The sequence below is a fragment of the Rhinolophus hipposideros genome (assembly GCF_964194185.1).
Source record: "Rhinolophus hipposideros genome assembly, chromosome: 10".
Classification (NCBI taxonomy): Eukaryota; Metazoa; Chordata; class Mammalia; order Chiroptera; family Rhinolophidae; genus Rhinolophus; species Rhinolophus hipposideros.
Genome location: NC_138056.1, coordinates 43,515 through 106,303, shown reverse-complemented (window position 1 = coordinate 106,303; position 62,789 = coordinate 43,515). Strand labels below are relative to the sequence as shown.

The 62,789-nt window shown below is 56.6% G+C and overlaps 7 protein-coding genes across 33 annotated transcripts; 3 read left to right on the top strand and 4 right to left on the bottom strand.

Annotated features, from left to right (window-relative positions):
* Positions 1-5,919: 5,919 nt before the first annotated feature.
* Positions 5,920-7,080, top strand: LOC308504159 (cytochrome c oxidase subunit 8B, mitochondrial-like; the record flags this gene model as incomplete). The annotated part of the gene is made up of 2 exons (XM_081064285.1): positions 5,920-6,027; positions 6,982-7,080. The coding sequence occupies 2 exons, from the start codon at positions 5,920-5,922 to the stop codon at positions 7,078-7,080; spliced, it is 207 nt and encodes a 68-aa protein (XP_080920411.1).
* Positions 7,081-7,429: 349 nt separating this feature from the next.
* Positions 7,430-18,489, bottom strand: PSMD13 (proteasome 26S subunit, non-ATPase 13). Its single transcript, XM_081063925.1, has 13 exons — positions 18,252-18,489; positions 16,998-17,076; positions 13,580-13,614; positions 13,434-13,489; positions 13,151-13,194; positions 12,888-12,974; positions 11,260-11,431; positions 10,724-10,803; positions 10,524-10,649; positions 9,231-9,293; positions 8,622-8,702; positions 8,349-8,465; positions 7,430-7,852 (listed from the first exon to the last, which is right to left on the bottom strand). Exons 1-13 carry the CDS (start codon positions 18,344-18,346, stop codon positions 7,757-7,759), a joined length of 1,131 nt encoding a protein of 376 aa, XP_080920051.1. The 5' UTR covers positions 18,347-18,489; the 3' UTR covers positions 7,430-7,756.
* On the top strand, positions 18,481-29,743 carry SIRT3 (sirtuin 3). 21 transcript variants are annotated; one of them, XM_081063930.1, is made up of 9 exons: positions 18,492-18,759; positions 20,116-20,193; positions 22,986-23,030; positions 23,153-23,336; positions 23,419-23,651; positions 25,293-25,393; positions 26,472-26,633; positions 28,389-28,598; positions 29,361-29,743. In XM_081063930.1, exons 4-9 carry the CDS (start codon positions 23,290-23,292, stop codon positions 29,379-29,381), a joined length of 774 nt encoding a protein of 257 aa, XP_080920056.1. In that variant the 5' UTR covers positions 18,492-18,759; positions 20,116-20,193; positions 22,986-23,030; positions 23,153-23,289; the 3' UTR covers positions 29,382-29,743. The 21 variants fall into 21 exon arrangements, 13 of the variants coding, with proteins under 13 accessions (XP_080920055.1, XP_080920058.1, XP_080920056.1 ...); XM_081063933.1 differs by lacking the exon at positions 18,492-18,759 and adding an exon at positions 18,796-18,993 and having other exon boundaries at positions 20,122-20,193; XM_081063926.1 differs by lacking the exon at positions 18,492-18,759 and adding an exon at positions 18,796-18,993.
* On the bottom strand, positions 28,452-35,712 carry RIC8A (RIC8 guanine nucleotide exchange factor A; the record flags this gene model as incomplete). Of its 3 annotated transcripts, XR_013994249.1 has the most annotated exons (11): positions 28,452-28,590; positions 29,600-29,713; positions 31,163-31,282; positions 31,672-31,816; positions 31,898-32,042; positions 32,122-32,217; positions 33,152-33,302; positions 33,846-33,937; positions 34,353-34,952; positions 35,034-35,081; positions 35,341-35,712. XR_013994249.1 is itself a non-coding variant. In XM_081063923.1 (10 exons), the coding sequence occupies 10 exons, from the start codon at positions 35,710-35,712 to the stop codon at positions 29,498-29,500; spliced, it is 2,064 nt and encodes a 687-aa protein (XP_080920049.1). The 3 variants fall into 3 exon arrangements, 2 of the variants coding, with proteins under 2 accessions (XP_080920049.1, XP_080920050.1); XM_081063923.1 differs by lacking the exon at positions 28,452-28,590 and having other exon boundaries at positions 29,498-29,792; XM_081063924.1 differs by lacking the exons at positions 28,452-28,590; positions 29,600-29,713 and adding an exon at positions 30,180-30,878 and having other exon boundaries at positions 35,341-35,553.
* A 129-nt stretch (positions 35,713-35,841) lies between these two features.
* Positions 35,842-42,343, top strand: BET1L (Bet1 golgi vesicular membrane trafficking protein like). Of its 2 annotated transcripts, XR_013994258.1 has the most exons (5): positions 36,958-37,293; positions 38,443-38,534; positions 38,792-38,848; positions 39,661-40,639; positions 41,547-42,335. XR_013994258.1 is itself a non-coding variant. In XM_081063939.1 (4 exons), the coding sequence occupies exons 1-4, from the start codon at positions 37,275-37,277 to the stop codon at positions 39,826-39,828; spliced, it is 336 nt and encodes a 111-aa protein (XP_080920065.1). In that variant the 5' UTR covers positions 35,842-37,274; the 3' UTR covers positions 39,829-42,343. The 2 variants fall into 2 exon arrangements, 1 of the variants encoding a protein (XP_080920065.1); XM_081063939.1 differs by having other exon boundaries at positions 35,842-37,293; positions 39,661-42,343.
* A 708-nt stretch (positions 42,344-43,051) lies between these two features.
* CIMAP1A (ciliary microtubule associated protein 1A) lies at positions 43,052-45,427 on the bottom strand (the record flags this gene model as incomplete). Of its 2 annotated transcripts, XM_081061849.1 has the most annotated exons (6): positions 43,052-43,141; positions 43,440-43,580; positions 44,218-44,339; positions 44,457-44,558; positions 44,926-45,126; positions 45,319-45,427. In XM_081061849.1, 6 exons carry the CDS (start codon positions 45,425-45,427, stop codon positions 43,052-43,054), a joined length of 765 nt encoding a protein of 254 aa, XP_080917975.1. The 2 variants fall into 2 exon arrangements, with proteins under 2 accessions (XP_080917975.1, XP_080917976.1); XM_081061850.1 differs by lacking the exon at positions 43,440-43,580.
* A 1,341-nt stretch (positions 45,428-46,768) lies between these two features.
* SCGB1C1 (secretoglobin family 1C member 1) lies at positions 46,769-52,728 on the bottom strand. Of its 3 annotated transcripts, none has more exons than XM_081063358.1 (8): positions 52,664-52,722; positions 51,321-51,486; positions 50,985-51,088; positions 50,132-50,370; positions 48,923-49,017; positions 47,997-48,108; positions 47,256-47,455; positions 46,769-46,935 (listed from the first exon to the last, which is right to left on the bottom strand). In XM_081063358.1, the coding sequence occupies exons 2-8, from the start codon at positions 51,474-51,476 to the stop codon at positions 46,903-46,905; spliced, it is 939 nt and encodes a 312-aa protein (XP_080919484.1). In that variant the 5' UTR covers positions 51,477-51,486; positions 52,664-52,722; the 3' UTR covers positions 46,769-46,902. The 3 variants fall into 3 exon arrangements, with proteins under 3 accessions (XP_080919484.1, XP_080919486.1, XP_080919485.1); XM_081063360.1 differs by having other exon boundaries at positions 46,771-46,935; positions 48,923-49,301; positions 50,985-51,197; positions 52,664-52,728; XM_081063359.1 differs by having other exon boundaries at positions 46,859-47,455; positions 50,985-51,197; positions 52,664-52,728.
* Positions 52,729-62,789: the final 10,061 nt, after the last annotated feature.

Here is a 62,789-nt window from a genome sequence, read left to right as displayed (position 1 = left end):
ACGTGGGCAGACTCTCTGGACTGCTGCAGACACCCCACTTCTCCACAGCCCTTGAGAACCAGTGAGTGTCCGTTCTCTGTCTCCCACATCTCGTTCCCCAGTCTCTCTTGCTTCCACTCTGGATGAGCTCCTGTCCCCCTACCGTGGTCACCCATGAGTGCAGTAAGCCCATCCCCTCCCTAGGTTGTCCCTCCTGGATGCACTCTGGCTCCCAGCCTCATGCCTGCTTTACTCCCCAAGCTCAAGCCTACCCCAGAAGTCACCGCCTGGTCCATCCTGCTTGGACTCCTAACTTGTGACACCCCAGATGTACATTTCCACCCAAATTTCCAACCTGTGTCCTAAACTCCCGTCTTGGCTCCACCAGCAAGTCCTACAGAAATTGCAAACTCATGTCCAAAAGCAAATTCCAGGCTTTCTCCCCAAAGAGCTTCACCTGTGGCCTTCCCCAGCTTGGCCGCTGGTGACTCGCTGCCTTTAGCTGCTTTACCTGGAACTTATCACTCCCTCCAGACCCAGACTGTCACCCTCAACATGCCAGGACCCACTTACCGGCACTGCGACTGGGGGGGGGGGGCAGCCCCTCACCTTCCCCCAGGTGCCCTGCGCCCCACTTAGCTACCACAGGGCCTTGTGAAACCTGCAGCAGGTCTCACACCTTCTCTTGTCAGTACAAGGGACCAGGGCTCCTTGGCTGCTTTTAGAAGTAATGGTCCCCTGGGGCGGAAATCATACACGGTGAGTCTGGAGCATTTTCTGGTGCCAGTAAGTAAGGAAGTGCTCAAAACAAACTAAAGAGGGGCAGCCAGATGGCTCAGTTGGTTAGAGCGCGAGCTCTCAACAACAAGTTGCTGGTTCAATTCCAGCATGGGATAATGGGCTGCGTCCCCTGCAACTAAAGATAGAAAATGACAACTGCACTTGGAGCTGAGCTGCGCCCTCCACAACTAGCTTGAAGGACAATGACTTGGAGCTGATGGGCCCTGGAGAAACACACTGTTCCCCAATATTCCCCAATACAATTTATTTAAAAAAACCAAAAAACAAACTAAAAAGTCCATAACAGAAGGCACGCCAAAGGGACACGCAGCCATCAGAAGGGACCCTGATGCCGCACCCAGAGGCTTGAGTAACATAGTAAAGTAGTACTGACTGTAGCCCTGAGTCCACACCGATTGAAATCACTGAATAGTGATGAAGGAATAAGTAAATATGGACAAAATAATGATAATAACAGCAATAATAACTGGGAGAATCTCCCACGCAGAGAATCCCGAGCCATCCATGCAGATCTGCACCCTCAAGGGGGTGGGCACACGTGCTCCGTAAACAAGGGCTAGGCAGGGACTTCCTCCCAACGGTACAGCATAACAGGGAGAAAAAGGAGTAACTCTGCAAGGGACAAGAGGGACAAACCTCACCGCAGCTAGACGCTCAAGGTCAACATCACAGTGACAAGCCATGTTGACAGCATGTGCCCTTGACACTGGGGTGAGGAGAAGGGCCTTTGACCTCTGTGGTTACCTCAGCACCCGCTCCCTTCCCCCAGAAAAACAGCACATAAACTCCAGTAGATGGCGTCCTACAAGGTACCCGAGCAGAGCTCTTCAAAACTGTCCTTGTCATCAAAAACAGAGGAGAGGAGCCTAAGGAGACATGATGAGTACATGTGGGGTCCGGGGACAGAAAAGGACAGTAGGGGAAACTGAGGATGTCTGCATAAAGTGTGGACTTCATCTAGTTAACACTGATATGTCAGTACTGGTTCATTAATTGTGACAAATGTATCCTAGAAGCTGTGTCAGTCAGTGTTCTCCAGGGGAAAGAGAACTCACAGGACAGCCAGCGGTGTTGGTAGATAGGATAGAGACATAGATTTATTATAAGGGCCTGGCGGACATGCCAATGCATTCGGCAACCTGGAGACTCGGGAGAGCTGATGGTGTGAGTTCCAACCCAGAAGCCGGCGGCCTTGAAACCCAAGGAAAATTGACGTTTCAGGCCTTGGAGGCAGGAGATCCAGGCGCCATGAAGCAGGCAAGCAGGAGGAGTTCCCTCTTAACAGTCTTTTTGTTTTATTCATGTCGTCAACTCATGTGCGACCCACCTGCACTGGGGAGGATGGTGTGCTTGTCAGTCCCCTGATACAACCTTCCCAACCCAGAAGCAGCCTCACAGACACACCTGCCCAGAGTGATCTGGCCAAGCATTTGGGGGCTCCATGGCTCAGCCAAGGTGGCAAATAAAATGAACCATACCACCGACGTAAGATGCAACAATAGGGGAAACTGGGTGTGGGTTACACGGGAGCTGTCTGTAGGATCTTCAAATTTTTGCTGTAAATCTGTTCGTAAAAAATTCAATTTTAAAAATGCATTTTTCTGAGTCCTCCACACTATCAGGCTGCAGAGGCGTGTGGCCTCTCTTCCTCTCTGCCTTCCCCGGAAGCTCCTGCGCTTCCCAGAGCAGACACAGGGTGGCACCATGTGCCCATGTTAAGCATCCAGACCTTCAGGTGGCTTTTCAGCTTTGGAGGGTAGGTGTGCACGGCAGCGGTCCCCCCACACACACACACACCAGGGGCAGGAGGGACAGTCCATGGGTATGTGCCAAGTTTGGTTGGAGGATGGGACGCCGCCCACCAGGGCTCTTGCCAACATGTCCTGATGCTCCCCCTGCCCAGGCCAGGCCAGGCCAGGACGGCTTGACTGGCCCTGAGCCGTGGGCCCCACTCCCTCCCCAAGTCTCAGGTGTGTTATCGGGGGCCCTCCCCACAACCCTGTACCCTCAGACCCTTTCACTGCCTTGTCCAATGTGACCACTGTGGCTGCCACCACTTCTCTGTGTGGGGACAGAGCCAGGAGTGCAGTTTCCAGGCTCTTGCCCTCACGTGGAAAGGTGCTGGCTCGGGTAGTAAATGGCCATCAACTGTGACTGGATGGCCATCAGCTGTGGCTAGTTGGTCATCAGCTGTAACCAGTGAGCCATTGGCCACTAATATAACTGCCATGGGTACACTAGCAGAAAATGGGGCCTAGCAGGCAGATAGATGGTGGCTTGCAGGTATGTTGCAGATGTGGATTGCAGCTAGCACGGCAGATTGCAGCTAGCAAGTGAGGTTGGTAGGCAGAGAAGCAGACGGCAGGTTGTGGATCATGTGGCTCCTGCTTCCTGAATCTCCAGCCCAGCCGCCAGTGAGAAGGTAGTGGTATGACTCCCCTATCCATGGCTCCGTAGGTGTTCCTTCTTGGCCTCACCATGTCCTGTGTTCTTATATGGGGAGCAGGACCAGAGGCCCTGCATGACATGCTGCATGACACCATGAATCACGTGTTTTCCTTGCAGGTAAAGGCAAACTGCAGTGGGGGAAGAAGTCCCTCACAGGCTTCTCTGTGGGGGCCTCTTGTGGCCTTGGGGGTGCTGACAGCACAGGCTGTGCCGGCTCCCACCTCTGGCAGCCTCCATGTGGGGTGTGGGTGGCAGGGACCTGTGCAAGGTTTGGTTTGAACGCATGGTTCTGGGGACTTAATGCCAGCCTGGGGTGAGGCCTGCAGCTCCCTGCTGCGTGAACAGGGACCCTGGAGGGCCCGCTGTGCTTGGGAAGGCGGGCAGGTCAGAAGGCCTGTAAGGACGGGCAGGAAGGGCTAAAGGCTGGAGCTGTTGTGGCCTTCTAGGCCGGAGGCAGAGGCTAGGGCCCTGGAGGACAGGCGCCCCGGGGGGCCTCACCTACCCAGTGCAAGGCTGGGACTCAGCTGCTGCCCCTGACCCCCCAAGCCGGGAAGGGTGGGGAAGGAGCCCCCCTCAGACAGGCCTGAGTGATTGATCCTCTAATCCACAGCCTTATCCCCAACTGGCCCCCAAAGCTATAATTAAAGCTGCAAGCGGAAGGGATTATTCTGGAGGAGGGACAGAGCCCCCATGGCCTGTGGCCCCAGCTCTGCTGGAGATAAGACTCAGGACCTCCCTCCCCTGACCTCCTAGGGCTCGGCTCCTCCTTGGGAAACCAAGTCACTGACCAGGCTGGCCTGGGCCCTGGGCGGTGGGGACGGAGCCCAGGAGCGGGTCCCACCGTTAGACCAAGTGTGGTGTCCAGGGAAGAACAAAGGCAAACCATGTCCCTCGTGCAATGTGGTCCTATCAAGTCACCACTTCTAACAGACTGATGGGCGTGATTGTCCCTAGTGACAATGGGACCATGCTGAGTCTGGGGGTTAGGGACCAATGTGGTCAGACGTCAGCTGCTTCTCGGCACCCATGCGGATCTGGTCTGGGGAAACCTCGTGAGCGCTCTCTGGGCTGTGGCCTTTGTCACTCCCATGACCATCAGGTCAGTGCTGCTGGTGCGACCTTGCAGTTGTCCGTCGTGTCTGACTCAGCTTTGCCTCCCTCAAGTCTGAGCCCGTGCCCGGCACATGGGAAACTCTACCTGCTCCCATCTACTCGTCAGCACTGATGGAGAACCTGGCAAGCCCGACGCTGCCCCAAACACTGAGGGGTGAGCACGACCAGACACCCAGCCGCCACAGCTGACAATCAACCAAAGGCCTGAAGAGGTGCCAAGGGAACAGGCCCGAAGTGTGACAGCAGAGGGACAGGCTGTGCGAGGCAAGTGCTAGAAGGGGGTGTCTGGCTGGAGACCGGTGCAGGGGTGCAGGGCAGGCAGGAGTGGGACCCTCAGGCCGTGGCGCCAGGCATGCGAGCTGAGGAGCCCCGATTGCTTTCGGCGGCTGCAGAGGACAGCAGTGGGTTGCGGGGCTGGCCGTGGCCTGGATACGCAGTGAGCACCAGAGGAAGACAAGGATGGTGCTCAGACATGTGGCCCAAGAGCGGGGCGGACACGCTGAGGGCCACGGGGACTCGACCACATGGGGGGGAGGGGGTGCCGGTCAGCGTCAATGCACCAATGTCATAATTGATAAGGAGCAGCTGGGATGAGCAGGCCAGTGAGGTCTGTGCAGGGTGGGTGGACAGACTGCCAAGGTGCTGGGGCCGGTGGGGGGCACAGGGTCCAGATGGGGGCAAGGAAAACCAGTGGCTCAGCATCCAGCAACCAGGAGGGACACTGGAGAAGACACTGGGGACTTGACCTTGGCATCTGACAGAGGGTTCTGGGGTTTCTACCAGCAGACAGGGCCTATGAACACAGCGGGTCTCAGCTGGTCACTTCCATTCTCATAGAAATCAGTTTGCACAGACAGGTGTGAACCTGTCCCAGGGGCAGGAAAACACGTTTACTGATAGATGTCTGTGTGGGAAGGACAGACACTCAGCAACAGAAGTGAGAGGAGAGACGGGCCTGCACCGGGGCCTGCAGGCAGGGACATGCGCCCGGCCATAGCTGGCTCTTGGGACGGTCCTGTCCCTCCACAGTGCCCTGTGAGAGTCACCCACCACTCAGCACAGGCCGTTAGTGATGGGCTGCGGAGCAGGGCTCGGTCCACCTGGCTGCCCCACCAGTGGAGAGAGGGAAGGCTGGCTGCTGAGCCGGGAGGCCTGGTCAGGAAATTGCAGCCGCCCTCTGTGGTGCTGCCCGCTGACAGCCCAGGTCCTACAGGTTCGCTCAATTATGTCACTTGCCCCTCTTGCATTCTCAAACCCGACTTTCCTGGTCCTGGTCCTTGGTTGAGTCCCCTTCTCACCATGAAGTGACAACCCTTTCTGGAGAGGGCCAAGCCTACTGGCAATGCAAGGGGCTCGAAGTCCCCCCTGGCATGCCACAGCAGGGGACAGAGCCTGCAGGCTGTGGTCTGAGGCTGGTTCCAGTTCCAAGCAGGCATCCTTTCTGCCAAGCCCTGTGACAGGAGGGGACAGCTGCAGCTTCCCCTCGAGCTATAAAAAGCTCCAATGCCCAAGCAGAGGACACACGAGGAGACACAGGGAGTGTACCTCGCTGGACTTAGGCAGCTTGGCCCAACGACCATGAGGCTGGCCCCCGCCATCAGGCTGCTGCAAGCCCCCCTGCGGGGCTGGGTGGTCCCCAGGGCACACATCTCCGCCAAACCAGCCAAAACACCCACCTCTGCCTCAGTGAGTACCTCCGAGGCAGCGAGGGTGGGGTGGGGCGGCCCTGAGGTGTTCTTGGGAGGTGGTTTCAGGGTGGGACACGGGGGAGATGGAGCGTGTCCAGGCCTGGAGCTTCTAGAGGGGATCCTGGGGTTGGGTGTCTGTCCTACGGCTGGGACAGAGTAGGAAAAGGGTCCTCCAGGAAAAGGGTCCCTGCAGCCGAGCGTCCCGAAGCAGCCAGCAGTCAGTCAGGGGGATGGGGCTCCGCTGCCCAGGCCCCCCTCGCCTCCGGGGAAATGACAGGTGCTAAGGGCTGAGGAGGGAGGGTGCTCACTGTGCAGTGCAGCTTCGTGACCTGTTCAAGGGCTGAGGGGGCAGCTTTGGGGGTCAGCGAGAGCACCAGTAAGAACAGGCCTGTCACCCTTGGGCTCCAGCAGAGCTGACAACTCTTTCAGCATAGCCACAGTCTAGGTCATCTACCCAAGGTCATGGGGCTCAACAACACTCAGATCTGAGCCCAGCCACAGGACCCTGTTCTCAGGCAACGTTGCTCTTCAATGTCTAGGCGTTGAAGTCAGAAGCAAGGATTCATTTCCGACCTGGCACCTAATTCAACTTTAGGAAACGGGGGAGGGGCGGCCAGGCCCAGGCTCAGTACCACACACCGTCCACCCAGGCTTCTGACCCTGACTATGTAGAAAAAGGCCCGCTGTCTGCCACCCTGCACGACAGACAGACGTACACATCGTGCCCTGGGAAGGCAGTCAAGGTCAGGGCAGCCAGGCTGTCAGAGGCCCAGCCCACAGGCCGGAGCCAGCCCTCCTCCAGCTGACTAGCTGGCTGGAAGAGCTGGGTGGGCCAGCAGGCCACTGGAGGGGTGGGGCAGCCTGTGTAAAACTCTGGCTGAGCCCGGCAGACCTGCAGGATGGGCTGAGCCTCTAATGGGCCCAGGGACTCATGTGTGCTTCCCTCCTCCAGGAGCAGGCTGCGGCGCTGTGTGTGACCTTCTTCAGTTTCCTGATCCCTGCAGGCTGGGTGCTGTCCCACCTGGAGAACTACAAGAAGTCTGCTGCGTGAAGGCTGCACTGCCACTGCCGCAGGCGGGCACGGAGGGGTGGCATTAAAGCCCTGCCCCCACCTGAGGCTCCTTGCTGATTCCTCTCACTCGTGTACCCCTCACCCAACTCTCAGCAGCACAGGGCCAGCTTGTGTCAGTGCTGGGGCACTCGGGTCACAGAAGCTGCTGGCTAGGTGGCAAGGGAGTGACAAGTGTCCGCGGCCCTCTGTGCCCAGCTCTGCCAGGCCCGGCACAGGGCATCGATGCCCTTTTCTCATTCCCATCAAACCCTCCCCAGGTTCCACCTCTTGCTTTCATCTCTCCAGGTGCAGGTGTGACCTGCCTGGAATCTAAGCCAGAGGAACCGCTACAGGCAGGACGAAGCACAGGTGTTTATTGTAGGAAGTCTCAATGTTCACACATGTGGGTGAAAGGACACACCTTGGGGCCACTCCTTCCCATTCCTGGGGTGCCCACCCTTCCGCCTGCCTCATCACCAGAGACCCAGTGTCCCCATCCCCCTGCAGGCCACAGGAGACACCCACTGAGGGGGCTTCTGTCTACGGCCGGGCTCCATAACCACAGTCCTGTGTTCACAGCAAGAACTGTCTCCTCTCCAAGCAGTCGCCCTCCCCCCAAGTAAACAGCCCTGCCACCGCTGCGTCGGCCCGGAGGCCCCCGGGCAGGCAGAGGGCACTAGGTGAGGACGTCCTGGGCCTGGTGCTGCACCAGCATCTCCATGCTCTTCACGTCCCCGCACCAGGACTCCAAGCGGTCTCGCATCCCCTTGATCTGCGGGCAAAGCAGGGAGGGCCACATAGGTGTCAGGACCCCTGGGGACCATGACCCAAATGGGTGACACCAATGGGGAGACTGGAGCTGGGGGGGGGGTGTACGAGATGGGATTACCCTGTCAGCTCTTCCGACAGGGACACTTTCCAGGACCTGTGTGAAAGGACGTAGGCGACAAACGGAAACGCACAGGTGGGTCTGAGCTTAGTCACATAAGCAGGAGCGTTATCTGATCCAAGCGCCCATTTTCAGATTAAAAGGCATTATCAGACAGGCAGCACTGGTGTCAGGATAAGCCTTTAAACACGGGGTCACTTCCCCGGCCTGCCTCACACCTGGGCCTCTGACAGCCGGCAGTGCCCACAGCACTAATTCCCGCTCCAAAAGCACTCTTCCAGCCACGCCTTCTCCCTCAGTGGCTTCCATCCAAAGGAAACTCAGAGCGCAGTACCCAGACGCCCCCACAGTGCCCCCACGCACTTCACAGTCATGTCACCTGCTGCAAATCCAACACGCGGGGCTGCACCCACGTCATGAGGACCCGCTTGTCCACCTCATCAATGCTGCCTTTCACCAGCCCCGCCGAGAGCGCCTTCATCACCAACAGCTCCACCTGTGGGGAGAGGGGCCAGCGTGAGCCGTCGTGGGCCTCCGCAGGCTGAGGGCAAACATGGGGATGGGGGGGCTTTCTGCTGCACCTTGAGCCCTGGCCCCTCGGGGCAGCAGCGGCACCGCTGTAGCACCCAAGCCCAGAGCCCAGCGACCATACCTCGTTCACACTGATTTTAGCACTTTTGGCAATTTCTTCAAAAGTGAGTTGTCTGTGATTGGCAGGTCGTGTGAAAGTCATCTAAAAAAAAAAATTTTGTTTATTAACCGCTTTGCCCAATAAAAACTGCCAGAGAACTGACCGGGATATTTTGGTCACTGCCAGCTGAGAAAACAGACATTAGCACTCATACTGACATCTCCTGAACAGCCGTCGGCTCTCCTAAGCACAAGCTTTCAAGACTCAGGTGAGGGAATGAGCTTTGGAACAGCCCTGGGACTTGCGGATAATGCGGCGAAACAAACACAAGGTCCCCTTTCTCAGAAAGCTCGGATCCCAGTGGGGAAGACAGACAGGCACGAAGACGGGACGCCAGTGTGACCAAGTGGCAGCTACTGCAAGCTTGGACAGTCAGGCACCTCTTAGGGGTCATCAAAGCTGAGATCCAAACCCAAACTTAAAACACAAGTGGTGGTCGAGGAAAAGATGGAGGAGAGGGGTGGGCCGGGAGGGATGTCACCCGTTCAAACTGCACCCCGAGGCTTGGAGGGCTCGCGGGACCCTGGGGGCTGCCTGCAGGATCGAGTCCCACGGTCGGTGGTCACTCACCTCCATGAGGCACAGCAGCTGGATTTTCCTCAGCAGCTGGGCTTCATTGGCAGCTAAGTCAGGCTGCAGGGGGAAGACATGGCTGGTTACCTAACCTGGGCGCTGACACTTTCACGACAGCAGGTGAACAAAAGACACCAGGCCCACGTGTTTTACACTGTGGACTCATGACTGGCTCCAAGTCATTGGGACTTTATTTTTCTTGGGAAATCATTAGAAAATGCCTAGCTGAACTGCCAAGGACCAAACAGGTAAGAGCTGTACTCATGTCACAAACACCGGGGGCCAGGACACGAGGCAGGTGTGCAGGTCCCTCTGGCACAGGGAGCCGGGATGGACACAGCCTGTGAGCAGGCCGAGTTCCCCCGGGGACGAGCTCTCAAGTGGAGAGCGAGCTACGAGTCTGTAAGGAAAGCAGCATGGCCACAAGCCCACAAGCGCCGGGATATGGCCTTGCTTCCGCACGCCAGGCGGTCCCTGCTGGTGGGCCAGGAGGCTCTCTCTCCGCTGAGCACAGAGCAAAGCAAGGCGGCCCTGCAGGGATGTTTCTGCACAAAGGGCCCGCTGCCTACAGATGGGCTGTGTGGACAGAGCGCTGGCTCTGGAGGCTTCCTCTCTGGTGTCTGGGACCAGCCTCCTTCCCGAGCCTCGCTCGACACTGACACACGGACCAGTCAAGTTCGGCCAGATCTGCTTCCTGCCTCTTCAGTGCACTTACGTCTCCTGTTTCACATGTCAATTCTACAAGTTCATTTTGAACTTTGAGAGAACTGAAAGTTTCAGGAAAGTACAAAAACAGTAACATTTCATTTAAAAAAGAACAGTTACTGTGGAAGCTCAAGTTCTAAATAGGTACCTCCCTAATTCCCACGCATCCCAAAGGCCCCTTCTTGGCCCAGTGCCCTTTCCTAGCCTCCCGCCCCCTGACCCCCCCTCCGCCCCCTGCACTGACTCCTCCCCCATCCTGTCACTCAAGCACTGACGCCTCACAAGCCCACTCTGCAAAATGCTCAGAGCCTCCTCTGCTGCACTTGGCTCCTCACTCGTAAGGTCACACACACAGACGCTCTTCCTTTGGGAGCGTCTGTGACACCCCCAACCCAGTGCAGACGAGCTCCTGCGTGCACTGTCTGCAGCACTGAACACCACAGTGACCCTCCAGCCTTGGAACCAGCTGCGCTGTGAGAGCAAGGCCGGCCCATTTCAGCGTCTAGTCCCCCAGGGGCTGGTGCACAGGCCGATGTGCTGAATGAAGGAACGAGCACTGCCCCGCCCCCCCATCCCGTGACTGACCTGCTGGCCCCAGGCGGCTCTCAGAGACTGGAATCTCTCCACGTTGCCGCTGTTGAAGGCGTACAAGGTGTCAATAAGCCACTGCCGGTCAGTGTCCCTCAGCGACTCCAGCACAGGGTGCATGAGCTGTGGGGACACAGCCAGTCAGCACGTAAAACACACAGTGGCCCCTGTGAAGGCGGTGCCCGGCGCCCACTTACGAGTTCTCCAAAGTTAAACACTCCCTCGCCGAGAAGTCCCGCCAGCCCCAGCGTGAACGCTCTCTCCTGCTGTTCTGGAGCTAGGACAAGAAGAAGCTCGTCATACCATACCAACACATGAACTGCCCAGCACGGCTTTCAAAGTCTCACTTGAAGAAGCAGAGAAACCTTGCATGTTCGGGGTGTTTACATCGCAGAGCCCTACCACTAGCCACCTCTTTTAAAGCACTGGATTGACGCCGATTACAGCTGCAACCACATATGCAAGTTCCGTGGGAGACAGAGTCACTTGTTTATTTCCTCCTCAGTGTACATGAGTCTGTCTGTATTCCCCACTACCTCCTCCCGGGAGTGCTGTTCTCCTGGCCCCGGTGGTTAAGAGAAATAGGGCCTCACTTAGCCTGCCCACCCTCTAACCATGCACTTTCCTCAAGAAGGTGGAACATACTGGTGCTGCTGAGACCTGCTGCCTCAAGCACCTCACAGCAGTGTTCCGAGAGTGAGCTCCTCGTGTGCCGTGGCCTCAGGCCGGGTACCTGGCAGGTCCCTGATGTCGACGCAGCCCAGGAACCGCAGCGCGTCCTTGTAGTAGGAGGCATGGTTCCCAATGGTCTGATAGTATTTGCTGGACAGATCGTAGAAACGACTGTGAACGGACGTCACACCAGGGAGGTTGTGGAGCATTTCTTCCACGTCTTCAATGGTTTCCTGTGCACAGGATGCAAGACCGCCTTTCTTTTTAACTTGAAACAGTTTAAAGTAACATGTGACAAGATGAAAAGCGCAATTACTTTGACTATATTAAAATGGAAAATTTCAGTTCATTCGAAACGGGAAAAGATAGTTATGGCACATGTAACCCATAGGGAACGTGACCACCAAGGAACACTCAACCAACAGGAGACAAGCAACACAGAGAAATGGGCACCAGGAAACATATAAACAGGCAACTGACTGAAGTGGAGACAGGGAGAGGCCAACAAACCATCAGTCATCAAAACGCAAACTGCACCCCCAGCGAGACTCCATTTCATCTCCATTAGGTCAGCAAGAATGAAAGAGTCTGAAATAGTACTGAAAACACACACTTTGGGAGTCCTGGCATGGGGTGCGTCGGGAGCGTGAGCCACCTTGGAGAAACATCTGGCAATACCTGGTAAAGGTGGGCAGTACAGGCCGTATGCCTGTAGTCTCACCCACGTCAGATGCTGCCCACGTGCAAGGGGAGCCAGGCATAGAAATGCTGCTAAGAGCACCGTTTGTAATAGAAAAAAACCAACCTGCATCACTTCACTGGGATACCGATAGACAGGCTGTGAAGTATGTACACAGTGAGATACCAGCTAACAGCAAAAACAAGCCGGCACCCAGCCAGCACCTCAAACCAATACTGTGTCACAGAGTTCTGCATCCCTGCCTGGTCTGAGTAGCACCTGCCTGAGCATTGCCAGGTGCTGCCTCACCCCTAAGCTGCTTGGGGCACCTGGACGCCAAGTAGCATTCCTTACACTATCTTATAACTCAGTACGTCTTAAATATTTCTAAACAAAATGTAGTGAATGAGTAAACGTGTGGCTGAGACGCCGTAATTTTTTTAGGGCAGTGAGCACAGGAACACTTACCCCCAGTATTTCCTTTAGTATTAAGGTCACAAAAAAATCCAAACCAAACCACACACACACATACAGTCTGGTCAAACAAGGTGAGCTAACCCCCACCTAGACCCACACCGGTGACCAAAGTTACACTACAGTGGGAGTGACATAGGCAGAGGCAGACAGAAGCTCCAACAGTGACCAGGGTGCCGATGGCAGGTGCAGCGTGAGGCTCGTCAGTGATGTGTGCTGGCCTGGTCGGTAGGAGCCCATGAGCTGAGCATTGGCCAGGGCTGTGTGGCCTCCTGCTGGGTGGACATGCTCTGCTCACGTGGGGCAACGCACTGCTGTTTGAGGGTAGGGGCACGACACCAGCAACTTACTCTTCAGTGGTTTGGGGGGAAAAACACAATCGACTACACACACTGATGGGCCAACTATTAACAATGAGAATCTGAGGTAAGGGTAAAAGAGAGTTCTTCGTGCTATTTTTGCAACTGTTTGTGATTTTAAATTATTTAAATAGTTCAAGAAGAAAACTGGGACTTTTTCCTATTATGGAGCCTCACCTTTGTAACCTGTAGATCCCCGATGTTTAATTTTAGAGCTCCAATTGCAGTTTTACACAGGATCACTGCCTCATCGCTGCTTTTCACCTAAAGATGCCAGAAACAAGGGACCTCAGAAGTGCAGGCAGCAGACTGAGGGCACGAGCCCTATGCCCTGGCGGAGCTCACACGAGCAGACGCCAGTCCCCAGAGCTGTGACAAGGAGCACAGACTCACGATGTCAGCCACTATTTTCAGGGGTCTGGCTCAAACTTTAAATTTACCTTCTCACGAGTCTTTTCCAGAAAAGTCAGAGCCACATTAGGATCTGGAAAAGAAGAACCAAGTCAGAAGAAACACCAACAAAGTATCTTTACAGACTGGTTTCTACCAACCAGGACACTTGTAGGTAGGATAATCTTCAAGTTTAGAACACAAAACATAATAAAAATATGCTAGAACCTGATATTTTCTATCAAAATGCACAAGTTCAATTAACTTACATTTCAAGATGTAAGTTTAATTACCACTTGGACCCGCTCCTTTAAGAAACAAAGCGGGACTCACCGGTCATCTGTCTGACGACATGAAGAATGATTTCTACCAGGGACAAAGGGTTCACCCTGAAATAAAGTACCGGTCTTTGAGTGTCAGCAAGTACCTATGTTTTCATTTTCAAAGTCAAAAACTGACAAGAGTTTTTTTTTTTTTACCTGTGTTCAAATTCACTAATGAAGTTTTCATAAAGCTGTGGAACCAAAACATGGAGAGTAATTACAAGACGTCTTTCATTCTGCAAAACCCAGACTCCAGACACTATCAGGGTGCTGTGTCACGGCAGCAATGCATGGATGTTTGCTGAATTACAGGAGACCCAGATTTGGGCTTATTAGGTTCACATAAATGATCACCAACAGACTATTGGAAAAAGCAAGGGTTCCCCCCCACCCCCAGCTTTGGGAATTAGAACCTGCCATGTAATAATCGTCTCAGGACCAATACCTATACTCTTCTTCCAAAGTACTACGTCAAACAATCAGTTTGAAGGTCGGTAACCTATCCTGTTTCCCTGAAAATAAGACATAGCCGGACAATCAGCTCTAACATGGCTTTTGGAGCAAAAATTAATATAAGACCTGGTCTCATGTTATATATAAGACCAGGTTTTATGTTATAGTAAAATAAGACCCGGTCTCTTATTATTGCCCGGCTAGGTCTTATCTTTGGGGAAACACGGTAACAGATTTTAGAAGAGTGCCAGGTAATTACATCTCCTTGTCAAATTTCTCAGCCATTCAGCAAACACCTGGGCACTTACTCGACTCTGCTAGGTACCAGACACAGGATGGCTAAGACAAAAGCTTGGCCTTTGAGGAGCTCCTTGTAAACAAATGACAATACGGAGAGCTTAAGAGCAAGGAAAATAAAGGCACATAGGTGGGTCAGCCAAAGGGAGAGGTTTCAAAGGGTGTTCCAGAAATGGTGACAACTTAGTTTCAGGGAATGCAGAGCAGTTAAGAGGTGGACAAATTTGGTGTGGGAGAGGGGGGCAGTTGGGAGACCATTCCAGACAGGAACAAACGTGCAAAAGCACTGAGTTAAAAACTACGTTTCAGAACGGTCTGTGAGGGACACAGTGAATGGGAAGCACTGGGGCTTGGTCTGTGTCCTAAGGTCAAGGTTGAGCCGGCGGAGACACATGCTCCCATTTGTACCTTAGAAACACGACTGGGCACAGATAGGAGCACGGGAACAGACAGGGAGAGAGACCAGCTGAGGCTACTAGGAGGCAAGACAGGAGAGTGAGGCTAGACCAACAGTCGGAGAGAGGTGCTGCTCAGCTAACTTGATCAGACGTGAGCAGGCCCCAGAGAAGGGGAGCCGGCAATGTCCTCTGAGCTTATGGCTGGGTAACGGGGCAAAGGAGGTGTCCAGGGCAAAGTGTGTGTGTCGGGTGGGGGGGACCTCTAGACAAGGTCAACTCAGGATAAGGAGAGTCTGAAGGTCCTCTGGGATACGAGACAGAAAGATGAAAACGTTCCTGTGAAAGAAAATGTGGTACGCATGTACACATCTGTGCGCACATGGACTCACAGATGCACACACACACATGCACACACTCGCACAGACACGCACACACACGAATATCAGCCAGCCGTAAGAAAATCCTGACAAGGATGGACCTTGAACGCATTATGCTGAGTGAAACACCTCAGAGAAAGACAAACAGCACATGACGTCATCTACATGTGGAATCTTAAAGCAAAATCAAACTTATAGACACAGAGAAGAATCGTGGTTCCCAAAGGCAGGGGTAGTGGGTGGGTGAAATGGGTGAAGGTGGTCAAAAGGTACAAATCTCTACTTGTAAGTACTGAGATGTAATGTTACAGTACAGTGACTACAGTAACAGTGTCACAGATTTGAACGTTGCTGAGAGTACGTCTTAAAAGTTCTCTTCCCAAGGAAAAAAATCGTGACTACGTGAGGTGGTAAGTCAAGTCACTGTGGTGACCCTTTCTCACATATACACATCAAATCGTTATGCTGTACACCTTACAACGTTACACGTCAATTATTTCTCAATAAAACCGGGGGAGAAAAGAAAGCAAGAAATGTCCCTGTAGCAGCCAGTTAGATATTTAAGTTTGCCACCCAGCAAAAAGCCATGTAAATAAAATGGCTTTTTCATTAAAAAGGACTATTTCAAAGATGTTCTCCTCATTAAAAGGGAAAGTTTCAACGTATTTGACACCTATTATAATTTATGGGAGAACCTAAAATAAAAGCTCTCTAAAAAAAGTCCACTAAATCTAGAAACTCAAAATTATTTCTGGTGACTGCAAAGTCATGAATGCTATCTATCTGAAAGTTATGTGGGCTGAATCCCAACAATTTTTAAAGGCTTATTTTGTCCACGTAAATAGTAAAGTTAAATCTGCTGACCTGAGTAAGTGTCACGTTACCCTGAGGTTGAGGAAATCTTTTGCTATGTGTAGAAAGTGATTTTAACACAAGAGCATAGGATAGAAATAAACAATTATGAATTTGGCTTTACTAAGATATAGAACCTCAGGGAACAAATATCATTTGTTCTAATTTATCATTGATCAGCTCTAATTTATCATTTCTCCACGTAATCCAGAAGACAGAATGCCCAGCAAAATCTCCAGGCTTACAGATGATTATAAGTTCCTTTGAGTAGTCAAATGTCAGATTGATGGGTATAAACCACAGGTAAACCCTAGGAGCTCAGGTGGTAGGGTAACAAGGTGGCAAGGTCCACTGTGAGCACATATAAAGTAACGTGTCCGGGCCAATAACTCACACTATCGCTATGAACTAGCTTTCAGCTCCAATGCAGGGAGGGATCCCTGACTCATGCAGAATCCAACAGAAATGCAGCAAAGATGAAGAAGTCAGGACAGACTTCACAGAGGAAGCTACAGTAAACACATTTGGGGAGGTCTGTCAGGGGATCTGGGAAAGGCTGGGGCAGAGAGTGGTCGTTTTAATGTTGACAAAATTCTCAAAGTGCTCTAATACAGAGGCAGCACCCCCTGCTCCGCTCCCCATCCGAAGCACAAAAGGCAAAGCACAAAAGGTGCTGTATCTTCCACAGCGTCCAGGACAAAGGTTTAGGCAGGCAAGCAGAGTCGGGGAGGGTGAGGGAAGAGTGACGGCAGTTATTTAAATGGTCCCTACGGGAATTCTGCTCTTACCCCACCCCCCAGCTGGCCCTGAACTTTCAATTTTTGAATAACAGTTTCTAAAAGTACAGGACGGAAAACAAAGGCTACAAACATCAAAATACAGGAGATGCTGTAAGACAGTGTTTCACACCGGGATTTTAGAAGAAGTCAGAATCCTCTTCTGCCACTTATTAGCTGTGACTTACGGCAAGTTACTTAATCTCTTGGTGTCCACTTTCTACGTTAAAAAACTCGAGTAACACTAGTACTTATCTCCCAATGTTGTCATGAAGAATAAATGAGGAAACATAGAAAGCCCTACGTGCCCGACGCACAGTGATTGCTGAGTTTAAGTGTAGTGTATTATTTTAAACCCCACTGTCTTAAAAAGTGCTTCAGCTCATTTATATAATCTGACCTGGCAGGACATATCATTTACCTTAATGAGACCATCTCCTTGGGCAAAGCACGGGTCTTGCACAAAGTCAAGCACCTGCAGAGTCAGCTGATGCCACAACCTGAAAAACAGAAGGCCCTTCGGACCTGTCCACTCTCCCCCAGTGACGACGGCCTCAGCCCGGCTGGGCCTGGCGGCCACACACACTCGGGAGCGAATCCCTGTGTACCAGGCAGGGTGCGCACGCAGCCGCTGCTGACCACCCAGCTCTTCCGTGGCTCTGCTGCCCAGTGGTCACCTCTCCCTGAGGGCAGAGAACCTGACGCTCAGCGGTCTCGCTGACAAGGAGCACGTCCTTCCGCGCCACCTCGGAGGCTGCTGTGAGGCTGGACTGGAAACAAGAGCTTTGGCATCACACACGTGCAGGTTGCAATCCTGCTCCTCCGCTTAGGAGCCGAGGACCCCAGGGAAGGAGAGTGAACCGGGCTTCAGCCTCCTCCCCTGCGGACGGGGTGACGGAGGAACTCAAGGAGCGAGCGCACAAGCCCAGCACGAGGGCACGTTGGAAAGCCACGCGCGTTTTCATCCACGAAGACACAGTCTTTCAGGACACAAGGTGCCGCCCGACAGACGCCACTGTCGCCCAACACTGAGAACGTCCCGTCCGTCGGAAACTGCTCTCAGCGGGAGGCTGAACGTGGCGTGTCGGGCTGTCGGCAGGGACTTGTCACCAGTGCCCCCCACGGGCCGCCCCAGCCCTGCTCCTAAGGAATTCCAGGTCATTTAGAGAGAGGCTGGCGCTCAGCCACAACTCAATCGCTCTGACACTCCGCCGACTTCTTTCTTTTTAACAATTCACCCTATTTCTAAACAAACGCGAACTGCGATGTCCCAAGGGGCCCGGGGCCGCAGCGAGACACACAGGACGGCAGGGCCCGGGAGAAGCGACGCGGGACGGACGGCTCGTGGGCTGCAGACCGCGGAGCAGGGCGGCCGCACACGCCGCCACGCCGCGCGCGACGGGCTCAGGGCACCACGGCGGTGGGACCCCGGCGGGGCGTCGGCCAGGCGGGCGCCCCGGGCAGGGAGGCCGTGCGGCCCGCGCAGGCTGTGCTGCTCCCCGCGCGCGGGCCGCCCCCCTCGCGCCCTCGGCTCTGCCCCGGGTTCCTCCGCCCACCCGTCCCGCCGGGCGGCTCCCCACGCCCCGCGCCGGGGCCCCTCACGGTCCCGCCTGTCGCCCCGCCTCCCCTTCGGTCTGGCTCTCCCGCCCCCGGCTCCCCGCAGCGTGGCTCTCACTTCTTCGTGTAGAGCTCCTCCAGACGGTGCCACACGGCCGCCTGGCCGGGCCCGGAGCTCTGGCTCTGCTGGAGGAAGCCGGGGACGTCCTTCATGGCGGCGGAAAGACCCAACACAGCGGCACCACCGAGAAGTCGGCGCCGCCGAGATGGCCGCCGGAAGTGCTCGCTCACTCCGGAAGTGCTCGCTCCCTTCCGGCGCACACTTCCGGCATCGCGCCGCGCGGGGCAGGCCGGGAGCGCCGTGGGCGGGCCTGGGCGCCCGCTGGTTGTCAGGGTGATGGCGCCTCTGTGGTCCGGCCGAAATTGTCCCCGGGTTTGTGCGGGCTTCCCGCGCTGCTGGCCGCGTCATTGAGGCGTAAAAGGGTCCGGGCACTGGGGTCGAGCAGACCACCGGCTGGCTGTGTGGCCGTGGCCTGTGACCCGCAGTTTCTCAAGCGCGACGATGACAGTACCTTCCTAGCGTGTCCCGCGAGGACCGAGGGAGAGTACACGTGGCGCCCACCCCAGTGAGCGCTCGGTGCTCGGCACCAGCACCCCGGCCGGGCACGGGGGCGGCGGGGCGGCACGGGCAGGCTCCAGGCCCGGGGGAGGGAGCGAGGCAGGCCCGGGAACCGCCTCCGCCGGGACCGGCCGCCCCCGGGACGCGCGGGGCGGGGCTGGCGCGTGACCCTCGGCGGCGGCGGACATGGCGCTGTGGGCTCGGCCTGCCGTTCGCGCCCTCAGGCTCTGGCGCCCGGGAGGTGAGCGGGCCTGGGCCCGCCGGCCTCGCTGTCTGCGGGCAGCAGCCCGGGCCGGGGCGGGCGCGGCGGGGACGGGAGCGGAGCGCGGCCGGCGTGGCGTCGCTTCGTCGCGTCTCCTCGTGGGCGCCTGCGGCCTGTGCCGCGCACGCCCGCGTCGCTCGGACCCCTCCCGCCCGTGGGTTCGGCCCCGTCCCCGCGGTCACTGGACGGCGCCCCGCGAGGGCCTCCCCGGGTCTCCGCCGACGCTGGCGGCCCGGTACCCCCGTCGTGTCCGAGCCTCGGCCCGGCCGGAGCGCAGAGCTGATGGCCGAGCCGGGTCCCTGGGTCCGGCCGGGAGCTCGCTCGCTGGCGAACGCCCGGCTCCGGGGCCCCTGGGTCTCAGCAGGCGCGCCTGCCTTGTCCCCGTGGGGCGGGGCCTGCGCGGCCGCGGCCGGTCGCCTGCGGCTTCCGCACGGTGACGGTGGCGGAGCGCTTGGGAGCCGGCCTGGGGACCGCGCCCACACGGGAAGCTCCTCGGCCGCTCTCGTCAGGAAGCCGACGTGTTCACGTGAGAGCACGGTGCCGTCGCCCGACGCCATCGTCCACGGCTCCTGAGGGTCTGGGTGACAAGTTCGCTGAGGTGACACGGAGGAGGCCTTTGCTCCTCCCGGGAACCTCCCCGCCGCTGCACACGGTTGTAGCGTGGAGGGCAGCGGGGCCTGCACGGCCAGCCGCCTCGGCGGGGCTGCTTCAGCATCGGCGCCGGCGGGGACGGGTGACGGGGCGACGGTGACCCGGGCGCTCAGGAGACCGACTGCCTGACCCCGCCCCCAAACAGGCGGCTCGGGCGCGAGGGGCAGGGTTAGGCTTAGACGGGCTGCTGGCGCGGGCTCTGGGCAGCGGCACTTTCTGCCCTTTGAGCTCGGGTACCGGGATTGTTGCCTGAAGTCACCCTTTTGCCGTCCCCGGGCAGCACCGCGCCGGCTCCCCCGGGTCCCTGATGCCCGGTCACTTGTAGTCCACGTGCCACGTAGACTTGAAGTCACACTTCCTGAGTCTATTCTAGGCTCAAGGTAGAATGCTGACTACAATATATATCACCCAAAGTGTATTTTGGTGAAGTTCTGTGCGAGTGTCTTTCAGGGACAGACATTCACGTGGAGGTGAAGTGTACTCAGCTGTCCTGGTACCACCTTGCACGCAGGACGCGCTCGGTGACAGGTGGGCTTCTGTCCGCACCCCCAGGCAGTTCTCCAGTTGTCCACAGACCCTGACCACATGTCCCCGCAGTTAGTCTCAGTCCCACCAACTGCCCCCACTTCAGATGCCAGTCCAGGTTGTCACCTCTGCTTCTGATTGGCTATAAATCAGCGGTTCCCATGACCTCCTCCTCAGATTCGATTAATTTGCTAGAGTGGCTCACGAAACTCAGGAAACCAGTTTACTTACTAGATTTCCCGTTTATTACAAAGGATTTTAAAGCTGACGAATGAACGGCCAGGTGAAGAGATACACAGGCCGAGGTCTGGAAGGGTCCCTAACAAAGGAGCTTTAGTCCCCATGGAGTTTGGGCCCTGGGGCCTGACACGTGGATGCTTTATTTCTAGCTCCCCAACCTGGAAGCTCTGAGCCCCCTCCTTGTGGTTTTTTAGGGAGGCTGCAACCCTCTAATCACAGTTGGTTCCCCTGGCGACCAATCCCCATCCTTATTAGGGGGTTTCCAAAAGTCCCCTCATTAATATAAACTCAGGTGTGGTTGAAAGGGGCTTGTTATGAACAAGGAGACACCCATCTCACCCTCTTGGCTCTGAAGCAATCTCAGGAACTGAGAGCAAAGACCAGATACTGTAACAAAAGATGCTCCCATTGCTCTCAGGAAATTGGGTTTTGGGGACAAAAACCAAAATACGAATTCATTACAAATCACATGATCACAGGTTACCCTCGTCCCTTCTGTATTTCTCGTAATCACTTGCACTTTGGAGGAGCTCTGGTGAGTGCATGTTTTCATGCTGTGTGATGTGCTCAGTTCATTGCTGTGGTTGGGGCCAGAGCGTTGCCTTTGTTTCCTGCCCCACTGACCTGTTCCTGTCAGAAAGCCCCTTTCAGATGTCACGGGCTTGCGCTCAGAAGAGCTCCCAAGGCAGGTACTCTGCAAAGTCCTCGCTGCCCACCTTCTGGCTCAGAGCCGCGTGCGCGGTCTCTGCAGGACATGGCGGAGGACACGCTGCCTGCTGCCTGTGTGTCCTGTACATGCCGCTGGGACGTCAAGCTCTAGACTTGAGATTGTCTGTTCCTTGCTTTTGGCAGCTGAGGCTCGGTGTGGAGTGACCTGAGACAGGCAGCAGGCCAGGGCCCTGCTCCTGCTCATGGACCTTCCCTGGCATGGCCGTCTTCCTCGGGATGCACCCTTCAGAGTTCTGTGCTTTGGAGCTTTGGAAAACCAAGACGACACTTTGTGTGGCAGCAGAAGGGTGCGTGTGGACTGTGGGTAGCAAGTGGGTCCTTGCACTGCACCGTCACAGACCCCAGAGGAGTGTGAGAGGCAGCCATGCACGGAGGGACGGAGGGACCCCAAAAGGAGCTGGGAGCCAGTCCTGCCACCTTGCAGAGGAGGGAAAGTGACTCTTACAGGGTTTCAGCAGGGGCCTCATGAAGGAAGAGGTGTTTGACCCTGGCCTTGACTCGGGGAGATTTGGACATGCTGAGGTAGAGAAAGGTTTTTCCAGGTGGAAGGTACCCACAGGAACCAGGAGTCCTGTCTGGCTGAGAGGAGGAAGGGAGAAGTGGGGCTTGGTGCTGTCCCAGGAGTGGGACATGCTGTGGGGAGCAGAGCTTTAGGTGTCAAGTCGGTCGGTCTGTGAAGAGCTTTTATAGTTGGTTCTGTGAGGAGCAAGAGAAGCACACAAAGGACACAGAGCGAACAGCGTTTGGGTCACTCTCCTAGAAGATGAGTCCAAAGTGTCCTGACAAGTACCTCAGGATGGCCATTCAGGGGCTCGTTTCTTGCACGTATCTCAAGTGAGTTCAGGGAACACTCGGGTGCGTGTTCTATGTCTGTGTTCACTTTACATTCATCATTTGGGGAGGGTCATCGCGTCAGTTGGTGGCATCTCTTTTCCTGTCAGGGTGGAGGGGTCTCTGTACCACAGTCACAGATGTCCTGGGGTAGTTGACAAGGACCATCGCCCAGAAGAACAGCTGTGGCGGGCAGCTCTGGCGTGTGAGAGGGTGCCCTGTGCGGTGGGCTGGCAGTACCCGACTCTGGGTGAGTCGCCAGCATGCTGCCAGGAGGTGAAGGCGTCATGTAGCGCCTTCTGAGAGCAGACGGGAAGCTCGGGGGGCCCTTCCAGGCCCGTGTGAGTGAACTTCAGTGGGACCTTTGCAGGTGCTGCTCCAGACCTAGTGTTACTTGCGCTTTGTTTCCTTCCGATTGCTTTCCAGAAGCCTCACTGAGGCCTGTGGCTTGTTAGTGTGTGAGTTCTCTCTTCCTGGGGAGGACCGCTTCATACTGGACAGTAACCCTTGTTGTGAGTGTCTCAGCTCCTGGCTTCTGGAGGTGACCTGCGAAGCCTAGAACTTTGTGGAGAGCGCCGTGACCTGCAGTCTCTCACCGCCTTTCCCTGGCCGTGTGGTTTGTGTGGCTGCAATCTGAGCAGCCTCCAGACTGGCTGCGAACGTGGACATCTGCAGCAGTGTGAACACCTAGCTGTCCGGTGTGGATGTTTCTTTCCGAGATGGTGTCTAGAACCCGCTTTTCATCCTGATCACATTTGGGGTAAAGCCTGAGACATTTAACTTTGATCAGATGTCACTGCACACTTGTCACGTCCCAGGTGTGACAGTGTGTACTGCTCTGCAGCGCCCACGAAGAGAGCTCCTGGCTCCAGCCTGAGCCCTTGGTCACAGGGTTAGGAAATGATGCTTTCTGTGTTCTCACATTTCCTGTTAACGCAAGTTTTTTCCTTCCAAATAAGTCTGGATTTCTGAGTTAAGACTGCTTTCTGTTTTAGCACATGTCATTTGTGATGGGAAAGGTGGTCATTTGGGGAATGTAGGTAAGTGTGTGGTCATTCTCAGTGGTGGGTGGGGGTGGGCAGACAGTCTCATTCTCGAGACTAGCTTGAATGTGGTTGTCATTGGTTACCTGGCCACTCTCCTTTTTCTGTCACTATTACAGGTGGCAGAAGGCCCATAGCTTTCTCTGCGGGTGTCTCCGGGATCCTTGGAAATGGTGGCAGCAGTAAGAAGGAGAAGCTTTCTCTGCAGGACATAGCAGAGTTGATCCGAGCCAGAGCCTGCCAGAGGGTGGTGGTCATGGTGGGGGCTGGCATCAGCACGCCCAGCGGCATTCCCGACTTCAGGTGCCCTGCGGTCCCCATGCTGCCCTTGCTGCCCTCGCTTGACTCCTCTGAAGGGCTCAGAGCGTTTGGTTTCTCTCTGCAGGTCACCAGGCAGCGGCCGCTACAGCAACCTCCAGCAGTACGACATCCCCTACCCAGAGGCCATTTTTGAGCTCTCCTTCTTCTTGTACAACCCCAAGCCATTCTTGTCTCTGGCCAAGAAGCTGTACCCTGGGAATCACAGGCCCAATGTCACTCACTATTTCCTGCGACTGCTGCATGACAAGGGGCAGCTTCTGCGGCTGTACACACAGAACATCGACGGGCTCGAGAGAGGTGAGCCTGTGTGGCCCCACGGCCCTGTGGGGAGCCCGGGAGCCCGGGCTGCTTCCCCATCCTTGGCAGGGTTCTGAGCCAGCTAGCCCTGCCTTGTTCCTGACCCAGTGTCACTTGGTGCCCGAGGGGCCTGTCGGGACTGCGCTGGGGGACCCGTTCACCATCGTGCCTGCCGGCTGAGTTCTGGACGGGACTGAGGCTGGCAGCAGCAGCTTCGAGTTTTGCTCGTCGTATATGACGACTTAGTCTTTACAAATTGTGTTGTGGGGCTTTTCAAGCCCACAGAAGTAAAGAGTTTCTCGTCGTCATCTGTGTCCTCCTCCGTCTTCTCTCTCATCCCCGGAAGATTTTGACGCAAATTCCTCACCTTACACTCTTACTGTAAATACACCAGTGTGTAGCTCTGGAAGACAGACTTTTGACACATGACTGCGATGTCATTGTCACACAAAGGTCACTGCTAAGTCCTTAACATTAGCAAACTCTGTGTGACCGCCACGGTGATTGCATGGTGCCACACAGGTGACCCAGGGCACTGAGCTCTGGCTCTGCATCTCCGAGTGACACGTGCATAGACACTGAAGGTGCTGACAGCCCACCCGGCAAACCCGCAGCGTGGCCAGGCTGCACACGTGCGGTGCTGCGGAAAAAGGAGTCCTCGCCCCTCCTCCCAGGAAAGTGCTTCCTTGCTACCGTTCTCCATCTGGGGAGCCCCCCTGGGGACAGTCTTCTCCTGGAGATGGGGCAGCCCTGTGGGAAGGCAGGGGCGTCTGGCTGTGGGCTGTAGTGTGTGTGGACGTAGGGCAGCTGCTTCTGCCGGGGTCGGGGCTGCTTAGCCACAGCTCTTCAGAGCTGGCATAACTTTCATATGTGGTGACATACCTTCAGTTATCTTTTGTCTGTTTACCCCAATTTCTGGAAATGTATTTGTATCATTTTCTCACCTTTACTTGGTGTCTGTAGAATAGAAAATGCTTTCCGGGCCGGCCCGGTGGCTCAGGCCGTTAGAGCTCCATGCTCCTAACTCCGAAGGCTGCCAGTTCGATTCCCACATGGGCCAGTGGGCTCTCAACCACAAGGCTGCCAGTTCGATTCCTCAAGTTCGATTCCTCAAGGGATGGTGGGCTGTGCCCCCTACAACTAGCAACAGCAACTGGACCTGGAGCTGAGCTGCTCCCTCCACAACTAAGACTGAAAGGACAACTTGAAGCTGAAAGGCACCTCCACAACTAAGATTGAAAGGACAACAACTTGACTTGGAAAAAAAGGCCTGGAAGTACACACTGTTCCCCAATAAAGTCCTGTTCCCCATCCCCAATTAGAAAAAAAAAAAAAAGGGCACATCACGGTTTTTTTATAAAAAAAAAGCTTTCCTAGGTATTGGATGAAATTGTATCTGGACTTAACACCAGATGTTTGCCGTGCTGTTTTGACAGGCCTTGTTTTAGCTGTGACCTGCCTCCTTCTGGTCACCCCTCTGCTTCTGGTCATGGGGCATCATCTGTAGGTGACGGAGGCAGGGCCATCCGGCCCCGAGGGAGGGCTGTCACTCCCCCTGGGGGCCTCACAAGCCCAGGAGTGCTGTTTGGGGTTGTGTGTCCACCTGAAAGCAGCAGCACTCAGTGTCGGTTTGACTTGCAGCGTCTGGTATCCCGGCCTCCAAGCTGGTTGAAGCTCATGGGTCCTTTGCCTCTGCCACCTGCACCGTCTGCCGAAGAACAGCCCCAGGGGAGGACTTCTGGGTGAGTTGGCACACTTTGCAGCGCGAGTAGTCTGGAAAAGTGCTTGTTTCTAAGCGCTGTCGTACAGACAAGGGAACGGCAACTGTGTGAAAATGCTTCCCTCTATGTTGAAGTTAGAGATGTGGTACTTGCTTGTAAAAATCAAGGCCACAGAAAAATACGTAGGGAAAAATGAATCTCCCTTCAGCCAATTCCTGTAGTCCACTTTTCACAGTTTGGTATATGTTCCATGCCTTAAAAAAACGATGTGTGTATGAACACACACATCTACGTACCACACCCACACACAGTTACAATTATTTTTCAGTAATGGGATCATTAAGCTTAAGGTTCTACAACTCGCTTTTGTTCCTGAGCAAATGTTCCTGGCTCTCTTGTCGATAACTGCAGCTCTGCCTAGACTTTAGAAACTACTACAACATGTAGTAGCCATCACCTGTCGTAGGGTATTTCTGGATGTTTGTAATTTTCACTGTGACCTGACACAAAGATGAGACACACTTAGGCCCCCCTCCCTCCTGTGGGTACCTCTGTAGGATGGGCTTCTCCAAGTGTGAAAGGATGGAGCTGAAAATCTTAAAGTCGACACTGAAATATGGATGTGGCACAGGACCCTGTCGTTTGTTTCTGACTGAGGTGAAATCCACCTAACATGGAATTCACCGTCTCAGTGTACAAGTCAGTGGCGTTTATTTAGTGCATCCACAGAGCAGTGCAGCCACCGCTTCAAATTCAAAACAGTACTTCACCCCGAAAGGAGAATGTCCATGCGTCAGTGAACCCGATGCCCACCCTCCCCCGGCCCCTGGCAACCACTGACGCTGTCACTGTCCCCTTAGTTTTGCCTTTTCCGGCACGTCACAGGTTGGGACCATAAAGCATGTAGTCCTCCCCAAACCAGGGGCTGTATAACAATTGTGGAATGTCGAGAACTGCTGGAGCTGCCTCCTTATGCAGTTATGTACTTGGGCCATCACACCGCCTCGCAGCTGCGGGGGTGGGCGGTGGGGTAGTGTTTGCCTTTGCCTTTGCAGTGGGTTGTGATCTCTTCCTCGGGCCCATGTCCTGTGTCCCCCAGGCTGACGTGCTGGAGGACCGGGTCCCCTGCTGCCCACTCTGCGGCGGCATCACGAAGCCTGACATCGTGTTCTTTGGAGAATCGCTGCCCGAGAGGTTCTTGCTGCATGTAGTTGACTTCCCCATGGCAGACCTGCTGCTCATCCTGGGGACCTCCCTGCAGGTTTGCGGGCAGGCCGGGGAGGCAGGGGGTGCATGCAGTGTACACAGGCTAGAAGGAGAGGTCGGGGGCACCTCAGGGCCTCCCCCTGGAGGATGAGTGGATTCAGCTGGCAAGGACACAGGTGTTCCAGGCCTGGCAGCAGCGGGATGAGAGAAGGGGGGACACTTGGCTTTGGAGGTGCTGTCGCTGTGGGGAAGTGAGGCGGCAAGGGGCGTTGCACCGTGAAGGGGGAGGCAGGCCTCCCAGGTCAGACCAACAGGTCAGAGCAGTGCAGCCACCGCTTCAAATTCAAAACAGTACTTCACCCCGAAAGGAGAATGTCCATGCGTCAGTGAACCCGATGCCCACCCTCGGGCATCGAGGTTTATCACATGCTGGCAGCAGTGATAAACTTGAAGGGGTGGGACCAGGGATATACCATATTTCCCCGAAAATAAGACCTAGCCAGACCATCAGCTCTAATGTGTCTTTTGGAACAAAAATTAATATAAGACCCGGTCTTATTTTACTATAAGACTAGGTCTTTATAACATGGATAATACCAGATTTTATATTAATTTTTGCTCCAAAAGATGCATTAGAGCTGATTGTCAGGCTAGGTCTTATTTTTGGGGAAACATGGTAGGTGTCAGAGGTAGCGTTAGAGACATGATGGAAGTGAGCATATGTCCATACATGTGCATAGGCTGGTTGTACGACAGGCAGAGCTGTGGGTACGGTCAGGCTATGTGACTGAGATGGTGAGGAGAGGGAGGAGCGAGAGGGAGGTGTGAGGCCCAGTCTGCCGGCCGAGGGCGTTTGCTGACGAGGAGCTCGGAGCGAGGATGCGAGCTCAGTTCTGCATGTGCGTCTGCCTGGGAGACGCCCGCTGGACGAGTTCACGTGTCTCCCCGGTCTGCATCTGAAGCTTAGGAAATCCGTAGAGTGTGGTGAGGGCCAGAAATGAGACCCTGGGACGGGCTGTATCTCACTGGACGTGGGCAGTGGGCAGAAGGGCCAGAAGACCTGCACAGAAGCCACAGGTCTGCCCACTGTGCCCAGGTCATTCTTGTGCTCTGGACACACACAGCAAGTGGCAGCATGTGGGCGATGGGACATGCGACGGGGACAGCTGGACAGGGCCACTGGAAGGGCTGGGAGCTGGTGGTGGTGGCAGCAAGCTTGGTTTGCGTGTGCCTTGTCAGGAAGGTGACACTGGAGCTGAGCTGAAGGAAGTGACGGTGTTAGGTAGGGGGTGTCTGGCAGGACACACTGCACAGCGGCCCAGACCACACAGAGCAGGTGAGGGGCCAGCAGTGAAGGCGGTCTGACTTCCTGTCCGTCTGGGTACTGTGTCGTGAACAGACAGACTCGGGGGGACACGCGTGGCAGCAGGGAGAGTCAGGGGCATGGCAGAGGCCAGGTGAAGCCAGCAGAGGCCCATGGAGCCAGGTGTGTGTGAAGGTGCAGCCTAGGGGTGCACCCCCGGGAGATCCAGGGCTGTGCCCCGAGCAGCTGCGAGGACGGGGTTCATTTCCCGAGGCGGACAAGCTTAGCGGGCAGGTTCGGTCCCCTCGGCCTGGGGCCTGGGTCACACCAGACGTGGGATCCAGGAAGGGCCAGAGCTGGGAGCCTGGAGGACATGAAGTGGCGTTTCAGTGACCCGAGGTCTGCCATCAGTGTACGCTGTCCCTCCGAGGCCTCAGCCTCCAGCACGCAGTGTCCTGAGGGGGTTGGAAGGGGACATGCACCCCTCACGTCTGGGCAGTTTTCCAGGTGGAGCCTTTTGCCAGTTTGTCGGAGGCCGTGCGGAGCTCAGTGCCCAGACTGCTCATGAACCGGGACATGGTAGGGCCCTTGGCCTGGCGTCCTCGCAGCAGGGACGTGGTCCAGCTGGGGGACCTGGTTCACAGCGTGGAGAGGCTGGTGGAGCTGCTGGGCTGGACGGAGGAGATGGAGGATCTTGTCCGGCGGGAAACTGGGAAGGTACAGACCGCTGAGCAGGCTCCCCGAGGGGCTGCCCTCTTCACTGCCCCACGGCCCGGTCATGGCTGGCACCAGCTGCCAGGCCTGTGCAGGCATCCTGCCCCACTCAGATGCAGGCAGTGACGCTAACCGTGCTCACAAGTGGCAGGGCAGGGATGCGTCCCGGCAGCCTGCGCCCCTTCACCTCTGCAGTGGCCTTTTCCCCAAAGTGGAATGGCCCCCACCACTCAGGCTGAGGTGGAGGCGGGGCGCTGCAGCTCCAGGGGCTGCAGTGCTGTGCCCGAGCGGCATGGAGCCCACACGAGTAGAGCTTAGGAGTCATCAGTGTGAGCCTCTGACCGAGGGTAGAACCAAAAAACAGCCTGGTAGCTGTAGTTTTCCAGCGCATAGGCATGTGAAGCGATAACACGCAGTTTCCCGAGATGTGGATGCTGCCTTGGCATGAGGGTCATGTCCCCCCGTGTAGCAGAGCCCCTGAAGGGCAGTTGTCCCACTACCCTGGGCAGCCTGTGCAGAGGCGGGGTGTCCTCCTGGCTCAGGGTGACAGCCCCTGTGGATGTTTGGGAAGTCGTCCTATAGGATTCCACAGTGTAAAGAGCTGTTGCCCAAGAGTAAGGGGTGGCACACCTGGACTTGCTGCTTAATCGAGGCCCCAGGTAGCCTTGTCATAATGGCTCTGCAGCAGCAGCTTTAGGACACAATTGGAGCCCAGGCCGAGGTCTGTGGCCAGCCAGGTGTTAGAGTAACTTCTGTGTGTTCCAGGTCACTGAGTGCGACAAATAGTGTGATGGCTGCCCCTGCACCAGTGGGGACATGGGAGTCACCACCCATTTCTGAACAGACCCCATGCTGCACGACAGCTTGCAGCTGACCGTGAGCTGTGCTGACACGCAGGGCCATCAGGGACAGCTGCCTGGATGCCATTTGACTCTCCGCCCAGCTTGTGATGGTGACCCTCTGACACTTGGACTGCACTGCCTTCCCTGTGCCCAGGTCCCCACCTGAAGGGCGGGCTCAGCCCGTTTGGTTCCGGGTCCCACGCAGGGCACTAGGGTTGCCAGCCCGCCGTTCTCCTCAGTCAGCTGTTTTTCATTAGAGCAAATTTGTCCTTCATTCTGGCACAAAGTAAACTTTAATGTAGAAACTAGGCACCTCTTCATTTTTGTCTTCTCAGAGGGGATCCAACTGTTGACACTGAATGTGGAGAGGGGTCCCTTGGGGTACGTGTTTCCCTCTACTGGAACAACCCGAGGACTGAACATGTGTCCCCGGGTTCGCCCTGGAGGTGGGCTAAGAGCCCCTAACCCCTCACAGAGGATCAGGTCCTGTCCACTCTCCTCCCATGCCGTTCACATTAACCTCCCCCAGAAACTCAGCTGCTCCAGGCCCTTCCAGCAGCTTTCTGCCTGCGTCCTTGTCCCCACTGCAGCATTGCAGCGGCACCTGGGCTGGCCCCCTGCCCTGCATGCACGCCTCCCTCCTGTGTGGGGCCCTGGGCTAGAGCTCAGCACGAGCAGATTGAGAACAGGGCGAGTGGCGACTTGGCAAGTGGTCAATTCTGCGAAGAACAAAAACCAGCTCCCACTTCCTCATGTGCTTTACTTGGTACTTTACACACATTCACACTGCTGCCCGAAGCTGCCGCAGGACGGTGTCTCCGTGCCGCCTTGTGGGATGTGATAAATACAGGGCTAAGGTTGCACGAACACCTTTTCACCCGTCACATCAGGTGAGGACTCCAGCCCTGAGCTCCGTGGGGGCAGCACACAAGTTGTGTTTCTGACAGCAGCATGAGAAGTCCCAGCACCCTCTACCCCAGGAAGTGCAGCGCTTGCCCGACCGGCTGGCTCTGGGCCAGCGTGACAACCATGCATGTGTGGGCCTGGGCCTGGGTGCACACATGCTCACGAGTCCCACTAAGGCCCGCCCTCAGCTCACATCAAAGAAACTACTTCATTTGTGGGACTCGAGGCCGAGTTCCCAGAGTGATAGCAGGAAAGACCCTCGCAGTCCCCGAGACAAGGAATTGGACCAGAGGGAATCGTGAACAAAATTTTGGGACAAAGAAAGGATCTCCAAGCTGGAGGGGGCTGTGGCACCCAGGTCACGGCACCATGGACAGCACCGGTGCTGAAGGGGAAGCAGAAGAGTGGCTGTCCTCAGTCGGGGTCCGAGTCGGAATCTGAGCAGACCTGCCCCTGCAGGCTCTCGCACACAGCGTCCTGCAGGGATGTAAGCTGTCCCTGGGGACTCATGCCCATGGGCTGGATGACTCTGTGCCTGCAGGGAAAGGTGTGCTGGGGCAGGAGTCCTGCTCACCCTGGCTGCTCCTGTTCCCTGGGGAAGCCTGGGTGGGAACTTGTCCATCAGGCCCGAAGCTTAACTGCTACCTCAGGGCTATGAAACCTGACACCATCTCTTCTCTGGGCCTCAGCTTTCATCTGTAAAATGGACACAACACTGCCCTCCACCCCAACTCTGGCCTGGACGTTCCTCTAGGCTAGGCGGTGTCAAACATCAGTACTAACTAAGCTCTTGTGCACCCCCCAGCCCTCAGAACGCACCTGGAGAGCTTGTCAAGCATGTTCACCAGCCTCATGGCCTCGTGCTCCTTCTGCTCGTCCGTCATGCCCGCCATGGGGTTGGGCGGCTTCTCTTCTACTCTCCCGGTCACTGGGTTTATGCTGCTTCCCGGGGAGGGGGTGTGGGGAACACATTAGTGGTTCTCTAGGACAGCAGGGGTTGCCTGAGGTAGGTGTAAGCCCACGTCTCCTGCTTGTGCCCAGACCAGCCAGATAACCCATTCTCCTGTGAGTGACGGTAGGGAGGCAACGGGGAAGAAACCCCATCTTGGAGCAGCAGTTAATCAGCTCCTAACACCCGGGCCCCCCAGTCCCCCCGCTGGTGTGGCTCCTTTAGCCTGTTCTCCAGGAAACATCGTGTGTGGTACCCACGTCGCTTGGGAACAGTGCCAGACTCCCAAAGGCCTCGCCCCTAGTCACACTGCCCCCCACCCGGGTCCAGGTGGCCGTGAGCAGGGGGACTGAGGGGAACCCGAGGGTGGGGCACACACCTGGCCTTGGCTTCCTTGTACTCGTCTGTGTCTGTGTCCTCGTCCTCTGAGTACTGGCCTGGAGGCCGGCCCCCTGCCATGAGCCCCCGGGCAGCCAGGAGGCCAGCGGCGTTTCCGTAGCCCGTGTACTTGACGAAGCGGGGCACTGAGGATGTGGTGGGGGTCAGTGTGCAAACAAGCTGGGGGGGGCAAGGACAGCGCTTGGCCGGGCAGGCCCCACACTCACCGCTCTCGGAGCAGAGAACGAACAGGAACTCAGCTGCCACCCTCTTCACGTCAGTGTCCAGGTGCGTCATGAGGCGCACCAGCTTGTTCCGCAGCAGCTCGCCCACCTCCGGCCGTGTCCTCACGTCCCTCAGCGGGGGCAGCACCTGGATATGCAGCTGCCCTCAGCCTGGGCCAGGGCAGCCGGGACATCCCTACCAGGTCCCAGCGTGGCCGCGGCCATACCTGGGACTTCAGGAACTTGCGGGCGGGACGGTGCAGGCGGGCACACTCGGTCAGCACGCTCAGCACGGGGGCCACACGCTCCTTCAACCTGTGCGTCTGCAGAGGGGCCTTGGTCAGCGGGCTATACCCTCAGCGGGCTGTCGGGCGGCTGTGCGCGGCTCACACCATGTGGGCCCTCCCAGCAGGAGGCAGTCGGGAGGGCAATGAGTGCCCGCTGAGCCTCCCAGGACTGGGCTGGAACCCAACCCAGAGGGCCACCTCTGTGCTGTGACGAGACAAACAACTGCTCTGAGTCTAACTGCCTCATCTGTCACCCAGGACTGGGGGGAAACAGCGTTTCAAACTGAGCACTCAAATGGCCCTCAGAAAACGGTGGCTGGAAACATGAGAACAAAATCGCTCTCTGTGGGTGTCATGGACAGAGACCAGGGAGCTCCCGGCCTCCCCTGGTTACCCCCCTGGATCCCAGCACCAGCAGTGGTAGTGCTAGGAACCGATGGTCATGGGTAGTGTGTCCACGGCTGGGCACACGGCCCAGCCCACCGTGCACGTGAGTGTGGGTCCCCGAGGGCCTGTGCTGTGCAGTGTGCACATCCGTGAGCTCCCGGAGGGCTGCTGAGAGCACCTACCAGCCACTGTGCTCAGATGCCGGCACCTGGGGGTCACGGGACAGCTGACTCTGGTTCCTGAGGAATTCCTGTGCAGTGACACTAAGAGTCTGGGGTCCCAAGCAGGGGTTGGGTGGCTTCTCAGGACCACTCAGGAGGGAGCCCCCCACAGGTCTGAGAAATAAGCACTCTGGGGACTGAAGACGCTTTACGGGAAGCTGCACAGTGAACCTCCCGGCATGTGTGCTGCTCAGGGCAGAGGGCCTGGCTTCCTGCCCAGTTGCACCCGTGAGGCTGGGGGCCCAAACCACGGCACTGAGCCCATCTCCATCCACCAGTGTGGACTTTGCAAAAGCTGTGGCCACAGCTGCTTGGGAAGCCAGAGCCAATGGGCAGCCCCCACAGCTGGTCCCCCAGCCCACCTGGTGCAGACGCTTCTCCAGGAAGCTGAGGAGGACACGGATCACATCCATGTTCACGCCCAGGAACTCCAGGGATCCTTCCTGCGGTTCCAGGGTGAGGAGGACGTCCAGACACTGGAGGGGCAAGTTCCCCAAGAGGTTCACTGTGTGGCTGGGGACAGATGGGGGTGGGGGGCCTGCTAAATCCAGTCCCCTAGCACAGGCACAACCCTTGGTGTACCCTGCTGGGCTCCACACAACACGAACCTAAGGAGCAGCACCAGGGGCCGAGGCTGAAGGGGGCACTGATCTCGGGCACTCCTGCCCAGTGGGGTAGGTCCCCAAAAAGGGAAGCACTCTGTGCAGATGGCCCACCTGCCGCCACGTCTGTGCTAAAACATCATAGGCAATCTCTGGGAAACCAGGGTCTGCCTACGCACAAGGAACCGAAAATGGCGGTGGGGAACCACATCGCCCTATGGATACCATGCCACCCACTGCCACTACCCAAGGTCCAGTGGCACTTTCCCGTCCACACTCACGGCTCTTATCCTAGTACGTATTGCAAATGCCGGGCTCTCTGGAAACACACTCACGTCTAGCCCCACTCAGATGGAAGATTCTGCAGCGTGGAGCCCGGTCCACTGGCTGGGCTGGGAACCCCATCTACACTGGTGAGCACACTTCCTCCCGGGATGACAGGCCCCACGCTCACCCATGGAACTCCTCCGTGCGGTCTCCAGCAGCAGCCACCATCACACAGTGCCGCAGGAGGGTCCCCAGGTGCCGGTAAAGGGCAGCATCTTCCTGACAAGGAGAAAGACTCCTGTGACACAGAGCCACAGTGTCCCACTGCTGCCAGGCGGCGTGGTGTCTGCCCCACTCCAGGACCCCGTGCCGTGACGTGCATCTCGCTGAGTGTACGCCCCCACCCCCACCCCCACAAAGAGCAACGCGGCCCCGTGGGTGTGCATCCTAACGCGTCCCGGCCCCACACGCACTCTGGTGGCAGGACTCCCCCGCAGCCTCTCACCACAGCCCTCCCGCCAGGCTGTAGGAGCCCTGCCCCCCGCGTCCCTCGGAATCCCTCCTCGGGGCCCAGAACTGGTGGCTCCTTGCCCCCTCCCTCCTCCGTGCCAGACGCCCGTCGGCAAGGCGGGCTGACTCCCCAGCGACGTCGCGCGAGCACCAGCCACACCAGCCACGGCGCAGGTCGACTCACCTGGTCCACCTCCCTCTTGACGGAGTCGAACGTGATGTTGAAAAGCACCTTGAGGATCTCCATGGCCCGCTCCGTCTCCTGGGCGGGGAGCGGCTCCGGGGCGCGGTCTCGGGCGGTCACCCCCAGCGTCAGCTCCAAGGCGCCCGTCAGCAGGCGCACCCCCCGCAGCTCCCCAAACAGCTGCTGGCGGACGTCTGCGCGCAGCGCCGTCAGCAGGAAGAGGAGGCGCAGGTCGAAGAACTGCACGTCGTGCGGCACGCGGCTGTCGGCGAGCAGCCCCACGCGCCGCGCCAGGCTCACCACCAGGCGCGCCTCGGCCGCCAAGGCCTGGGCCGCCGGGCTGCTGAGCACCAGGTTGCACAGGCACTTGAGGGCCTCGAGGACGAGGTCCATGTTCTCCGTGTTCGGGGCCTCGGGGGCGGGCCCCGCCGGGCCGGAGAGGCCGGCACAGCAGGCCAGGGCCCGCAGGCTCTGGCGGCTGGTGAAGGGGCCCAGGCAGCTGCGGTCCCGGGACAGGATGCGGATGCCCTGCAGCCAGGTGGCGCGGCGGGACAGCGGCGAGCCCCGCTCCAGGCCCCACACCAGCCGCTCCGCCAGTCTCTGCGGGGACAGGGAGAGCGGCTCCGGCGGGCGTCTCGGCCAGGGACCCCGCCCCGGCCCCCGCCCGCCGCCAGCACCCACCTTCCTGTCCTCCCGCTGGGCCTCGGCAAACGTGAAGCTCTGGGAGTTCTGCGGAGACGCCCAAGGCTCAGGGAGCGCCGGGGCCCGAGGGCAGCGCCCGGCCTCCCGAGGGGCCCCGAGGCCGCGGGCGCCGCCGGCGAAGGCCCGCTCCCCAGGCGCGCACCCGACTCCCCGCGGCAGCTCCTCGCGTGCTCGGCGCCCTCCCCCCCGCGCTCCCTCCCACGCTCACGCACCCTCTGCCGGCCACGCGCGTGCCCCACCTGCCCCACCGCCTCCGCGCACGTCCCACGTCCACGGCCCCGCTCACCTCCCGGTTGTACGTGCGCAGAGCCTCCATAATGACGTCCTCCTCCCCCGTCTCCACGGCATCCGCCACCACAGCGGGATCCATGGCGCCCCCGGCACGCGGCGCCGGGAAGGAGGGAGGGCCACGCCCCGCGGCTCCGGACCGGACTCCAACCGCCTCGCCCTGACTCGATGCGCGGGGGTCGCCGGGACGGGCGTGCGCGGCGCCGCGGGGCGGGGCGGGGCTCGCGCGGGGGACGCCGGGACGGGCGTGCGCGGCGCCGCGGGGCGGGGCCTGGGCTGCGTGCGCCTGACGGGGGCGGGACTTGGCGCTGGCGGGCTTTGCCTCCGGCTCCGCTCGGGCTTCCAGCTCCGACTCGGTGACCTTTGGCATTTGGGGCCTAGTGACCAGCCCCGCTTTTCGGGCCGGAATTCCCGGCAGGAGAGGGCCGCAGCCCCCAAGCCCCCACCATACGCACAACAACGCCCCCTGGAGCCGCAGCACGAATGCGGTGTCGGGGAAAGCGCAGGTGAAAAGGGCTTTGCAGCCCCGTGACCACTTGGGTTACGTGTTTGAGTGCCTCCTGCATGCGGGGCGCCGCGATGCGGGTAAACAGCACCCACACGACCCTGTCTTCGCGGAGCTTCCGTTGCAAACGTCAGGGACAGCCTAGAAAAAACGGACAAACCGGACTTCAGGCTGTCCTAGTGCTGTGACTTAAGAAAGGAAGGGGCGTGCTTGTAAGCGAGCGGCGTGCCCGCCCTGCGCTGCGGGCGCCGCGAAGCGAGCGTGTTGGAGCCCGCGGCTTGCGCTGGAGGAACCCCAGCTCCCCGTCCGCTTATTGGCACTCGGTTCTAAAGGGTGAAATGGAGGGTAGGGCGTCTGCACTACGTGGTCAGCCCCCCTTACGGGGGCATCTTACGACGGGTTGCAGCTGGAGGACGGACATGGTAGCAGTCCTGGTCCTCGGTTCCCGGCGCCGGCTCGGCTGAGGGGCACGTGACCGGAGGTCCGGTGTAGACAAGTCCAGTAGCGTCCGCAGTTGGCTGTGCCTCCACAGGGCGACCTGGTGCCCGAGCGCCCGATTTATACCCGAGAAAGTTGGTGTATTAGAATGTAAAACAAGGGACTTGGGTCTGATTTCTTACAAACAGCGGGGGTGGGGGCTTGCTGAGAAGGGATTCTGTCTGGGCTGCGTGCTGCGCCGCAAAGGGCTCTGCGCTGGCATTTTCCCTGAGACCGGACGATAAGAAGTGAGCCAGGAAAGGACGTGGGGGACGGGGACGCGAGGCAGGAGCAGCAGCCCCTGGGAAGGCGGACAGTGGCCGTGGGGGGAGAAAGGGTCGCGGGGAGGTCAGGATGAAGGCGGAGCCTGACCACGTGCGGCGCGGCGCCACTCGCAGCTGTGTAAGCGCGACGCTGCCTGGCCGCTACCCGGGCTCCCGTTGCGTCGGGACTAACGACAGCAGCTGATCCCTCCGCCGGTGCCTCCTGCGGCGAGCGTTCGTCCGGGTCGCGCCAGGCCCGTTGTCAGCAGCGCCCGCGTGCAAAAGCGGGCAGCTCCTGCGGCCACACGTCCCCGCCCTTCCACCTCCCTGCGGCCCCGCTCCACCGTCTTGCCGGGGCGCTCGCTCGGGCGGGCACCGATCTGCGCCGCGTCCCTCCAGCATTAACTGGGGCCGGGACTTGGCGAACCTGCGACTTAACCGCGTCGCAGCGGGCGGGTCGGCTCCTGCCCGGACTTCGCCGCCCCTCTGTCGCCTGGGTGAGGGCCATTGGGGACCTGACGCGGCCTTCGGCGACAGTGACAAGTGTACGTCAACGCCCCGACCGGCCCGTCCGGAAGCCGGCGGCCCGAGCGGAAGGGGCGGGGCCGGAGCCCCTTCCCGTGACTGCCACGTCGCGGGAGCCAGCGGCGCGTCGGTCCACGGAGCCCGGGGCCGGAGCCGCGCACGATGGCCGACTGGGCTCGGGGTGAGCGCGGGAGCGGAGCCGGTGGCGGCGGGCCCGGCCGGCGTCGGCGGGGAGACCCTGCTGGCGGGCGGGGCCGGGGCCGGGCCGACGGGGCTCCAGCCGCCGAGGGGTCGCCGGGGCCCTGCGGGTGCGCCCGCCCGTCCGCACCGCGCGGTTGGGGGGCCCGACGGCCGCGGCCCCCACCGTCCGCACGGTCCGCAGGCTGCGTGGTGGGCGGGCGGGAGCAGGCCTCGTGGGGACGGGGGCCCGGCGCTCCGCTGGCCCTCGGGGCCCCGCTTGGTGCTGATGGCGGCTTTGCTGAGCTGTTTGGTCGTTAGGGGTTAGCGAACGCGAAGTGGCTGGTGGGACGTAACACCCTGTCCTTAGGGGTCGCACGTCAGTGACTCCGGGGGCTGCTCCCCCGGTAGAGGGGTCCCGTTGAGGCTTCTGTCCCCCGGCAAGTTTACACTCTTAAGTGGGTGCAGGGGGTTTCCACACACCTGATGTGATGGTAATTGCGGGTCACCTGGGCCAGCCCTAGTCACTGGCAGGTCTCAGCAGGCACCACACTCGGCCACGCCCTCTGTGGGTCGCAACCCTGATCAAATGTCATCCCTGCCCTTGGGGTCTGTTTTGGGCAGAACTGCTCAGTTGTCGGCTCTCTGGTTACTTGTCACCTCACCAGGACCCAGTTCACAGGTGTACCCTGCAGGGACCTTCCTGCTGCCCCCTGGGTGCCTCTCCTATATCTTTCCTACATCCACCAGTTTACTGTTTATCTCGTAAAACAGGTCCCATGTACACCATTGGTGACATCCATGGAGGGATGGTACAGATTGTGTCACAGTACCCTAAAGTGCCAGTTTCACGAAATTGTTTGTGGTTGTACACTTGGGGTGCCTGCCCGTCCCAGCCTGGACATGTGCTCAGGCCATGCACTCACACAACAGGTGGTCACACACACTGTCCTCAGCCTGTCTCGTGTGCGACGTCTTTGCACCAGACCCTGGGTTACAACTGGACCTGCTCAACAAACAGGTGGACCCCGTTCCCCCAGATGTGACACTGGGCACATGGGATTGTAGTGGGAGCCCTGAGGCCACAAAGGGCCAATGTACAGGGGCAAGGGCTCACGGGTGGATGTACGCCTCAGCCTCTCTCTTCTTTCAGCTCAGAGCTCCGGCGCTGTGGAGGAGATTCTAGACCGGGAGAACAAGCGGATAACCGACAGCCTTGCCTCCAAAGTCACTAGGCTCAAATCGGTCAGTAGTGGCCTCTTCCACCTCCACCTGGCACTCGAGTGGGATCAGAGGGAGGGTAGAGTCCTGGAAGGGTTAAATGTGCTTCCCATCCTTCTGTCCCATCCATGGCAGTGGTCACCTGTGTGAAGCCCAGGTGACACCTGGACCTGACTTCTGGTGGTGGCAGGGTTGTTGGCAGCGTATGCTGGTCTTGTCGGGGGTCAGGCGCTGTCCCGTGTGTCTCCCTTGGCCTAACCCTGCCCTTCTGTCCTGACCAGCTGGCCCTGGACATCGATAGGGATGCTGAGGAGCAGAACCGGTACCTGGATGGCATGGTAAGGGTCTGCACATGAATGTCGTGGGCAGCTCTGCCCTGTGCTGCCTGCTCTAGCCCCCCACCCCATGCCCCGGCAGGTCATGGAGGCAGCATGTCACGTCCCGCGCAACAAGGGCAGTGAGGAGGCGAGAAGGGGCGGTTTGGGTTAAGTTTTTAAGCAAGAAACAACCAGAGACTTAATGCAGTTAAATCTCTCCGAAGGCCAGGGGTCTCTCAGTCTCAGAGGGCTGGAGCCCAGAATAAAGCCGGCTGGAGGTTTTTAGTGATAGGTCTACAACTGCATGAAAGCAACATTGTTTCTTACACGGTCTGTGAGGCTCAGACCTCATAACAGAAAATGTTCATTCCAATCACCCTTTGTCTTTAAACACAAAGGTCCCAGGATGTTTTTACTTAAAGCAGGTACCTTTTCAGGATCAAGTCTCTCACATTGTAACAACTCCATTGCTAGAAGTGGAACCAGGTGCAAGGGGAAAGCCAGAGCCGGCAACAGACTTTCCCAAGCAGGGGGAAGGGGAGGCAAGGCCCCTTCCCATATTTGTCCAAGGCAGCTCATTTGGGTCCCCACTCGGTTCCGCCTGGCTTAGGTTGTGTCTCCCGTGAGATATCTTACCCGTCTTTGGCTGCAAACCATCTTTTGGGGACCAGACAGAGAGACATGAGGTGTAAACAAAGGATGGAACAGAGTCCCAGAAAGGCACAGTCTCACAGACTCTTCTTTCCTTAAGGAAAGACATGGAGGGACAGTTGGCTAGGCTGTTGTGTGACTACAGCAGCACCCATGTGACCAAGCTTGGATTCTTTCCTCAGGACTCGGATTTCATGAGCGTGACAGGTCTGCTCACGGGCAGCGTGAAGCGCTTTTCCACAATGGCGCGGTCTGGGCGAGACAACCGGAAGCTGCTGTGCGGCATGGCCTTGGGTCTGGTCGTCCTGTTCTTCATTCTTTCGTACCTCCTGTCCAGGGCAAGGACGTGAGCCAGTGGGAGCTGGCTTCTGCGTGTGCCCGGGCAACCAAGGTCTTCCCTACCTGGTGTCCTGGGCTCCAGAGGACCTGCCTACAAAATACTCCTTTGCAACGATGACCGTGGCTTAGGTATCTTCTTCCTGTGTGGCCAGGAGCCCACGGCTGCCTCTGACTCAGCTGTGTTGGCTGGTCCCATGTGTGCAGGGGCTCAGGTGCCACAGGCACTGGCAGAGCCGTGCCTGAGCAGAACAGCTGGACATCCTGGCCACGGCCGCTTGGGGCCAGCAGCCCTTCACAGGCCCTTGGCTCTGACGTCTCATGGCTCCTCTGCCTGGTTATCCTTGTCTGGTAAGGCCACGTCTGGTGTCCGCGGTGCCTGGGCCTGACACAGGAAGCGGCTGCGGCTGTGGGCCTCTACTCAGCGCCATCTCCTCCAACCGAGAGTCTTCAGCCCAGGGCTGGAAGTTACTCCTGGCTCGGGCTGCCAAGCACGGGCCCACCGCCAGGCCTCTGCCTGAAGCCAGACCTTCGGGGAAGGGCAGGGGTGTGGACGAAGGAGTGGCTGCAGTCGTGGCTGGCGGCACTGGACCCGCATCCTTCTGGATCTCGCAGCTGTGTACCCGTGAGCAGAAACTCCCATTGTGTCAGAACTTAGGATCTCTCCAGCACCAAAGATGTAGTTCCAGGAGAGCAGGGCTGCAGAAACGGGCCCATCTAGCACTTCAGAGTCAAGCAGGGACAGGGAGGGGCTTCCCTGCATGGACCGTCCTCATGGAACCCATAAGTCACTTTTTCAGGGTCAACGGGCAGTTTCCTCCCACAGTGAGTGTCCCCTTGCTGTGCATGAGCTCTGAGCCACCCCCTCGCCCCCAGCTTCTGCACATGCCCGCCCCGCTCCCCTTTCCCTTACTGCCCACATGGCCAGCCCCCGGCTCACACAAAGCAAAGCACAGGCCCAGCCAGGCCAGTGGCTTGTCACCCTGCAGTGAGAACCCAGCACCCTTGACATGAAAACACGTGTTAGAAAAGGGGTCCCCGTCAGCTCTGCCCTTGTTCCCGTCTTCTGCCTTCCCAGTCACGCACCTTCCTGAAGACGAGTGGCTCGCTGTCCATCCACTTGCACCATCGCCCTACATGTGGCCATAGCCTGGTGCCTGTCAGCGCCTGCTGCGCCCCGTCGGGCTCTGGCCTCCGCCCTGGACACTGCTGCTCCCTGTTCCTCTGCAGGCCCGACCCATCCTCACATGGTTGCTGTCGTGGCCTGGCCCTCAGCCCCCGGGGAAGGAGGGCCCCCTCTGAGCTCCCGAGGGCTCTGTCCTATCTGTCCCCACCCATCCAGCATGGGTTCTTGTCACTGAGGTCGGCTTAGATGCTGCTGTGTCTGGGGCATGGCTGCCCCCACCACATTCTAGCCCCGAGGTCCTGCCTCTCTCCCCAGTGGCCCTGCGCACCCCAGCTTTGGCTTTGACCTCTGCTTGTCTCATGTCAACCCTCATCACGGGGACTTGTTCACTGTTCACCAAGCTGGAAGCTGCTACCCGTGTGTACAGCTGGTCACCGCAGGCAGTCACACGCCTGACCCCCTCCTGGGCTCGCCATGTCCTGACAGCAGGTTGCTCTGGCCGCACTGCCACTGGCCCTGCCAACGCAGACTGGCTTTCGGAAGTGCTTTCTGCCACCTCTCTGAGAAGTCCCGTTGCTAGTTCTGTCCCCACCTCTGTCTCCACAGCTCTGCAGCCATTTGGCGGCCTGGGTGTCAGTTCCCTTCTGACTTTCTCACTCTCATGGTGTTCGGATGAATACCATGAAGGGGGCGTGGTGACTGATGCCGCCCCCACGTGCCGTCTGGTTCCCACATGCCATCACCCTCCCGCTCAGCCCTGTACACTTGGCACCTAGGCCTGTGGATAAGTACAGTTGCCAACACTGATCCCTGAGACCAGTAAAACAGAAAAGGACCTGGGGCCCAGCCTGTCAAATGAGGACAGACTGCCAGCCTCTACCCCATAAAGCAAGATTAAAATAAACAGCTTCTCCAGGAAGCAAACACGAAATCTTTGATGTTCTTGTTCCCGTGGGGGCTTCAGGGAGCTTTGGAGTCCCGGTCCACGGACTGGCTGTGGGCACTGATGGGCTATACACCGCTTGCTCCGCTCTCTGATCTCCCCAGTCCCTATACCCCTCCTGTGGGCAGTCCCAGGCTCGCCTTCGTCCGCCCAGGCTTCTGTAACTCCGGTGGGGACACCAGAAGCATCTCCTCGGGGATTAAACAGATCGAATGTGAGCTGCTGACTCAGTAGCATTGCTGGCAATCCCACGGGCCACAGACAGGGCCACCCACGCCGAGTGACCTCTCCCCAAGGCTGAGCTGAAACCAGACCACGTCAAGGCCTGACCTTGGACTTCGGTACAGCGTCTAGAAAGACCCCTCAGGCCCAGCTCAGATGCCACCTTTTGTGCCCATGTCCTCCTCTGTAATCTGGGATGTAGAACAGATCACCTTAAAACCTAGTCGTTTAAAATGGCAATAGTGATTTATGTCTCGGTTGGTTGGTTGGTTGGAACCTGAGCCAAGCATGGCAGGAAAAACTGTCCCTGCTCTATGATGTCAAGGCCTCACCTGGGGCCGCAGGGCTGGGCTGCCATCACCTGAAGGTGAGTGCCGCTGGGAGCTGAGGGCCTGGCTGCTGCTGTGATGGTGAACAAGGTTGGGGGTGTCCTGGAGAGGATGTCTCCTTTGGGTGTTGTACGCCCTGGCATCAGAAGTCATGATGCGTCGATTTGGGGTGGCCACAGGCCCTAGCCCAGATTCGAGGGGAGTGACAGACCCCCACCTCTCAGCAGGGGGAGTCAGTCACATGGGGAGTGCTCGTGGCAGGGACAGGAGCAGGTGTGGCCGTCTTTGGAGTCTGCTCCCAGACTTAGAGGGCCGGAGGGCATCTCCTCAGGCCACTGGCCCTGGAAGCCAGGATGGCTTCCTGCACTGATGGCTGCACTGCAGCCTATGGGGGCCTCTCAAAAAGCTTGATGCTCCCCCCAGGACAAACCCATTTCTAATGGAATCATGATTTATTAAGTGTGGGCAAGTAGGAAACAAGATTAGCAAATGGGAAAGGAGCATAGAAAAAATAACCTCACAATTGTCCAAATGAGCGTGCTCTGCCCTGCGGGGCCAAGCCGGCTCAGTCCACAGTCCAGGAAAGTCTCAGGGTGATGGTCGGGTTGGGACCAAGGCTATTCCACGTCTACGACCAAGGGCGTCATATAGTCCGAATGTTTGATGCCAAAGGTGACAATGGGGGCGCAGGGCTTGGTCATTGTCACCTAGGAGAGAAGAGGCTGTGAGAAGAGTGGGCAGCCCGGCCCCACCCAGGCTCTGCCCTCACTGGGCCTGCAGTTGCTGATGGTGGCTTTACTATCCCTCCTGAATCCCAGGCCAGGACTAGCATGAAGGCCACACTGCCAGGTTTGAACAGAGCCTGGTACATGGTGAGGGCTCAGGAGCATTAACTGTCACTGGTGTGTGGGCACACAGAGCCTGCCAGCCGGGGGAAAGGGCCGGGCACTGTGAGCCTTGCAGGCTGCAGCCCGCCCACCCCTCTGGGCCCAGCTCCTCCCAGACCTTCTCAGGGCTGTGGGCTCCTGGTCCTGGCTTGAGGGTCTTGTCCCCCGGGGGCTCCACTCGGCCCGCGATGGTGTACTGTGGAGCCTTGAACTTGGTCACTTGCATGTCTGTCTGACGGTAGGCTGCGGGACCTGGGGTCTGGGAGGCAAGAGAGGCTCAGACAGGCTCTGCCGGCAGGCCGTGTGACCCGAGGGCAAAGGGCCAGCGTGGGACAGTGGATTTCAGGTCCTGAGTCACTGCATCTGTGTGTCAGGCCCCTTCTGTCTCCAAACAGTCACCGTGGGGCTGACCCCAGCGCTGTGGGACCCTCTACCTCAACCTTACGGTAGCAGTGCCACCCCAGCATGTGCCAGCCCCTGGGCTCATCCCTTCTGTGAGTGTGTGACAGAGACCCCTTCCAGCAGGGACACTGCCGGGGGCCCGAGGGCCGTGGGCTGGGCTGGGTAGTGGGTCAGCTGTGCTCCTCAAGCTCACGGGCACAGGCCCACGTCAGCCTCAGCACTGGCTCTGTCTGCAGCCCGAGCCCTGCCCGCAGAAACCGCACAGCTCACTTTTCTCCTCCTCGTCTTCTGCAAGCACCCATGTAACTGCTGCTTGCCCTCCCCTGCTCAACCCTGCTGGGCACTGGAGCGTGACCCGGGCACGTGGCACGTGGCAGGCACCCAGAGGACCGTCGAGGGGCTTCAGGAGGGTGGAGTCAGGCTGCGGGTCCTGGGTTCTGGGGGGAGGGCAAGGTGGGCGTGGGGGGGCTGTGCTCCCGCTGGGCGCCCCTTGCCTTGTGCAGGTCGTCACTGAAGTGGCCCAGCTTGCTGCGTCCCTTGATGGAGAAGGAAGGCTGGGACACTTTGCCCACCGTTTGCGGCCCCAGCACCACCGGCAGCATGTAGGCGGCGGGGCCTGCGGACAGGAGGGCACTGAGTCTCCACCTCCAGGAGACCGGCTGCCCCAGCTCCCTCTGCCCCCCCGCCCCCAACCCTGACCCATTGGCTGCGGGCTGTTGGGGTTCCTGTGGACCTGGGGTGCTGTCCACTCGGAAGGCCTTGGTCCGTGCAGAAATGGAGTGGCTGGGTGCTGAGTCAAACACGTGCCTGACAGATTTCTCTGGAAAGTATTCGCCTGGGGGGAAGGAGGAGAGAGGGCGCTGGGAGAGCCAGGACCATCCCTGCAGGTGCCCGGCCCAGCTCAGGGGGCTCAAAGAGGACCCCCAGCATTGCAGGTGTGGGGCCTCTGGGCCCCAACACAGACGGTGACGGATTGGTCGGAGTGCCCAGAGTAGAAGTGCTGACCTAGGCCTGGGGCAGGGACTGGGGCCGAGTGTGACCCAGGTCCCAGCTGGGTTGAGATGGCTCAGAGTCTGTGCTGGGTCAGCAGCTCATCTTTCTCACGAGGACGAGGACATGTTGCTCCCTCCTACCCTTGGCTCATGGACATGAAGTGGCCACCAGCAGAGTGGCTTGGCGGAGGCTGGGCCACTGTCACTCACCGGGGCCAGGGGTTAGTGTGGTCTTGGTGCTGTAGCGCCCCAGGATGGAGAAGGCAGGGCCGAGGTCCTTGCCAGTTCTCAGTATTTTGGGGTTCACACTGTAGCGAGGCCCCGGGGAGCAGTTCTCTGCTAAGAGCATGGGGGCCCCACGGAAGCTGTAGGCAGGTGCTCGCAGTTTGGTGGGCGTGTGCTTCACAAAGCCTGTAGGGAGGGGCCTCTGAGCAGCCTCGAGCCAGACCCCCAACCTTCTCCCCACCCTATTGACCCCAGAGGGGTTGATGGGCTGGGAGACGGGGATGAGCCCCAGGACCACTCGTCCAGCCCAGGCCGCCCCACCCAATACCTGGCTCCTGTCCCCCCCACCAGCCCCCTCCTGGGCTCACAGGCACTGACCTGTGGTAGGTGGAATCAGGTACTTGGGTCCAGGGCTGCTGTAGAGAGCCATGATGGGCCCCCGGGGGCGATGGGGCCTCCAGGTACCCACCCATATCTCCTCTGCCATGACCAGGTCTGTCCAGGGACAAGAGGATGACCCAGTGCTGGGAGGCTCCAGGCCCTCACCCCCATCACTGCTTTTTCCCCCACTGATGGGCAAACTGCCAGCCACAGCCTGCTCAGTGGGTCTCAAGCTGAGACCCAGACTTAAGGGAAGCTTCCGCTTAAACTCGTGAGTTTGCCTCATGCTCCCCTACTCAAGGACAAGGGGCATCAGACCCACGAGTTATGTCCTCGGGCCCTTACTGACCAGCGCTCACTGGCCCAAGGGGCTCTAGGACGCCAGGCTCCTCCCACCCACGGGATCCTGGGCATGGCCAGTTGGGCAAGGAGCAGTGAGTAAAGGGGAGCCCGTGGAGGAGCCCTTACCTCTTTGGTCCAGGAACGGTGCTCAAAGCAACCCGTGGCCCGAGCCTCCTCAGAAGTCCTGTTGCATCGTCCTCGGTTCCCAAAAAAGGAGCATAGAGAGGACAGCGTCTCCCTCTCCCGCCTCTCCCACTGGGAGCTTTGAGAATTGGGGAGGGGTCCTGGCCCCTGAGCTCTAGAATGTGGCTCTGTGGGATGGCGGGTTCTAGATCCCTGGCTGTGTGATGGAGACAATGGCATCTATCAGAGGGACGCCACCCTCGCCAGGCATGGCTCTGGTCCCAGGACTTGCTGTGCTCATTGCAGTGGGGACACACAGGCATGGAGGGCAGTAGAAGGGACACTGAGGCCCAGAGCCAGGTGGCCACGGAGCAAAGGCTGTGAGAGCCAGAACTGAACCTACTCAGCCTGGCCCCGGTGGGGACCCCTGAGCCTGGGGACAGGAGCAGGAATGTTCAGCGGGTAGGTGTCCTGGGATCCAGGGTGCAGGTGGGTGGGCAGGGTGGGAGTGGGAGCTGCTACTTCCTGTAGGACCTTCCGAGACCCTGCTCTGTCCTGTGCACTGTGGGCGGGCCAGTCCTGATTCAGTGCTTGTTTCTCGACTCAGCCAGGGTCCCTTTGGGATCGGGCTGGGCTGTCTTCCCGGCAGACTCTCCCTTGGGTGAGGCTGGGGACAGAGACTGCTCTCAGCCCCTGGCCCCGTGCTGTATTTTGTTTGTATGTACCATTGGGGAACTGGGCGCCCCACCGCCTGTCACCCAGCCGGGCCACTTCCTGTTGCAGGCGCTTCTGCCTCCCTGCCTCCCACCCAGGCTGTGGACTTTTCCCATCCGTCCTGCTCTGCCCAGGTGCCTACTAGGGCGTCAGAAAGATTTCCACGGGGGGGGGGGGTGTGTCTGCCCGCTGAATCTGGTGCTTATCCATGCTTCATGCGTGTGACCTTGTGCTTGTGTGTGTAGTTGAGGGAAAGATGAGCCAGACTCTGAGATGCAGAAAGCTTTATTAAGTGAAGGGCTTGAGGATAAATTCATACGTGAGCAGTGGCTAGGGGGTGACATGGCCATGGCGGCTTGTGTAGCTGGTCCTGCAGCTGCTTGTAGCCACGTCTGGGGTCCACTAGGCACCATCCTCACTACCAAGCACTTGCACCTGGAAAGCAGACACGGGTGGGCCAGGGGCTGGGGTCCCACCTGGTGATCCCTGCAGAGTCACAGCTCCATCAGGTAACAGTCCCAGCCCAGCCTCTGGGGGATGGTGGGCCCTGGGGAAGCAGTGTGTACACCTGTGTGTTTGTGTGTGCGTGTGCACTTGTGTGTGTGAGCATGCATGCATGTGTGTGTGGAGGGGGCTGAGGGCTGCTCTGCAGGCAGTGAGGCCTGGGTGCACATGAGCTGTCTGAGGGAGGTTGGGGTGCCTGTGGGAGCAGGGCTGCCGCCCTCAGGGAGGAGGTGTCCCGCTGGCCACCATACCAGCAGCTTGACCATCTCCGCCTTGTGCATGGGCTGCAGGCCGTCTATGCAGGACTTGAGCTCGGCCAGAGCTGCTTTGGCACCTGCGTTGACGTTGTACTTGCCCAGGGGGCCCTCATAGAGCTCCTCTGTGGACCCCACCAGCAGCGTTTGTAGGAAGTCCATGAAAATCTCATTGTTGTCCTCTCCTGTGGCCAGACCTGTACCGTGGGGGCAAGATGTCACCAGGAAGTGGGTATGTACTCCTACCCCAGCCCCAGACCTCCCCAGGTCTCCAACTTAGTGGTCTCTAGACTTACCCCATCAATGCCCAGCTCACCTGCCCCAAGTAACCCCATCGTTTTAGCACGCTCGCTGCCCTAGGGGCCCCCACAGTTACCCCGCCTCAGCTGCCCACAGGCCTCTCCCATCACCCCTAATCTCAGCTGACTTTCTTTGCTCCAGGTTCCCTGGTATCAAGGGGAAGGAAAGTCAAGCCCCTGCCCAGGGAATTTCCCCTCTATGTGAGGTTGGCTGGCCTGGGGTTGCGTCAGGCCGGGCTAGACACTGGGCTTTGTGGTGACGCTGGGGCTGGGGTGGGGACTGGAGTGAGCCGGGGCCCACTTGTTTGCTCACATCCCCGTTCTGCGAGGGAGGAGGGCTGGGTGCCTGGGAAGGTGGCACCAGTCACAGGGAGTGGCACATAGGTCCTTGTCGACCCCCAGGCAGAAGGTCTGGAAGTGCAGCGGGGCCCAGACTCACCGCAGGTACAGAGCAAGGCGAGGGCTGCCAGCAGCAGGGCACTGCTCCCCGTCATGGCCAGGTTCCTTGTGAGCTGCCTCCACCGCCCGGCTTTATGCCTCCTGGGCGGCACCTGGAGGGGCGGGCCCACCTGCCCATCAGGACCTGGCCAGTGAGAGCACAGGCGGGTCTGGCGAGGGTGTGTCCTTATCTCCACCCCTCCAGCAGGTACCGAGGGGCTGGGGGTGCTGTGTGAGGGGCAGTTGGTCAACAGCTCTGGGGCGAGGGGACTAGGTGAGGACCACGTGAGCCTGGTCAGTAAGAAGGGCAGGGGGCTGTGGTGCTGAGGGCCTCTGGCCATGCTGGGCTGTGGTTACGAGCGGCGGGCTCTGGGGTCAGCATCCAGCTCGGAGCCCAAGGACTCAGGCTGCAGAACTCGGTTGGGGCAGGTGTGGCAGCGGGGGTGGGGTGAGGGGTTTCCTGTGGCCTGTGGATCTGGCTGCTGGGAGACGGGCCCAGGGCCGCCAGAGGCCTCAAGTGGCAGCAGTGTCCCTGGGATAGAAGGTGGGCCTGAGAGGGCCTGAGGGGTGGGTCAGGGCCATCCCTGAGGCCTGGCAGGGTCACCGTGTCACCTCAGGAAGTGAAGAGGGTCCACAGCCTGAGAGCTGTGGCCAGCACAGCCAGGCAAGTGTAGGGTCTGGGGGAGACTGAGTGTCACAGGCCTGTTCTCATGGAGCAAGGGGACATCTGAGCCCCCAAACAGACATTCCTCAGTCTGGAGTTGTGGCCTTGCCTCCTGTCCCCTGCTGCCACCTGGTGGCTGATGGCAGCCTAGGGAACTGGGACGTCCTGCTCACCCTTAGGGACCCAGGAGCTCAGTGGTCCCATCATTCAGCACCGACCTGTACCTCCCCCACACAAGTCGCCATGTCCCTTTGTCACCCTACCGTCACCTTGCTCCACCTGGTCCTGAGTCTGTCACAGACCCCAGACCCTTGGCCTGTGCCTTGCTGAACACAGAGCTTGTCACCCACACCGGCACCTGTGTATAATGAGGAAACAAGGAAGCTAACATGAAATGGAACCAAAGATGACATCACCTCCTTCCACACAAGACTCCAAGAAAAAAGGCGTGTGATGAGATCATTGTGACAAAACAATGTGGCTGCATGGGCGGGACCACAGCGCAGCCTGAGCCCGGTTGGCAAAGTCCCTGGGGCTCCCGCTCTGAAGGCCCCTCAGCTCCTCTGACTCCGCGGCTCTGTCCTCATAGCTGCTGCTCTGTCTCCAGTAGCCCACAGCGACCAGACATCTGTCATTCCGCCCCTAGAGAGGACGCCTACCCTCAGGGCCGGATCCAGTGGAAAACGTGAGCCCAGCCCTCTCTGTCCACCTTGACTCTGGAACGCTGGCGACACAGGGCTGGACTGGGCACCCCTTTGCTGCACTGGGCTTGTGGGTTCCCTTCTCCCCAAACCCCAGCTCCCCAGGCACATGCCATTGGACGCTGCTCCTGCAGCCCATCCTGGCCTGTCAGCTGCAGAAGCCCACATCTTGTCATAGCGCCTGTCACAGTGCCTGAGGATCTGAGCACCGATGCACTCACCACTGCAGCCGCCATTCTCGGTGACATCATGTAGCCCTCGGCCCTTGCCCCCCACCTGCTGGTTCAGCCACAGTCAAGGCCGAGCCACATGACAGCCGACAGGCGCACTCCCTCTAACCCCCGATTTCAGGGGCCCCTGCCTCCGGCCACATCCTCTGTCTCAGCTCACTGCCTCTGGTGTGGGTCCAGTAGCTACTCAGGTGTGTGGCCGACTCCACCATCCTCACTGGCTTCCCGACCATCTGGCCTGGATTAACCATGACAACCATTGCCCAGCTCACAGTGGAAGCCTCTGGCCTCCTGCCATCACCAGACACTAGATGTCCCCTCTTCCTCAACACCTGCCAGCTCGGTGGGATGTACCAACCTCACCTTGGGCAGGTCCTTATGCTGCCATGAGTCTAGAAGCCCAGGGCGATGTGTCACCCTGCCCTCCTGTCTTAACCTCTGGGCCTTGGCTCTAGTTTCTCCCTGAGAAACTAGAGTTTTCAGAAGAACTACACACATGCCCGTCACCAAAGCTACCAGCCGTCTGTTTCCAGGCACTCACCTGGTGTTCCCTCGTGTGGTGAGGCAGGACCCTTCATGCATCCCAACAGCAGCCCTCCTGTCATGAGGCCTTTGTTGCCTCTTTCTGCAACATCGGGCTTTATCTCCAGTGCCTTGTTCTTAGGAGCACCTACTCCTGCTGCACAGCACCCATCTTTAAGCAAATGCAGCCCAAGCGCCGTCCTCCCATGGTGCTGGCCCTCCAGGAGGCCCCCGGCCCCCTCAGGTTGGGTGTCGCTGCTGGGAACAACAGTGAACCCTGTATCCCTCAGCTTTCTAGGATGCATGTTCTTTTGATGGAAAACTATGGTCAAAACGTTCTATGAAAACCCCCACATTCTGTGGATCTGCAAGGTGTTTGGTTATAATTCTCACAGACATGCAAATCCCGAGATCACATTTGCTAACTTGTGGGATTCACTATCGCAATTGGCACTCTTCCTCTCGTTTGGGACATTTGTTGGTGCCCATGGCCTTCTGTGCCCAAAAGGAAAGCCGGGTATGGTTCTTGCAGGGACATATGAGGAAGGTATCACACTGTCTGGTCACATTGTCAGTGAGCTGGCACCAAAGTGGCTTCTTTTGTAAGAGTTCATGCTGTGTCAACATTCTTTGCAGGACCCTCCTCCCTGCCCCACAACCGTTCCTGCCAAAGACTCAAACTCAAGGAACCTGGACAAACGGGTAACAGCCAGAGCTGGCACTCCTTCCTGGATTTGCCGGTGGAAGTGGGGTTTCCCAGAACAACACCTTGCAGGTGAACCCCTGCTCTATGCCCACCCGGGGAGCTCCGCCTGCCCTCGGCCCCGCCCACCCAGAGGACACAGGGTCGGTGCCCTCTGCCCGAGACTCACTGAGCAATTCTGTCCACCTTGTATCCAGCATCTATGTACGTTCGCCGTGCAGGGATGGCTGCACTCAGAAGGAGGCATTCCTTCCCTGAGATCCATGCTTCCTGCTAGAAAGCACCGGTCAGGTCCTCTGGGGCAGCTCAGCGTGAACAGAGGCAGGGACCCGGCTGGCCGCTAAGGGCCCCAAGCAGACGTTCATTGTCGGGAATCTGAACACTGAAACAGGGGCCTGTCTGTGCTATGTAAATGCACGAAGCCGCTGACCCTGGGGGCAGAACCGCACCCACATGCCCTGTGGGGCACAGCTCTGGCCCCCTGGTGACCCACCTCCAGCCTTACCTGCACCAGCGCTGTGAAGTGATGCTTGTCCGAGGGAGAGCTCCCCCGGCTTCCCGGGGACTCCCAGTCAAGGTCGAAGCCATCAAAATTGTATTTACGCAGAAATGCGGTGGCTGAGTTGACAAAGGTCTGACGGTTGTTGGCTGTGGCCACCATGTCTGTGAACCTGCGGGATGACGAAGGGCAGTATGGGCCTGCCTTGCACTGGACAGTGGGCCGCTCTCTCCTCAGAGGCCAGCAAGAAACTACTCAGAATATTGGTGCTCGGGTGTCCAGGCCAGAAGGGCACTTCCGGGGGGAGAGGGCGGTCAGAGGCTGCGGGACATTTGCTGGTAACTTACGGGCCTGGCTTAGGAAAGGGGACACTCTAGAAGTGTGTCCAGCTCCCAAACATTGAGTGTCCAGGAGCCGAGAATCAGAGCAAGCTGTCACCCAGCACGGGAGCTTAAGGAAGTAGAGGACTCTGCTTCTAAGAGGAAGAGGAGGAGGAGGGGGAGGAGGAGGGCAGCCGGTGAGTCGGGGGCGGCTCTTCTGGTTCCCTGGGGGGTTAACCTGGTCACTTTCATCTAACTCCCATCTGTGGAGGACTCTGCACTCTTGCTATTTCCGGTGGGAGCTCTTGCAAATCCCCAAGCTGCCCCAGGAACCAGCCCCCACATCCCTTCCTCCATGTCCCTCTAAGAAGTCCCTGGGTGTCTTGGGGTTCTTGATGTTGTTATGAATTGCTTCTATTTTAATGCATTTTAAATTAGTTTTTCAATTTAATTAATAGCAGCAATTCTTAAGTGGGGTCCATATGGCCGGGAACCCCCCAACCAGGAACCTTTTGTATATAAGCAGTATTTGAGAAAGGTGATTCATAAATTTCATCAGGTTCTCAAAAGGGCTCGTAAGCCATAAAAGTTTTAGAAATATTGGTTTAGAATTTTTAGAACCATACATTCTGGATTTTCTAGAAAATATCTAGGTCCAAATAACCCATTCTATTATCAAAAATATCCTAGAAATGCCAATATTTTGACATCCAAGCTTAATCCACAGACTGCTTTTGATACTCAGAAGTGGAAGGAAAATTATCAGACAAGCTATCCTTCCGGAGGAACTCAAAAGTGCATACACTGGACATTGCATGGGATTAGGTGGGGCCCTCCCTCCACCCATTCCATGGAGGAAGAGACTGGGGCCTGGAAAGAGGCCAGAATCTCTGTGCTGCCCTCAGACCAGGTGCTTCTGGCGCCCAGCCCTCCCAGGAGGAACCCAGAAGGAAAGTCAGCCCCGGAATGCAGGCCCCTCTCCCGCTCCCCCTCAGCCTGGCCTGACCCCTGGCCAGGTGCTCTGGTCACCTCACTTCTGAGAGCCGAAGTTCCAGCCTCCGATGGCCAGTAGTGTCTTCAGCTTGGGATTCCTGGAAAAGACAAGAGGAGGGTCAGAATTTACCCAGCCAGCCCCGGGGTTCACCTTACTCACTGGGAGAGCGGGCTGGGGGCACCCTGGCCGGGTGGGGGTGGGTGGGGTTGTGAAGCCCTTGTGCCCAGAGCCTGCGCTGGGGCAACTCTAGATTGGGAAGGAAATGGCACAGCCTGCCTTAGAGGACATCCCGCTGGCTGAGGGGAGTACAAACCGAGTTCAGGAAGCGAGAGATTTGGGCAGATCCTCAGGAAGGTCTTGCCTTGGTGGTGAGGGCCGTCCAGCTGACAGATGGTGGATTTCAGGGGGAAGGGCACTCATTCCCGGCAGAGGGAAACCATTTCATACTCCAGATCTAATGGAGACCTAAAGTGGAATCCTTTAGGAGTCCCTGTGGCCCTCACCTCTTCCATACACGCACTGGAAAGCCCAGAGAGGCGATGTGACTAGCCCCAAACCACACAGCAGGTGTTGGGGTGGCTACATCAGAACACCACAGATTGGGTGGCTTATAAGCACCAAGATTTATTTCTCACAGTTCTGGGGGGTGGGAAGTCCAAAATCAAGGTGTATCTGGTGAAGTCATCTTCCTCACTGCCCCCCCTACCCCCCTCCTGTTTCTATTGTTACCTCACATGGCAGGAAGGGCGATGGAGTTTTCACAGATCTCTTTTATAAAAGCACTGATTTTATTCCTTCGAGGTCTCCATCCTCATGACCCAATCACCTCCCAACAGCCCCACTTCCTAATACATCACAGTGGGCGTTAGTTTCCACCACATGAATTTGGGGGGGACACAGACATTCAATCCGTAGCAGGGAGGAGCTGCTTCCAAGTTTGTTGGTGTGGTTGCTGCCAGTATTAGACTCCTCAGGTGTTAGACTGAGGACCTCAGTTACACCAGAGCTGTGGGCAGCAGGCTCCCCGTGGACCCTGGCCACATGGGCCTTTCCATGGGGCAGGTCATTACAGGAGCAGTGTCCCTCCTACAGGTAGAGGACTGGACAGAAACCAGGTTCCCTTGGGAGAGTCTGAGGCCGTGACCTGTCAGGTTCAAACCCACGCTTAAATTTGCCTCTTCCAAGTATTTATGTCTAACATTTAAAAAATATTCGTTTATTATACCTCAGTGTGGCCAGTCCCTTGCCATCACAAAAGTCCTGGCTGACACAACAGAATCAATGAACCCTGAGACTCCGTCTGCATGGTGTCCTCAGTGGGCGTGGGGACAGCTAGGGTACATGAGAACACTGGGTGCTGCACAGCTTTGTCCCGGGAGAGGGAACCCCAGAACAGTGAGAGGAGAACCAGCAGAGGAAGACTCTCAGGTGGCTATTTGACCTGTTTGTGGTACCTCATGTTAGGGTCCATTTTACTAATGTGTATTTTTACTAGGAAATCACCCATTTAATGCAATAGGTTCATCTTATTTCAGTTTTAGTTTCTCCTTTCTTTCTAGAATTGTTACAATCAACGAACAAATGCTGATGCATCATTATTCACTAAAGTCTGTATTTTATTCAGATTCCTGCTTTCGGGCCCAGTCTCAGTGCTGACACCTCTGTCTGTCAAAGCCCGCACCAGACAGGTTAATGCTGACAGCTGGGGTACCTGGTGAGTGAACTGGGGTGTTATGATAGGAAATGAGACCAGGAGAAGAACATGAGGCCTGATAAAGTCGCAACACTGTGCTGATGACAGAGACTTTCCTCTCCAGCCCCAGTGAAGCTGCTGGTGGTTGTAGGCACAGGAAGTGACGGGGTTAGACCCCACCTTAGTTAGAAAGATGGAGCTGGTCCCAGTGTGCAGGTTGCCCTGGACGAGGGAAGGACGGGAGCAGGGAGACCCGTGAGAAGAGCGGTGAGAGGCGCTCTGGCCTGAGCTGAGACAAGGGCCTTGAATTTGGAGACGAGCAGGGTTTGAAGACCAGGGAGGGGCTGTGGTGAGCGCTGCCCTGTGGACGAAGCTGGCACAGATGCCAGAGTCAGCACTCAGGGGACTGGCTGTGTGGACACCAACAGGAGAGCGCATTCTGCCACCAGGAGACTATTTGCTAATAGTCCTTCTATTTGCTAATAGATCCTTCCAGCCCATGGAGGTAGAGAAAGGACTGAGAAGGGAAGAGGGAGGGGGAGTGAGGGCCCATCTCCTGTGGGGCAGGAGCCGACCTCTCACTGCTGCCCTGAGAGGGAGCGGTTGTCCCCACCTGACAGGTGAGGAGATTGACTTTCCATGTCTTTGTTTGAAGTCACACAGCTGGTACATGGAGGGGACAGAAGCCAGTTCTGCGCCTGTCTGAGGCTCAGGCACCCCTCCATAGGGAAGGTGTCACCCCAGACTCCATTCTGAGTAGCCAGGAGCCTCTTGTCAGTTGTGACCTCAGAGGAAGGAAAGATGGGGAGAAGCAGAGCCGTGCTCTGGACTGAGGAGGAAGAGATTTTCAAAGGCACCAGCACAGACATCACACAGCTGTGGGGGAGTCGTTGTCATAGGATCTGGTGCTGCTTGTCCCCCTGTGAAGGGCCAGGCCACCACCTCCCCACCTGTCCCCATCCCCATCTGCCGGCCCCAGTCGCACCCCAAAACCTGCCTGGGTGAGTGCCTGGCACGCTGCACCATTATCTTATGTGCAGGTTTTCCTCAGTGGAATGACCAGGATTCCACCCAACGCTGCAAGGACTGTTTGGATCACTCTGTTTGTCCAGGATCTCCTGTGTGGAAGCTCTAAGGGCCCACGTTGGGCAATGTCAGCCTCAGTTCTGGGCTCATAAATGTGTTAGAATTAGTCTTCTTTTAACTATCTGTGAAGTGGACATAGTAATCGTCTTGCCGCATCTGGAAAATGGGAGCAGTGGGTGAGAGGAGGCCTGTGAAGGGCCTGGAACTGGATTTATTTGTCAATGAGCTTAGTCTCAGGGGCCTGGAGTCTCACAATGAGCAAGTAAAAGTTATTCTCTGCTGCCATCTCGTGTGCATCTTGGGAATAATATCTGAGTGGAGGTCAGGAAAAGCTCTTCTTTCCAAAGGCTTCTGAGCCAAGGTGTCAGACCCAGGGTTGTTCCCAGTTGCAGTCATCTGTGCCCTGGAAGCTGCCGGCTAGAATGTGGAATCCTGGAGGTGAAACCCGGCCCAGGGCTCGGTACACGTGAATTAACTGCCTTCTCACCTGGCTCTTACCTATGTTGCCTTATGCCACCCTCCTCTCTGGCTCTGGACCTTCCTCAGAGCCATTTGTTAACTCCCAGTGTGCTTAGGGAGCCTCTGTAAGTCACCACAACTGGGGGAGTAAGGTGCAAACCAAAGATTTATTTTTCATGTAAGAGAGGCAGCCCAGGAGAACCACTCAAAAGGAACCCAGGTCTGAGACCTGAAAACCTGGGTATGGAAAGGCCACAGGGAGGCCTGCAGGGGCCAGACTGCAGCCCCCAGGGAGAGCTGGGGAGGCAGGCTGTGGTGGGATCCCAGGCTCTGGCCCGGGCTCTGGGGCTGAAGGGGCCTTGGGGACTCCACTCCAGGTGCAGCATGTGCATGAGGAGCTGAACACCAGGCTCCTGGAGCAGCTTTCCTGGAAGAGGCTCCCCGCTGCACAGCTGTGGTAGCTGGACCTGTCCCGTGGGTTGGAGTCTAGTCCCTCAGCTTTTCCCTGGCATGAGGGGTCTTGTCCAAGGCTGGGGCCACTCTCAGGTCCAGAGTGCTGGCCTGGTGTGGGAACTCCAGTCTCGTGGGGGCCTAAAGGCATATATGGAAGACCTGGGAACACAGTGCAGAGTTAGCCAAGGACACCCCAAGAGATCCCAAACCCACAGGTCACGCACACAGTCAGCAACCGTGGGCTGGCAGCAGCTCAGCACCCACACCCCACATTCTTTGTCTATTTCTGCCCCTGTCTGACCTCCTTTAGTCTCTGTCAACATCTGTCTGACCAGGTTCAAGATATTCATGAAACACCTGCTCTTGTCATCACCCTGCAGTGACCCTTTCAGTAAGTGACCGTTTTGAAGTAAGGGATGGACCTTACTTCATCCCTAGCTTGGCATGTCTTAGCTGCATACGTTCCCTTTCTATCTCCCTACCAATCCTGTATGTGGGGTCTCTGACTCTCTCCTGTGTGCCGGGTTCCCATGCTTATGTATTAAATCTGCTTGTTTTCTCTTGGCTAATCTGTCTCACATCTATCTGATTATTAGAACAGCCAGAAGAACCTTGAGGGTAGAAGACAGTTTGTTCCTTCCCTCCACCTAAGCAAGTCATCAGGTAGTTAATAAAAGGTGAAATTTGGGATTGTTCTACATCACTGCATCATGAAATAAGATCCAACAATTTAACTAAACCAGCTTATTCTCCAGATTGAATGATTAGATCAATGAAATATGGAACAATCTACCAATTTAACTTCTGGATGTGAAACTTTTATTCAAGTTACAAAGGTGGGAATGAAGAGGACAAAAAGTTTTGTCTTTGTGCACATTGACGTGAAGCTCGTTGTTAGGGAAACAGCCTTTGACCCTCCCCCTTTCCTGTCTAAGAGATTCAGATGGAAAGACCTGGTTTAGGGAGGGAACCTTGGCATAAACTTCTTAGCCTAAGGCGGGAAGACTCCCAGTGGAGCCTGCTGACCACCCTTCCTCCATGACCCATTAGTTTCTGGGTAGCCTAACAATTTACCTCCCGAGAGTGTGCCACTCTTCCTAAATTACCTGCAAAGCACCCAATCTGACCTCGCTGCCTTTGGAATTTTTACATGTATGTGAATTCCCCATGCACATATGTTAAAATTCTATTTTACCTTAATCTGATTGTATTAATTTTATGATTACCTCAGCTAGAAAAACTTATTACCATAGGCAGAGAGCACAGGGCCACGGGGAGAGGGGGCAGGAAAGGAAGATGTGAGAGGAAACAAAGAAAACAGAAATGCAATCATTCTGAATAGTGCAGCTACAGCTAATTGTGATGGATTGTAACACTATCAGAATTGAAGCCAGGAAAAAATTCCTAAGAAAAGGTACAGCTACAGCTAATTGTAATTGGCAATAACACTATTAGCATTGCAGGCAGGGAAATTCTCCACGCCTTTGACAGTCCCTACAAGGGAATCCCTCCTCCTGGTGGGAAGGAGGCGTCAACAAAGGCAGGCCCTGGGAACGCCCCAGAAACGCCCAGAGATCTCCTGTGACGGCACCTTGAATATTTCCCGCCCTCATTCAGATATAACCCTAACTTTTCTTTGTTTCAGTGGCTCTCCTGGTGGTCTTGTGCACTCCTGCATTTTGGGAATATATTTTCTTTCTTTTAGTAAATCCTTGGCCTGCTTGCCTTCGTTCATGATGCATTGTTCCTATGTCCTGGAATGCCTTCCTGGGATGAAACAAGGACCTGATCTCCTCTAACACACAAGATGAGAGGAAAAGAATTTTTTTTAAAGCTCCCACAGTATTGGGGAGCCTGCGAGGAGAATTACTGCCTGGGTCACTGCTGGCTCCTGGAAACCGCTGCAGCTGGGAGCTCAAGGACATGCAGGCAGAGGTAAGCGGTGTTTTTGTTCACCTTGTCATCTTTCCTGGTCTATTTCTGTGGGGTTGGGGACAATCTAGAAGTGCTGCATGTCCTTTTCCTCTATTCTACATGTAGATTGGCAGGAAAAAATATTTGTGAACCTAGCTTCTTGGGAGCAGCGACTCACAGGTTTTCTTTATTGATTCTTTCCTCTCAGAAGTGGTCATTTTTTTCTGTGTCTGTGTCTTGTGCCATTTGTAATCAAGAAATACCAAGGGGAGAGGGGGGTGGTAGATGAGGGTAAAGGGGATCCAATATATGGTGATGGAAGGAGAACTGACTCTGGGTGGTGAACACACAATGTGATTTATAGATGATGTAATACAGAATTGTACACCTGAAATCTACGTAAGTTTACTAACAATTGTCACCCCAATAAACTGTAATTTAAAAAAAGAGAGAGAAAATACCAAAGGAACAGAAAGCCTTTGGCTTCCTCAGTTAAGCTAGTAAAAGGGATTTTTGGTTTGAGGAGCTATTAAAAATCCTATCATCAGTAGTCAGACCATGGCTCCTTTGAATTGGAAAAACTTCAAATTTTGAAAATGTGTTGGAGAACTTTCATGGCAAACAGCTGTTTTATTGGAACCTAGAGAAATACCACATGTTTAATACAAACGAATTCAAGGAAATTTAACTTTTGAATTCTTCAGCTTGTTGGGTCTTAAAAATGTTAATGTCAACATTAGGTTTAAAAAAGGAAGAAGGGAAAATCAAGAGATGTGCAAATTTTTAAAAACTGTATTTCGATCTAATATTATGAGAATTGGTGTGTTGGAACAAGTTTTAAGGAATATGTAATAACTGATCAGAAACTTGACCAAAACGGAAGCTGCTTTTTCAGTCTGATAGAAATTAGAGTCTCAGCATCTCCCCCAGGTCCTCTGCCGAGCAGATCAGAAATGTAAACACAGCTCACAACTGCCTGAGGCCATAGAGCTGAGCAAAGGAAAAGAAATTGCAAAAGGGGCACTTTTAACAATACAAGCCTCCCTCCTGCAGCCTGGCTCCCCTTTTCCTGCCTCCTCAAAGACTGTAAAGCACAAATAAAACCCTGAGCACAATCCCCTTAGCAGAAGACAGGAAGACTCCATGCAGGAGCCTCACAAAAATGTACCTGCCACGGGTGTTCAGCTTTTCCTGAGTTACCTGTAAAGCTCCCATTTTTACATCTAAAATCTAAGAGTCCACTCCCACCCTTGTCTAAAATGTCATATTTACCTGATGTCTCCTCACTTTCTTTGGAAATTTCATGGTTATGTGAATTCTAGGTGCGCATGTATTACAATTCCTGGTCTCTGTCTGTGGCGTTGGGTAGAAGTTAGAAGGAGTGCGAGGCTTTTGTCTCTTTTCTGAATTTAGATCGGCAAAAAAAATATTTGTGCAGCTAACTTTTTGCACCTACAGACTTAATAGTTTTCTATATTCTTTCCTCCCAGAGATGTTCGTTTTTTCTTGTGTCTGTGTCTTGCGTGTCGTTTGTCCTAAGAAGGAACTACCACGGGGACAGAACACAGGCACAGGCTCCCGTAAGCCTGTCGTTGGAGCTGGCCCCACAGGCTGGGGAGTAAGCGGCTCTCTCCAGACCGAAGTCTGCAGAGTCTGTGTCCCCAGAGTTTGGCTTTGTGACCAAGGAAGTTAATCCTCTCTGGTCCCTACCATCCTCCAGGTGCACTTACTCCATTGCACCTGGTGGCCAGTGGGATAAGCTGGGGTTCCCAGTGCGCCTCTGCCTGGCTGTGCCAGCTCCCAGGGGAGTGTGTCCTGAGGGGCCTCTGCCCATAAGGGTCATATATCCCCCCAGCCTTCCTTACCCATTAGTGCTGGACAGATCCCGGTCCAGTAGCACCTCCCTGGGGCCACAAATTAGTGGGTTTGGGGCTGGAGGTGCCTCGCCTTTTGTGGGAGATTTATACATGATGAAATACAGAATTGTACACCTGAAACCTATGTAACTTTACTAACAATTGATGGGGAGACACCCTGTCCACCCCACCATCCCTACTGCCTGTGTGACGAAGGTCTCTGACTGTCTTTGGGGTGACCCTTTGGCTCTGGGAGGGCTGCTTCCTCTGCACTCTGTGTGGAGGGGCCTCTGTCTTCCTGGCCTGAGCTGTAAAGAGGCTGCTTGGTGTCTCACTATTTAGTCCTCACTGTCCATGGACAGACAATGAATCCCGGAATGGGAAACGCATCTACATTTAAATCCTGTTGCAGACCTCTTGTGACAACCAGTTATTTTCTTGGTAAACTACGTTGTCTACATGTCTTTGGTATGGAAATATTGGAATTTTGGTCCCAGTTCTCTATAGTTATACTAATTCTGTCAATTTGTGATCTCTGTGTGAAACCAGTTTGTGTTTGGTAAGATGTTATGTATCTGTGGATGGTTTTACTAGATTGTAATATTTGATTGGTTTTAACAAATTAAATGCTTATATAAATTATACTATAAATTAAATTATATTAAATGCGAATCAAATACAAACTAACCTAAATGGTTTTAAGGATCAGATAATGTGGTGAAGTATTTGACAGTAAAGCTGGTTTTAGTTTGGGTTTATCACATAGTCATATCTTTGAAAGTTATTAACAAAAAATATATTTTAACTGGGCTTCTAAAAATAAGTTTGTTACCTGTGTCATAAAATGTATCAAGAAAATAGCTACGCTAATAATTGATTTTGACATCTCAAATTTTAAGCTGATATATAAAATAGATACAATGAAAATAAAAGATATTTATGTAAACTTTTTAGTGATAATTATATTGTACATAATCATTGAAAAGGTTTTCTACATGTGTTTGGTATGGAAATATTGGATTTTGGTTCGAGTTTGGTTTCGAGTTTGAGTTCGGGATGTTCAGTTTCAGGTTCGGGTTCGAGTTCGTGTATGGATTGCTCGAGTATGTGTTCGGGTTGTTCGAGTTCGTTTTCGGGTTCAGGAGGTTCGGGTTGGGGTGGGATTAGGGTTCAGGTTGTTCGGGTTCAGGATCGGATTGCTCGGGTACGAGTTCGGGTTCGAATCGTTCGAGTTTGCGTTCGGGTTGTTCAGGTTCGGGTTCGGCTTCGAGTTCGGCTTCGAGTTCGGGTTCGAGTTCGAGTTCGGGTTCGAGTTCGGGTTCGAGTTCGTGTTCGAGTTCGTGTTCAAGTTCGGGTTCGAGTTCAAGTTCGGGTTCGAGTTCGAGTTCGTGTTCGAGTTCGGGTTCGAGTTCGTGTTCGAGTTTGAGTTCGAGTTTGTGTTCGAGTTTGAGTTCGTGTTCGAGTTCGGGTTCGAGTTCGAGTTCGTGTTCGAGTTCAAGTTCGGGTTCGAGTTCAAGTTCGGGTTCGAGTTCGTGTTCGAGTTCGTGTTCGGGTTCGAGTTCGGGTTCGAGTTCGGGTTCGAGTTTGTGTTCGAGTTTGTGTTCGAGTTTGTGTTCGAGTTTGAGTTCGGGTTCGAGTTCGGGTTCGAGTTTGTGTTCGAGTTCGGGTTCGAGTTCGGGTTCGAGTTTGTGTTCGAGTTCGGGTTCGAGTTTGTGTTCGAGTTCGGGTTCGAGTTCGGGTTCGAGTTTGTGTTCGAGTTCGGGTTCGAGTTCGAGTTTGAGTTCGAGTTCGAGTTCGGGTTCGAGTTCGGGTTCGAGTTTGTGTTCGAGTTCGGGTTCGAGTTCGAGTTTGAGTTCGAGTTCGAGTTCGGGTTCGAGTTCGGGTTCGAGTTTGTGTTCGAGTTTGAGTTCGGGTTCGAGTTCGGGTTCGAGTTTGTGTTCGAGTTCGGGTTCGAGTTTGGGTTCGAGTTTGTGTTCGAGTTCGGGTTCGAGTTCGAGTTTGAGTTCGAGTTTGTGTTCGAGTTCGAGTTCGAGTTCGGGTTCGAGTTCGGGTTCGAGTTTCGAGTTCGAGTTTGTGTTCGAGTTCAAGTTCGGGTTCGAGTTCGAGTTCGGGTTCGAGTTCAGGTTTGAGTTTGTGTTCGACTTTGAGCTCCGGTTCGAGTTCGTGTTCGAGTTCGAGTTTGTGTTCGAGTTCGAGTTCGGGTTCGAGTTCGAGTTTGTGTTCGAGTTCGGGTTCGAGTTCGGGTTCGGGTTCGAGTTCGAGTTCGTGTTCGAGTTCAAGTTCGGGTTCGAGTTCAAGTTCGGGTTCGAGTTCGTGTTCGTGTTCGAGTTCGGGTTCGAGTTCGGGTTCGAGTTCGGGTTCGAGTTTGTGTTCGAGTTTGTGTTCGAGTTTGAGTTCGGGTTCGAGTTCGGGTTCGAGTTCGGGTTCGAGTTCGGGTTCGAGTTTGTGTTCGAGTTTGTGTTCGAGTTTGAGTTCGGGTTCGAGTTCGGGTTCGAGTTTGTGTTCGAGTTCGGGTTCGAGTTCGGGTTCGAGTTTGTGTTCGAGTTCGGGTTCGAGTTCGAGTTTGAGTTCGAGTTCGAGTTCGGGTTCGAGTTCGGGTTCGAGTTCGGGTTCGAGTTTGAGTTTGAGTTCGAGTTCGAGTTCGGGTTCGAGTTCGGGTTCGAGTTTGTGTTCGAGTTCGGGTTCGAGTTCGAGTTCGAG

What these genes read in the sequence shown, in the direction of transcription:
- PSMD13 (XM_081063925.1), bottom strand. Translation starts at nt 18,346, where the DNA reads ATGAAGGACGTCCCCGGCTTCCTCCAGCAGAGCCAGAGCTCCGGGCCC. An exon ending in TGGAAAAGACTCGTGAGAAG is followed by an intron (nt 12,975 to 13,150) that starts GTAAATTTAAAG and finishes TGGCATCTTTAG; the next exon opens with GTGAAAAGCAGCGATGAGGC. An exon ending in GCGTGTTGGATTTGCAGCAG is followed by an intron (nt 7,853 to 8,348) that starts GTGACATGACTG and finishes CTTTGCCCGCAG; the next exon opens with ATCAAGGGGATGCGAGACCG.
- SIRT3 (XM_081063926.1), top strand. Translation starts at nt 18,939, where the DNA reads ATGGCGCTGTGGGCTCGGCCTGCCGTTCGCGCCCTCAGGCTCTGGCGC. An exon ending in TGGTCATTTGGGGAATGTAG is followed by an intron (nt 23,031 to 23,152) that starts GTAAGTGTGTGG and finishes TCACTATTACAG; the next exon opens with GTGGCAGAAGGCCCATAGCT. An exon ending in CATCGACGGGCTCGAGAGAG is followed by an intron (nt 23,652 to 25,292) that starts GTGAGCCTGTGT and finishes TTTGACTTGCAG; the next exon opens with CGTCTGGTATCCCGGCCTCC.
- BET1L (XM_081063939.1), top strand. An exon ending in AAGTCACTAGGCTCAAATCG is followed by an intron (nt 38,535 to 38,791) that starts GTCAGTAGTGGC and finishes TGTCCTGACCAG; the next exon opens with CTGGCCCTGGACATCGATAG. An exon ending in ACCGGTACCTGGATGGCATG is followed by an intron (nt 38,849 to 39,660) that starts GTAAGGGTCTGC and finishes TTCTTTCCTCAG; the next exon opens with GACTCGGATTTCATGAGCGT.
- SCGB1C1 (XM_081063358.1), bottom strand. Translation starts at nt 51,476, where the DNA reads ATGGTGGCCACAGCCAACAACCGTCAGACCTTTGTCAACTCAGCCACC. An exon ending in ACCACACGAGGGAACACCAG is followed by an intron (nt 49,018 to 50,131) that starts GTGAGTGCCTGG and finishes CATTATACACAG; the next exon opens with GTGCCGGTGTGGGTGACAAG. An exon ending in CGCCTTGCTCTGTACCTGCG is followed by an intron (nt 47,456 to 47,996) that starts GTGAGTCTGGGC and finishes CCCACGGTACAG; the next exon opens with GTCTGGCCACAGGAGAGGAC.